The sequence below is a fragment of the Triticum urartu genome, chromosome 2A (genome assembly GCF_056163025.1).
Source record: "Triticum urartu cultivar PI428250 chromosome 2A, HENAU_Tu73, whole genome shotgun sequence".
Taxonomy (NCBI): domain Eukaryota; kingdom Viridiplantae; phylum Streptophyta; class Magnoliopsida; order Poales; family Poaceae; genus Triticum; species Triticum urartu.
In genome coordinates this window covers 24,801,995-24,873,506 of record NC_141874.1, presented here as the reverse complement: position 1 = coordinate 24,873,506, position 71,512 = coordinate 24,801,995, and the positions used below count along the sequence as shown (strand labels likewise).

Here is a 71,512-nt window from a genome sequence, read left to right as displayed (position 1 = left end):
TTTTTCATACATTATTCTTCAAGTCATAAGCAAGATGTACTTTTTATACTGTCTATTTAACACTATCAACTTCTATTCATGCTGTCAATTCAGTGGTTACATGGCACCAGAGTTTGTGAATGGACGTAAAATTTCGCTCAAGTCAGACATATTTAGCTTGGGCGTAATAATCATCGAGATAATAACGGGAGGCAAGGACTACCCCCTTGATGTTACTAAACCATCATCCTCAAAAGAATTTGTTGACAATGTGAGGAAATTTTGGTCCACATTTCAAAATAGATGTCCCTTTGTCGACATTGCGCTTACTCTTCATGCTAAGAGTCTATGTATTTGGTCTGATTTCACAGGTTCTTTGCAACTGGAAAAACAGGGTGAGAAGATCACGGAGATATGGAACCCTAGGTATAATTTGCCAAGAAGAAATAAAAAGATGCATTCAGATAGGCCTAATATGTCTGAACCCTGATCGCAAGCAAAGGCCTGCAATAAGGAACATTATCAGTATGCTTCAAGGAACAGAAAGTATTGATTGTGGCATTAGCAATCATGCAACATCATCGGCAGGCTAGGCATGCACCGGAACCGACCACCTATCTCGTGTCGACGTCGCCGCGACCCGCGAGACCCCTCATTGGCAGCTCCGACCTCATCCACGGTCGAGATATAGGCAGAGCCCTCATCAACAGCTCCGATATAGGTAGAGGGCTGAAGGCACCAGGACAAGCGTCCGCTTGGTCCGCAAGTATTACCGACTGATTTGCTCGATCTGTGTATATTGTTGTAACTTGCTATTGGCCTGCAATTGTTCATCACCCAGCTAGTCGGATGGACCGTTTGCCACTGATGGCGTATCATCTGTCATGTTTGAACCTGAATATGATTTTCGGACAGTGACGGCGTTGTGTTGCCTGCGCTGCCAGCCCAAAATCTGTAGTATTGTGTGGGGTCGCGTGCTTCTACTTGTGTCTCGTGTTTGGAACTGATGCTTTTTTTATGCGTGTGGTTTAATTACAGTTCCAGTGGTCAGTGGTGGTTGGCTCTCTGCAATGCAATGCTATGCAATGAACCTTCTTACTGCATTTGATTGCCCTCATGTGGTGATCGAATGGGTTGGGGTCCGTGTGCCCAAATCTGTACTGTATTTGCAATGTGGTTGCAAAATTCAAAGGCTGGAGCGAAGCTCACGGTTTTAACGGTGCCATGCATTTGCGCTTTATCATAAGCGTTCAATGAGGGGAGGGCCGTTTTGGCTCTTGGGTGCATATGCTTCCTAATGAACAGTAAATTCAAAATAAATAGTAAATAAAATTCAAAAAATCTGAATTCTTTTCGTAGATGTTCTTGTTAGTCTAACAAGTGTGATTGCCAATTATCGTGCAAAACGGGATGACGGTGCTTAGTCGGTGAAAAAAAACAAAAATAAATGTAACATTTGGAGGTAACATTTGTCATTCGACTTGTTTTTTTTTTTTTTGCACAGATCAAAATACTTAGGCTTTCCTTCCAAAAAATTGCAGGTAACGTTTTGGTGTGACGTAGATCACATTTTTTTTAAATGACATTTGAAAAAAAACATTTTTGATGGGCAGGAGCATATGCTCCCAAGAGCCGAATCGGATTTCCGTTCAAGCGAGCAGTTTCTTGCGTTATGAACATTGGAGGTCTCGGTCTCTCTTGCTCTCGATTTGATAACACATGCATCCAGATAGCAGGGCTGGGTTCAACTTGGGATACAAGAAGGAAGGAAGGAAGGAAGGCACAGTAGGTGAGATATAATCTCGCAAAAAAAAAGGGTGATGAGATATAAAGAGAAAATCAGGGGACGAGGCTCAGAGGTGAGGAGAACGGTTCAGGCGTTCAGCCGTGTGGCAGATTTTATTTTTTATTTTTTTTATGATGAAAACGTGCGGCAGATTTGGCCAACGCAACTCCGAATTTTGAACGGAGGAACTCACCCGTCGGTTGTTCAGTTTGGCCCGCTAGACCATGAATCACCACGGTGACGAACTCACCCGCGTGGGACGGTTCCTCTCTTCCGCCCCACTCCTCTACGCCTCCGTCGATCTGCGCCGCCTCGTCTCCGGCCCCGGCGGCTCCCACCCACGCGCACCACCAGAAGCACCAGCTCCTCCACTTCTTCGCCGCCACGACCGCGTCGGCTACACCGGATCCGCCCGGCCCGATCACAAATCCCCACCGGCACTTGATTAGGCTATTTTCGGCTTGGTCTCATGCGCGGCGGTGTTGGTGACGACGATGCTTTGCCTCCATGACAAATCAAAGTCTGGTGTGCCGGGGAGATGTTGCCTCGGCAATGATTATGACCACAGATACGATTTGTTCGACAAGGCCCGGTGTCGTGGTTAACTGCGAGGAATCATCAACTTGAGTAGCCTGAGAACTGCAAGGCCGCAAGAGAAAGAAACAAAGTTTGCTCTGTTGCCGTTGAGTTGTTGAGCTTTTCAACTAGTACTAACTCTGTAAAGAAATATAAACGCTCTTAGCTCTTATATTTCTTTATTTACGGAGGGAGTACATTATTCAGGAATCATGAGTCCAAAGCCCTACTTGTCAAGTACAGCGAGGTGAGTTTCACCATCTCTTTTTGTTTCCATGCTCGTCTTACATTCTCCCAGGCCTCTTTTCGTTTCTAACCAAATTCATCAAACTGAATCAACTTGATGCATACGGTAGTAGTACGCATATTGCACTTGTAAGCAAGTATAAAGTCCCCCGTTTTCATAACATGCTGAGCTGAAACTACGACTGAAAAAAACCAACAAAGAGTTGGCTGTGATAAATAAACAATGTAAACCTGACAATACAGTAGTAGAAAACTAGTAACACTACAGGACAGCACAACCAACTCAACTATGCGGCAACCCAAGTGAACAAGCACCAGCAAGTCCAGGATCAGTAAGATATAGCAACACAACAGCATAAGATTAACCTTATAATGCGCTCCGCAAAGCTCGAACCACAATCCTCTTTGCTTGCCGTTACTAAAATGTGCTCAAGAACCATGTCTATGCACTACTTGCAGTTCCGAGCCAGATCAACAAATTAAAGGGCTTGAAATCAGTTTTAGACTCGAACAACAAAGAAAGATAGATAACATAAGAGGACACGGCGGTCCTGGGGCAGCAGCAGCACTCTAGCAGCACATCACTTCTCTTCCTTATTCAATGCATGTTGTAGGGCTCATTGACTTTGACAATCTCGAGGAAGCGTGCGTATGCAGCATGTTTAGCCAGAGTACTGGCTTTATGCTTCTTACCATGTCCATTGCCAGTGCTGAAGGCATGCTGGATCATGCCATCTATGCCACCACCGATCACCTTGCAACAGAAAGGGCACCCAATCTTGCCAAAGAAACGGTACTTGATCTTCCCAGCAATCAGATGCCTCAGGGTGTACCGGCTCTTGCTGTGCCTGCTGTCCATGCTGTAGTCCACATCGTCGTCATCCTCCTGTGAATTAGTGAATTAGTACACATAGAACAACTCAGCTAATCTATTATGGTACATTGACTTTAATTACAATGTTTTGAAAGTACACATGTGTAACATGGCAACTATCTATTTGCTAGAAATAAGGCGTATGTGCACATACATAATTGAGCCAAAGAAATTGACATGCATAAATATGGACGGTGGAATAGTTGCATTTATAGATTAGTCCACAAGTAGTACATAATTAACACATGAAAGACTTCATGAAGTGGCTTGGTTTAATGATATTTGATACTTGTTACAGGTGTAATTCTTATTGGAATCAGAAAAATGGCTTCATTATACTCCTCCATGTTTCACACAAGGGGGGTTTGTTCTATCTACTGAAATGAAGAAACCTTTATTCTTTCTGACAGCGGCAATACTGCTTCTCCAACATTGTTAGACCCTGATAAGTTTCAGAAGGAAATTGGTAAAGGAGCTATGGGGTGTCTCACTGCTCATATTGATGAGAGATGTGGCTGTGATCATCTAGATAACATACTGTGGAAAATTGGCTAGATGAAATGTTTTGGATTTTTGGTATCCAGTGGATATGTACTGTCAGCCCATAATTATTAAGGGAGCGATCACTTCCTTTGCAAAATGGAAATCTGTATAGAATTTGCAAATGGATCATCTATGAACATGTGTGCAACCTAATCATCTATCACTAGTAGAAAACAGGGCTTTGGTCCAGGCCGGGTCAGCCCATTAGTCCCGGTTCAGTCTAGAACCAGGACCAATGTGGGCATTGGTCCCGGTTCGTGAGCCCAGGGGGCCGGCCGAGCCACGTGGGCCATTGGTCCCGGTTCATCTGGACCTTTTGGTCCCGGTTGGTGGGACGAACCGGGACCAATGGGCTCGCTCCTGGCCCACCACCATTGGTCCCGGTTGGTGGCTTGAACCGGGACCAAAGGCTCCCCTTTAGTCCCGGTTCATGCCACCAACCGGGACTAAATGGTCGGTCCTCGTTGCGATTCACAGTTTAGTCCCACCTCGCCAACCGAAGGGCGCCCACACTGGTTTATAAGCCTGTCCCTCTCTGCATTGTTGAGCTCCTCTCAAAATAAAAATAGATGCCTCTATACAGGAAATTTGACCTAAATTCATAATGAATTTCTCTGAATTTCATGGAGATTGATTATGAATTTAGGTTGAATTTTCTCTATAGGCGCATCTATGTTCATTTTTTTAGTAATTTTAATCACAAACTTGAGATTCACACAAATTTCAAAGAATTCAAATTTTAACTATCCTAATTTGAAAACTAATGGCACTAGTAAGTTAATCACAAACTTGAGATTCACACAAATTTCAAACAATTCAAATTTTAACTATTCTAATTTGAAAACTAGTGGCACTAGCAAAGTTAATCACAAACTTGGGATTCACACAAATTTCAAAGAATTCAAATTTTAACTATTCTAATTTGAAAACTAATGGCACTAGTAAAGTTAATCACAAACTTGAGATTCACACAAATTTCAAAGAATTCAAATTTTAACTATTCTAATTTGAAAACTAATGGCACTAGCAAAGTTACTCACAAACTTGAGATTCACACAAATTTCAAACAATTCAAATTTTAACTATTCTAATTTGAAAACTAGTGGCACTAGCAAAGTTAATCACAAACTTGAGATTCACACAAATTTCAAAGAATTCAAATTTTAAATATTCTAATTTGAAAACTAATGGCACTAGTAAAGTTAATCACAAACTTGAGATTCACACAAATTTCAAAGAATTCAAATTTTAACTATTCTAATTTCAAAACTAATGGCACTAGTAAAGTTAATCACAAACTTGAGATTCACACAAATAGTAAAGTTATTCATAAACTAGTGATTCACACAAATCTTAAAAAATTCAAATTTAAACTATTCAAATTTTAACTATTCATAAACAAATTTTGTGACCTAAAATAAAAAATAAAGCAAAAAACAAAAGAAAATGAATAATGCAGAAAACAAAACAAAAAATCTGAAAAAAATACTTATATTAACAATAAGTATTTTGTTATAAGTAGAAAAAAATAAAAAAAATAAAGCAACAAAGAATAAATTATCTAAGTATTTTCTGTTCAAAACATTATAAGCAAAAAGAAACTTTAATAGCAAAAAGAATTATCATAAATATTTCTTTTGTTACAAACTAGTGATTCACATAAATTTCAAAGAATTCAAATTTAAATAATTCAAATTGGAAAATTAATGGCACTAACAGAAAGTTTATAATTTTTATTACCTAAAACCAAAAATAATAACTGAAAAACTAGTAAGTATTTTGCTGTTAGTAAAAAAACAAAAACCTGGATTTTTTTTTAAAAAAATGCCGCCTACTAGGCCACCACAGCCTGCAGACGACTAGAAACCCGCTAGTTGGGCCAGGATGCAGGCCCACAGTAGGCCCAGTAGGCCCACAGGCACAGAGAGTGGATTTAGGCCCGTAAGCCTGCAGTAGAGAGGAGCTCGAAGTGGTCGGCTCCGCAGGGCTTATAAACCACTCCGAGCCCCTCTCGGCTAGCGAGGTGGGACTAAACATCCCAACGCACCGTGGCAGTTCCAGTACACGCCCTTTGGTCTCGGTTGGTGGCACCAACCGGGATGAAAGGGAGCCTTTGGTCCCGGTTCGTGGCACCAACCGGGACTAAAGGCCGCCGCTTCCCGCCCTTTGGGTTGCCGAAAAGTGGCCTTTGGTCCCGGTTCGTGGCACAAACCGGGACGAAAGGGGTGCATTGGTCCTGGTTTGTGCCACGAACCGGTACCAATGGTTTTGCTATATAAGCAAAGACTTTGAAAATTTTCACATTTTCCTCGTAGTTGCCCCCAACGACGCCGAGCACATCGACGCCGCCAGGCTGCCCCAACGCCGTCCGCCGCCCCTGCCGTCGCCCCCGACCGCGCCGTCGCCGTCGCCCGTGCCTCGCCGTCGCTGTCGCCGCCCCGTGCCCCCCTGCCTCCTCGCTGCCGACGCCGTGCCCCTCACTGTCGCCGTCCACCGCCCCTGCCGTCGCCCCCGACCGCGCCGTCGCCGTCGCCGCCCCGTGCCCCCCTGCCTCCTCGCCGCCGACGCCGTGCCCCTCCTCGTCGATCGCCGCCCCGGCTTGCGTAATTTCCTAATTTAGAATGTATAGTTAATTTATTTGTATAGTTAGGATGTATAGTTAATTTAGATGTATAGTTAATTTAGTTGTACTTAATTTAGATGTATAGTTTAGATGCAAAATTTAGAATTTTTTTCTGTTCATACATTTTTTGGTGATATTATTGTTGCATATGCAAAAGTTTGTGTGTTCATATATATGCAAATAATATGTCAATTTTTTCATAGAATTTTTATGATTTTTTTGTTGTAATTTTGTTCATAGAATTTTTATTTTGTTCATAGAATTTTTATTATTTTTTCTGTTATAATTTTGTTCATATTGTGTATGAATCTGAACATTATGTATGATCAAAGTCATTTATGTATATGTTCATATTTAGAAGAAAAAGAAGGAGAGAAAAAAGGAAAATAAGAAGAGGAAGAAGGAAAAGAAGAAGAGGAGAGAAATAACAGGAGAAATAAATAAGAAAATGAAAAAGAAGAAAAAAAAGAAGAGAAGAAGAAGGAATAGAGGAGAAGAAGAAGAATTCTTCTTGTCCTCCTCTATTATTCCTTCTTCTTCTCCTTTTTTTCTTTTTTTTCTTCTCCTTTTCCTTTCTTCTTCTCCTCTTTTTTTCTTCTTCTTCCTCTTCTTATTTTTTGTTATCGGGTATGTCATTGTCGACATACCCCCTCTCCCCGATAATTAACTTTTAGTAATTAGTACTACTTAGAAAGTGTTTAATGGAATTAGTTAGAACTAGGTAAACTTGTTTATTTTTAGTAAGTACTACATTATTCTATTTATAGTAAGTGCTTAGTAGTTGAACTAGTTGATTTAATAAAACTGGTTTATTTTACTATAGAAGTAGTTTATTTTTAGCAAGAAAATTAATAGAACTAGTTTATTTTTTTAGTTAAAGCAATTATTCCCGCATCGACATGGACGATGCCTATCCCGCATCCTCGTCGTCGAGTCGGCGGCGGACAACACCTGCTTGACCAGATGGGCCATGTCCGGGACTGGGCTCCGCCGGGGTGGTACTGGGAGGCGCTACCTTCCGGAGGCGTAGCTTGGTGAGGAGCCAGCCCGTCGTTGACCCGATCCTTGTTTGGTGGCGGTCGCGTGGGCCAGTGATGGTGCCGAGGCTTCCGGACACCGCGGAGGTGGTACGTCACCGTGTCAGCGAGGAGGACGAGCACGTCCGTCGCTACATGGTTGCGTTGGAGGCAGGTTCGAGAATACCTGGCAGGTTCTTCAGGGATCTCACTGGAGCTATGATCCTGTGATGGTTCCTTCCCTTTGGGTGTCCACCGCCCGCGCCGATACCCGTCGGGCGCTACGGTTCTAGCTGTACTGGCGATATGTATGATATATAGTATTCGACGTGTATTAGTGATAATATTCGATGTACGGACACATGGAGATGATGTAGTTATTCTTATAATTGAAGGCATCCTAATTTGAATACTACTTTATTTTGCGATTTGATTTTTCTTATTGAATGCTCAAATTGGAGAGCACTATGCAAGGCATATGCATATGATTAGTTGAATAATAATGATCTAATTTAGTCTTTGAATTATGAACGTATAGGAAATGTCATCATCGGACGACGAAAGTCTCCCGGGGGATTGCGACTGGTGCCACGACGATCGAGGTGAGTGCGATAGGCCTCACCTGGACGATGGTCGGCGCTTCAGCATTAAGCTCGAGGAGACCTTCGAAGTTGAAACGGTACGCAACGACGACAAGTGTTTTTTTTCATAATTAAGCATGACTTCAACTATTTCAACGTGTAATTTTCATCTTTTACAATTCGAGTATAGTTTATCCCATGACATGCAAGACGCTATGTCTTGGAGAGGATGGATTTTGAAGACCATGAAAATTTTGAAACGAAGAAAATTCACCTAAGGACCCATCATGATGTGGATTTTGAAGTAAAGTTGTATAATGCTGAGAGCGTAACTCATTTTGGTTGCAAAAATTGGGAAGCATTTTGCAAATTGTATGGTTTTGATGAGGGTATGCTTGTCACCATGGATCTTGGTCATCCTGAAATTGAGTAAGACAATATGGACATTTGGGTCCTTGTTGATACTCCTTCAGTTCTACCGCTATGTGAGTTTCTCAAACATAGTTAATTATTAACTAATTTATATTGTTCATTTCAAAATAGTTGACAGCTTATTTTGAAGTATCAAAGAATGTGCAGAAGATGGTAGATAGAACTTACTACACCGATGGCTCTGAGTTAACTTACAAGGAGAAAACTCATCTGGTTGGATTTTGTAATGATCTTGAGAATTACAATATCTACAATCGAACTCTTCAACATTATGGTCAATACGTGCCACCAGTGCACGTGTTGAACTACGGTAACTACCATGGAGATACCCTGGTAAGTTTTTTTACTATTACGACATCCGTACATCTTTTTGCATACTTCTAAAACTAGTACATCATTGCTAACTACGAAGTTATTACTATGTTTTTCAACAGAGAATCCCAGAGGATTGTGTGCCTCATTTGATGTATCAGAATGGCGGCAGCCTTCGTGTTTTGAACATATATCCAGGTCATCCTACGAATCTCAACTGTCCATACCGGATTTCTAAAAGAAGTGGAGACATGGCAATCAAAGGATGGAAAAAATGTATGGACAGTCGTAAGGAGCTTCTTGGAAGCAAAAGGAAGCGAGGCGCAAGAATTGGAGACAGGATGATCTCCATTCTTCATAATGGAGAGTCAGGGTCTATATTGTTTTATGCTATTTTACCTTAAGTGTGTTTAGGTCCTACCTGATACTGATGATCATGTGCTAAGAACAATTATGTAGGGTTGGGTTCGATGACTATGAGGATGATGATCGTATGACTTATTATTAATAACGAGTAGAAGTTGTATGATGATGCTTGATTAATTAGTAGGACTTGTTATTATATATGATGATGTATGATACGAGCATGCATGAGTTATTATATATATATATATCTACGGGTGAAATGAACATAGCAGTAGCGTAGGTAAACCAAGGATGAAGATATAAGAGAGGACACTTCTCTCTATTAGCTAGCTAATAACAACCTAAAAATAACCCCCTAAACCCCTAAAACAACCACTTTTTTTTAAAAAAAAGAAAAACCTCAGCTCCAGCCAGATGCTGACGCGTGGAAGCCTATTGGTCCCGGTTTATGTCATCAACCGGGACCAAAGGCCCCCCTGCCTGGGCTGCCGGCACTGCCCACGTGGAGACCCATCAGTCCCGGTTCTGGATTGAACCGGGACTAAAGGGTCGGGGCATTAGTACCGACACTTTAGTCCCGGTTTAGGAACCGAGACTAAAGGCCCTTACGAACCGGGACTATAGGCCCTTTTTCTACCAGTGTATGAACATGTGTGCAAATTAATTCATCTACATAAACTAAAATGAATCAGGAACTGCAGCATTTTGTCACTGTCCTCGGGAAGCCAATGGAGAATCTTGCCATATATCCATTGTTTAACCCACTTTTTTCATTAATGTATCCCTGCCATGAACATTTTCTTGTATTTGGGTTCATTACCCCACTTCTTTCATTAATGTATCCCTTGTGAAACTTATGCTCATCTAGTTAACAAGACAAACCCCAATGCCATGAAAAAAACCAGAGTATCTGCTGGAATCAGAATGTGAATCAGATTTAAAAAACCACATCAAACATGAAGATCTATGCTAGATCCCTACAATCCTACATACGTACAACTAGCACGCCCAAGTGAAATTGATGCTCAAACAAGAAAAACCGCAATGTCATGAAAAAACAGAGCAAAAAACAGAGTACTACCTCAGATAGCTCGTCGATGGCATCCTCGTCGAAGTCGCTGCCCTTCCTGCTATCTAGGTCGAACTCCTTTATGGCGTTCTCCTCGAAGAGCTCTTCGATTTCGTAATGCACCTTGCGCTTACGCCTTCTCATCTCCTCCTCCTCCAGATCTTCCCCGACCTTGTGCTCGCCGACGGGTGCCTCGACAGCTGCGATGGCAGCGGGAGCAGGCACAACGGTCGCTGCACCGCCAGCTTCCGCCGCTACGGCGGACTCAGCCGCTCCACCCACGGATGCAGCCACGGCAGCAGACTGCTCTGCTCCAATGGTTGCCTCCGGCTCGTTCGCCGCATCTTCACGCCCGCGCTTCATCGTCGGTCGAAGACAGGAGGAGGGAGGCGTAGGAAGGGAGGAGGGTGGTGAGGAAGGAGGAGAGGGTGCTGAGGTGGTGAGGAAGGAAGAGAGGGTGGTTAGGTTCGGGAGAGGACGAGGGTTTTCTACCCGATCTGGGGAAGAAATGCACTGCTCCTTCCTCTTGGAGTTACCGAGAAGCCGCGGGTGCCGATTTGACTTGACACACCCACCCGGCCGTCCCCATTCCACATGGGGACGTGGCGGTCGTGCACGCGGTCGTGCACCTCCTGCGGTTTGCCATCAATTGCTATCGGTCTCACAAGTGGGTCCCCTTGTCATCCACACAACCGAGCCACCACATGTACCACATTTTTCTTTCTCCCCGTCTCGACCACTCCACATCTTTCTTTCTCCCCTTCTCGACCAGCGCCGCCGCCTCCGCCGCCATCTCCCGACGACCCCTCTCTTCGTTGTTGGTGCGCGGCCGCCGCCAACTCCGGCAAGTACGTGAGATCTCCCCTCTTCTTCCCTTCCCCAAACGCGTCTCCCTACGGAGGCGGATCTAAGCCGGTTGGTTTGGACTGAAACTTAGTTTTTGGATTGGATCTTGATTTGGTTTCTATGGTTTGAGACCAAATCAATCAATTAGTTTGAGCTGCCACTACCACCTACTACTGCTTCAAATCCAAGAGCCGCTATTGCCGGCCGGAGCTTGTCGGTCTCTCGAGCTTTGACGCCATGTCTGATCTAGATTCATGACGTGCCCTCGCATATGGCTTTGTCCACGGTTTGAACCTTTGGATTCAATTCAAAAGTTGAAAACGGTTTGGACTGGGTTGGATGACGAGCATGTATAGTTTGGTTTGGTCTAGATTCTAAATGAAAATATCTGGATTGGTTTGGTTTTGATGTGTGCCGTGGATTGGACTGGTTTTAGTTTGGATGCCAAACTATTCCCAGGTTTAGATGAGATGGGCATTGCCATTGTCATTGGCATTGCTTTATTACGTAGATGATAGAAAATAGATTGATTGGCCATTGCCAGTATAGGTTATCACTATGATTTATTATATGTATGATCTTTGTATTGTACTATGTACAATTCAACTTAGAGTTCAACATGTTCTATGTAGAATGGAGGAAGCACAATGTGGACGCTGCAACTCACGGTGCCGGACCAGCCTTTCTACTGCCACGTTGTTCGGCATCTACTTCCAGCCTTCTTTTGTTGTTGCAGCGGTAATAATTTATGTGAGCCTTCTGACAGTACATTCTTTTTTTTGCTATTTCCACTAATGTATTGTGTCTGTTATTTGTTTTTATCTTACACAGATCGTACCATGCAATGTGAGATTGGCATTCAATGAGCTCGTCGCAGACACCGTGACCTTCGACGCTCTTGGGGGCCCATACACTATGCAGGTCGAGAAGGGGCGAAAGATAACCCAGATAGGAGGAGATGATTGGGATCGTTTCATCGCCCGCATGCGTCTTAGTGGGGGTGAATTGATCAGCTTCTCCTTCAGAAGAGATAGGCCCAGGATTTCTGTTATCTATCTAAATTTGATTCCGGATAGTGAGGATGAAGTTCATGAGGAGGAAGATGGTGCTGATTCAGATGATGATGAGAAACCACTTGTTGAATACATGTATGCCCAAGGACTCAGACTGGGCGACGAGGAAATCGGCAACCTCTGGGACATTCTTACGCTACGTGAAGAATACCTAGGGAAGCCATTCGTGACCCGCCTCACAAGGACGAATGTTAAACGGCATATCATGGTATGTTACTTAGTGTGGTAATTACATGATATGCATGCTTAGTTAGTGTAGTAGTTCATATGATATGCATGTTGTAGTACTGTGATGAGAGGCCTAGTTTAGAATTCATTTAGTGGAGAATTTTATGACATGCATGTAGTGTAGTAATATGCGATGATATGCTTAGTGTACGCAGTAATCTAATGATATGCCTAATTACTATAGTAATTTGATGCTTGGCGTATAGTGTAGTGATGTGATGATATATATGCTCAGTGTTGAATTCAATGATATATCTGTCTTGAAGTGTATGCTTTGTTGATAATTGCACGTGACATGATTATATATCATGTCAACTGTTTTCAGAAATTACCTAAGAGGTTACTTGATAGCTGTGGCATCGACCCGGGCAAAGAAGGCATGGCTGCTGGACTACGCCTTACCAGAACGGGCTCCATCACCAGCTGTGCCTATGCAGTGGACACGGACGGTCGCACTGTCTTGAGCAGGGCAGGGTGGAAGAAGTTCCTTCGTGCCAAGAATCTTCGGGTAGGACAGGCCATCCTACTCACTGTTGCGAACACCCGTCGCCATGACTTGAGGATGATGATCACCATCCACCTCATTTAGAACTGGGGTGGGCCATGTATCAATGTGAAATGAACTTGTTATATTAGCTCTTGTTTGCGAGTACTTGTCGTGTATTACCGTACCTATATCTACTCATATCTAGGTACTATTGCTTGTGATGGATTGCAACTATTATTAACTGGTAACTAATGCTCTACTAGCTATGATTATTCCACTGTGTGATGTTTTATATGCTGTAGTGTGACATGGTAACTGTTATATATGGTAGAGGTTGGTCTCTAAGACTTTGTACAATGCAAGGTGCTTAGGGATGTGCTTCCACTGTGTGATGTTTTGTACGTGCCAGGTTGTAGTATGAAATGCTAACTGTTCTATATGATAGTGGCTGGTCTCTAATTGGACCGACATGTTGAACTATAGTATAGAGGCGTTTCGTTGTGCGCCACATCCAACAGTTCACATAATTAATTATCCAAAGATTAAGGTATGAAACCCTTGGTTGTACATAGCAACATTTCGTTCCAAAAATTAAGGTACTTCCACATTCAAACTAACTAATACTACAAATTCGAAGGAACTACTTAATACATTAACAGCACATAGGGAAGTAGCCCTGGTCCAACGGCTTGAGAAATGACGAACAAAAACTGAAAGAAGAAGGATCAGCCAGTTGCAGCACCATCAGCCTCCCAGCCTCACAACTTCAGCCAGCCTGGTGAACTCCAGGTTTTTTCCTGCAAAACACACATGTGATGTTGGAGGCAAGAAAATAAATATGCCAGGGGTCTTGTCATGGCATCTAATCGCACGGAATGCTAGTACAAATGATGGAGAACAAAACATCCAACATGAGCAAATTCATAGGAGTTCTAGATCCATGGATACCATCAAGAAAAAATGCTCAGTTTTAATTCAGACACAAGACTAGGTGAAAACATGCATATTCATATCAGCAACATTAATATGGCATCTTTGCAAGCTTGGGTCAGTGACTTGTCTTGTGTTTCATGGCATGACAATAATTTTAACAATAAATAGACATGAAATTGACCCAAACTCATGTACAAAGTTATGCCATATGATGCATGGATTAATTCACACATAAATGACAAAATGCCAACTTTGTATAAAATTTGCAGTACTGAAATATTTCAGTGTGTACTGAAACTGCAGTAGTGAAATAATTCAGTGTGCATCGGTGTGTACTGAAATTGTAGTAACGAAATATTTCAGTGCCTACCGGTGTGTACCGAAATATTTCAGTGTCTACCACTACAACATTACAAATTTTGCCTAGGGCAGTACCGAAATATTTCAGTGCCTACCGGTGTGTACCGAAATATTTCAGTGTCCATCACTACAACATTACAAATTTTGCCTAGGGCAGTTCCGAAATATTTCAGTGCCTACCGGTGTGTACCGAAATATTTCAGTGTCTACCACTAGAACATTACTAATTTTTCCTAGGGTTCATATGATGCCTAGGGTTCACATACATCATAATCCATCCTCCAAATCCATGTACTCAAATATTCATGCAATTCATTGAGATTAAAATGCCATCTAGCATTCCCTCTCTGAGCTATTACGATCAGTATCACCACGATGTAAGCACGAGCAGTAGGAAGATGAGGAGTGGGGAAGCTTACTCTAAACATAGCTACCGCCGACGTTCAGACGAGGAGAGCGGCGAGGGAAGCGTGGAGAACGGCGGGGAAGCGAGGTCGCGACCACTGTCCTCCTCATCTTGCGCTTCAGAGTCTCCGGTGACTCGGTTGGAGGCTGCACAATCTGCAACGGCACCTCGTGCACGGTGGGTTCCTGATCCAGTGGATGTTCTACCCTGGATCTGAACGCCCACCACCTCCGCCTGGTCCACTCGCTGGACGAATTGGCCTGCTCCATCGCCCAGAGGAGGATCTCGATCTTGTGAATCGGTTGTGCGGGCGGGGGGCAAAGCTTTGCCCTCTCCTTCTTCGTCAAATTCTTGAGAGTGGCCATTGCCGTCCAGTTCATCTGCCTTGTGTTGTCAAACCAAGAACGGATCTCCCTCAACCTGGCCAACTTGACCTGGTCGCCGCCGGCGATCTGCACGAAGTCGGTGTTATCGCCGCCGGCCATCAGCTCGATCTGCCATGGAAGAGGGGGTGGGGGTGGGTGGGGGGGTTGCCTGAGTGGAGCGAAGTTGCAGCGGCAAGAAGGAGGAGATGACTGCGGTGGACTTGGAGGAGAGGGAGGAGATGGCCGCCGATGAGTAATTATGGAATGTGTAGCACCATGGCGGCGGTTATGCATTCGACGAGAGGGGCGGCGCGTGCAAATTTTCCTAGGACTAAACTGCCCCTAGATTAAAACGCGTCCCCACCTTGTCACGAGTACCGGCCCCACTCGTTTTAGTACTTTCGCGTACTTTCATCGGAGTACTACCCAGTACTTCGTATTTGTCTGCCGTTAGATCGACATCAACGAACGGTTCTAAAAAAGCCCAACCACTCTAAAACTTGTAGCAAACATTTGGGACACATCAACGGGAGGGAGGTTTTTTTTCGAAAAAGAGGGTCTCCCCTGCCTCTGCATTAGCATGATGCATACGGCCGTCGGCCATCTTATTAACCAAACAAATAAGTTCCAACAAGGTCTCAAAGTCAGCCAAGTCAGCTATATTTGTTGATAGTTAAGCTATGCAGGCCAGGGAGGTGGTGAAGCAAGCTCCAGTCAGCCAAGTCCAACCTGCTGCTTTCCACCACCAGTTCAGTTACCGGAGCAGCAACGATACAGGAGGCAGGTCCCTCCGCACAACGTCCTCCTCCGCTCAACTCGGAAGCCATCATCAGTTTGCTGCATTCTTCTAATACCTCCAACCTGCGAGCTCGAGGCGGGAGAGGTACAAATACCAACTTGGGGCATTTTTTGATCACTAATACATCAATGGCCGGGAACATGAGCTCCTTACCACCAGCACCTTCGTATCTGGTGTTGAACGCTTCTAGCTCAGGCATATCATCAATGGTGAGCTCGGAGAGTCTCTTTGATGCTTGCCAGTTGCCAAAACTCAGATCACGGCCGTCGATTCTTGTGATGCTGGCCATCTTTCGGAGCACCAGCCGCTGCAGGTTTGGTAAAAGACCAAGCGGTGGTAGCTGTGTGCACTTCCTCATATCCTCCAAGGTAACCTTTGCGAGATTAAGGAGAGCAGGACGTATCTTTGGCGTCCACCAGGCCATCAGGGAGAGAGAGAGTCCGCTGCCGCCATAACCATGTATCTCGAGGCACTGCAGACTATTTGGTGTCACTAGTTCTCTTAACAAAACATTGGCGTCCAACAATTCTTGAGAGCCGGGAGTCCAATAAAGCTTCAACTCGACAAGACGTCCTTTCTCTCCCAATCTTGTACTCTGCGCCACCTCCATGGACTTGACCTTTTCAAGGCAGATTATCTCCATCTTCTGGCAATCCACATCCTCAAGCTGATGACAGTTGCCTCTGTTATTATCACTTTATCAGCGCCAACCACAAACTGGTAACTTTCCAGGCCCCGACAGTGCCTCAGAGCAATTGATTTCAGAGAATCCATTTCACATATCTCATTGGGCAGAGTCTTTAGTCTAATGCAACCCGAGAGGTCCAGTGTATGCAGCTTGTTGAGGCCAGCTACACTATCAGGCATCTTACGAAGATACATGTTATGGGATAGGTCCAGATGCTCCAGACTGCAAAGGACGCCGATGTTTTCGAGGTATTGACCAATTTCCTCTTCCGACTTGGAGTGAGAAAACATGGATAGGTTCAAATACTGCAGTTTGTTGAGCTTCTCTAGAGCCTCTTTTAGCTCTTCAGGACCGTGGGGCTTGTGTTCAGCGACAGAAGAGCAGGGGTGTGACAAGTTGAGATGCTGGAGACCTGTAACACAAAGAGCTTTCCGGATCACCTCAAAAGAAGACCAAAATGACAAATCCAGATGTTGCAATTTCTCAAGGTTGCAGAATGACTGAGGCAGATCCGCCAGTGCATGGCAGCGTGCTAGATCAAGATGCAATAAGCTGATAAGACTGCCAAATGACCGAGGCAGATTTAATAGTCCGGAGCAGCCTGACAAGTCAAAATGTACCAAGTTTGTTAGCTTCCCAAATGATTCCGGCAGAGTTTCTAGACCAGAGCAGCCTGATATATTGATATGGGACAGCTTTATAAGATTCCCAATTGTTTCCGGTAGAGTTACTAAATCAGAGCAGCCTGATAAGTCGACATACACCAGATTTGTTAGCTTCCCGATAGATTCTGGCAGACTTACTAGCGCAGAGCAGCCTGATAAATCAATATGCTCCAAATCTGTCAGCTTCCCAAGTGATTTCGGCAGACCTTTCAGTTTGGAGCAGCGTGATAGATCAATATACACTAAATCTGAAAGATCTCCAAATGAATCCGGGAGAGTTATCAGCCCCTGTGCAGCCTGATAAACTAAGACATCCCAAGTGCCTCAACTGACAGACTGTTTCAGGCAGTTTCTGCATGGAATGCTCCTTTAATTCCAGGACACGCAGACACCTGGCAGATGAGAACGAATTATCAATGAGCTCCATTTTGCTACATCCAATACAGTGTAGCGCCCTTAGCTGGGGAAGCAGTATACTCCATTGCGGTGGCCTCACGTCAAATTCGGTCAGCACTGCATAGCGACCAAGACCATAGTCCTGTTTTTCTTTCTCTGGAGAATACGTTTCCATTGTGTTATTCACAACAATAAACTCATCATGCAATCCGTCAGAATAGGAAACGGGTTGTACAGGATGATACACGCTGTGCACAATGAGCAAGCTTGCACCCTTATCGTCCTTTTCACTAGTCTGTAAGAAAAGAATGAACTACATTACATAATTTCTTGTCTGATTGTACTGTTATTACAATTATTTTGATCACTTGTTACTTACATGGATTTGCTTGCAACAATAGCTTGTACAACTAAAAATGGGAGGCCTCTAAAATATTTCTCTTAGGATAATTTGATCAAATATTTTTAGTTTTTGAAACGGAGGATAGCCCCTGGCTTTTTCATTGATTCATGCACACAACTATATATTATTAATTATTCAACAATGCCAAGTAAAACCAATCATCGACGCCGACCAAATCGACTTAAAATAATACAGAAAGAAAGAAAGGCCATGAGACCGGACCTGCTGCGCTACAGTATCTTCAAAATTCTACGGCAAACCCTGAGCAAAATTCTACCCTGAAAAAACCTTCAAGGGATCACCCCCACCAATTGACAAGAGGGCCCACCATAAAAGCAAAACCCTAAGCATTCATGGCTCCACATTTCTAGCGCTCACAGCTTCTCGTTTCAGGGGAGTGTCTTTGAAGACGAGAAGGGTAAGCGTGCTTTGCTGTATCGGCCTATAGTGGGAGTAAGCTTGCAGAGTTATTATTTCGTGTAGTTACATTGCTTCCAACTGGTTCATTATGGATTCATGTTAGTATACCTAGCAAAAGGGCCCGTGCATTGCAACGGGAGAAAAGTTAGATCATAATCTCCGATAGCTATGATCACATTTTGTTCACATCTCATCTCATGATTTTAAAAATTTGTTCATAAATGCAAGAAAATGTACCCTTTTTTTACAATTTATTCACAAATTGAAGCAATGTTCACATTTTCCAAAATATATTGTGGTTGTCAAAAAACTTGGAATTCAAAGAATTGTTTTGAATTTGAAGAAACATTTTCTTAGAAAACATACTATAATATTCCGATCTACCTAGACAGTTAATTCTTCAAACTTCACGTGGGTATATACTATATAGCCACAAAGACTCAGAAACATTACTGTTTAACTACTTACATTTTATCATTCGTGAATATTTTTACAAATTTGGGAACATTTTCTTTTGAATTGGTCAACAATTCTAGAATAGATGAACATTTTTTTCCAAAATTGGTGGATTATTTTTTGAAATTCATGAATACTTTTTAAAATGTATGAACATTTTTTGAATCAACAAACATTTTATGAATCAAGAAATTATTATTTAATTCATGAAATGTTTTTAAATTTTTCCAACATTTTGTAAAATTCATCCACATTTTTGAATTAGCAGGCATTTTGTTCAGTTTTATTAACAATTTTTAATACACATACTTTTTCTAAAATCATGGAATTTTTTATTTTCGAATTTTTTTTCAAATGCAATTTTTATGAATATTTGAACATTTTTTGAAAAAACTAATTGAGCATTTTTTGAATTCACAAACATTTTATATTTTCTTGAACATTTTATTTCAAAATTCTCAGGTTTTTTTAAATGTCAGAAGTTTTTTTAAGACTCAAATTATTTAAAGTAAAGAAAAAAACAGAAATAAAAAATGAAAAAAAGAAATTGAAAAACAGGCCGCCCGCACATGGGCCGGCCCAAACAGGCATGCTGTGTTTTCTCGTGCGCACAGAGCGCAATATAGGAGGTCCCTACTGCGTGGGCCAGCCCAGGTGGGGGATTCCCTGTGAACCGTTTTTTGTCACTTATAAGTGGCATTGATGGGTAATATTTTGTAATTTTAGGGGCAATTTTAATGGCGGTAGACGTACCGCCAGAAGCACTATTTGATTTATTATTAGGGAGAGATGTAAACCAATGTTAACATGCCTACAACAATTTCGGGCGGACCACAAGTGGGAAAAGCCCGAAGCAGCTAGAACTTGCTATTCCTAGAAGCTTAGTAAGAGCTATACAGTTGGACCCATCAAACCAGCCTTATAGGTCCGGGCGGACGGCTAGGTCATGAAATCGCGACCCAGACACCCCCTCAAACCGACCATATACGTCCGGGCTGACTGGCACCTCTCATATCCAGCTCATATATGAGGCAGATATGTGGAGGCCCAGACACGCCTGGGGGCATTTGCCACATCGAATCTGACAAAAGGGACCCACCAAAAATTTCATCAAATCGGCCCCGACCTAGCCGGACCTACCCTTTTCTCCTTCTCAATTCTCCCTCACTATGCCGATCCTCTCTAGCTGCGCTCTCGTCCCGACCCCACAGCACCGCCACCACTAGCACAAAACTCCTCGCCGCCCTAGACACGATCATCACCCCGGACGTTGCCGCGATATGTCTCGCTCCTCCCATCATACACCTTGCCCGCTATGTGTTCGCAAAATGTCTGGGCAGTTTTTTAAGATTCTTTTGGAGGCAAAACGATGGATAAATTGGATTCGTCAGGTGAGGAGTATCAAGACAAGGAGCTTGATGAATTCGTTCAAAATGAGTTCATTGATTCCCACTTCAGGCTAGGGGATTGTTGCGGACAAGTCTCACTCCCTCTTTTGCAGAAATGCACGGCTGCTTTGAGGATGCTTGCATTAGGTACTGTCGCCGATGTCGTTGAGATGATCCATATTGGGGAGAGCTTCTCCACCTCTCCCTGCGCCGCCATCGAGCGAAGCCCGCGTGGCCGATGGTGGTGGCGGGGCTCCTTCTCGCAGCTCCCCGGGGGCTGTGGCGGCAGTTCCCGGGGGGATTCGATGGTTCTCCGTGGCCGCGATGGCTGCGGCCTCCAAGTGGTGTGCGGCGGCGGGGCTCGGCGAGTGGTGGTGGGATGCGACGGCGGGCTTCGTTGTGTGCTGGTTAACAACTGAATCGGTGTTGGCTGAGGCTCCCTTGCCTCTGTGTGTGTGCTATGTCCCAGATCTGAAGGCCACAAGGCTTGGCAGAGAGGCTGCACATGCTTGCATAATGGAGGTGGTCATAGGGTTCTTTTAGCGCCAAGACGATATGCCGACCCTCATTGATTTTGCCCTTGACGATTTCCGGAAGGTTCTGCTGGAGATCTCCATTAGGTGCTTGACGCTTGTAGACTGCTGGATCGGATGAGATCTGGTCGTGTGCGTCCCTATTTCAGCTCATGGTGCTTTAGGAGGGTGTGGCGCGAAGCTCCGTTAATTGTTGACATTATGACACATGTCAGTATTTCAATTTCCATGATGAAGATAGTGGCGTAGAATATCATGGTGGTTGAGGTCTAAGGCATAATAATAGCGGATCGAGTCTTCGAGGCGATGAGGAATTCACTTGGTGATTCGTGACTCATAGCAGCGACATCTTCAAGAGGGGGCAACAGCATAGGAGGAGTACATAGTCTTAGTTTCAGGGTGAAAACCCACGGTCTAGCCTTAATTGGTTGTGCCTGGCAGTTGCCTTGTTGAAGGCATTATTTTGAGAGCACATATTTTCTCCAAGGTGGAAACCTAAGATGTATGATCGGGTGACGATTGTATTTGTGCATAGTTTCTTTCTTGGAGGCGTCGCTTTTGGAGAATTTGAAATTCTGGGTGTTGTCTTGGTGGTGGTTAGTGCTGCAATTACTACGAATTGATCACCGTAGCAGAATCTTTTGTTTCTTTTCTTCTCTTTTTCTTTATAGGCTGTGTGCATCTCTAATATCTAAAGAACATTTTGTTGATGCAAAGGCTGGGTGTAATTGATATCTTCGCGATATTAATATATTCGCTTTGTCAAAAGAAAAACCATGAGCATGCACTTGTATTATGGGTTCCCCGCCCCATTTTTACTTCTCCCTTCATTCCCTTGCGTGGTGCGCATAGATCCTACTCTAATACTCTCTTCATTTCATAATGCAGTGCATCCGGGCTCTAAGAGCAACTCCAATGTGCCGACCGAAATGGACGACGCTTTTGTCCGCTTTTTGTCCATTTGGGTCACCCACCCGCTCGGCGTTCGCCCTGTTTAAGATTTGCGTCGGCAGTGCGCTCGACGGCCGCAACCCATTTCATGTCCGCGCACAAATTTGAAAAAGGCCCGCGGCCATGCCATCGCCCGAAGTTCATGCCGGTACCATGCCAGTGGCCGACATACAATGTCAGCTTAAAAAACACCACACAGTTCATGCTGACGCACTTGCCGGCGGCCGGCACACATGCCAGCACACAGGCGGGAGTTCGACCACGCCATCGTGGCCGTGGTCATGCCAGGACACTTGCCAATACACAAAAAAAAAAGATGGCGCTCGCCGCCATATATCACTCGTCGTCGAATTTGAGCATGTCGGCCTGCATCTTCTCGAAGCACAGCCTCTTCCTTGGTGACATGGTGTTGAGATCCACCTTCATGATCTCCACCCCCTTCATCATGCTAGCGAGAGCCACTTCTTTCGCCTTGGTCTTTGCATTGGCAGCCTCGATCTCTAGCATCTTGGGTTGCTTCTCCGCCTCCATCTCAAGCATCCTCGTTTGCTTCTCTGCCTCCATCTCAAGCCTTCTCCTTTGGATCTCCATGAAGACGTTCATTTGCTCTTCCTTGTCTTGCCGGCGCTTCTCCTCCCTTGAGTCCTTCTTGGTCATCATGCCCTCCACGGTTGCGATCAAGGCGATCGACGCCGCATCCCGCTTGTCCTCCTTCTTGGAGTTGGTCTTCCCCCGCGGACGTGCCTTCTCGCCCTTCCCAACCTCCTCCATGGCATTCTTCCCCCCACGCGCCATGAGGGCAGCAAATTGCGCCTTGAACTTCTCGTCTTTGATGACCCTCCAACAATGGGAGAGGTTAAAGGACTTGCCTTCGTGTTGGACCTTGAATGCCTCCAAAGCTTGGAATGCCTACAAATGGATTGCATGCAAGCATATTGGCAAATGGATATGGAAATGTGCATGCAAGCATAAACGGAATGACACAAAAAGGGATGCTTGCATGCATACCATGTCTTGCATGCCTATGCCGCTCACGGGGCGTGCCTTGATGATCGCAAGAGTGGCACAAAACTTGTTGCACTCTTGTTGGATCACCTTCCATCGCTTTGAAATGGACACCCACCCGCGCGTGCTTTGCATTTGGTATGGTGGAAACTTCTTGCATTCATGAAACTCACGATGAACACGAGTCCAAAAGGTTGATGCCTTTTGTTCTGCGCCGGTCTTGGGGTCTTGCCCAATGTCCCTCAAACACTCACAAAGGAGCTTGTCCTCGGTGCCGTGTATGCCTTCGTCCGCCTGCTCTTGCGCTTCGGCTTCACCCCGGCGGCTTGGTTGGCGAGCTCGTCCTGGAACAAAGGCTCCCCGTCGATGTCCAACTCATCCTCTTCCTCGAGTCCGTAGTCCTCCGGAAACTCGTGGTCGTCCAGGTCCAGTCCAACCTGATCTTGCATGAAGGCGGCTTGCATGCTAGCTTGATCAAAGGTCGACGACGTGAATGGCCCTCGGTCGTCCTGGCTTTGTGTCTCATCGGGATCGTAGCGAGCCGCGGCGGCACCGCTAGCGGCCGCCGTACCCCCCCTCGAAGATGACGTTCTTCTTGAAAGCGTCATCGCCGGCCACCGGCATTCTGTCAAACAGGTTGCGGGCGTCGGGGAGCATGTCGACTGGCATCTCCCGCGCGCGTTTCCTCGCCCCACCGGATGACAAGCCACCAACTACCGGTGTGCCGTTGAGGTCGATGGGCGCGGGCGCGAGCGTGGAAGGCGCCACCATGCTCACCTCCGGCGAGCATTCTCTGGAGAGTCAGCAGGCTTGCGGGTAGATGTGGAAGCCAAGAATCTGGTGAGTCGCCGACGCGCGGGGCGTCTCTGGCAGCACCATCCGAGGAAACGCAGACGAGCCGGTTCTAGCCGCGGCCACGACGGCGTTGACGAGCCCGTGCTGGCCAGAGTTTAACCCTAGATACAAAAGTGCCTCCCTCGTGGCCGTTGCGACGCGGGCGTTGGTGTCCTCCTGCTGCGCGGCGGCGGCGACGATGGCGGTCGCGGCCGCTGCTTCATCCCTTGCGTCCGCCGCGTGTCGGCGGCCCTTTCTCTTCACCGACTCCTTGGCCCGCTCCTCGAACGTCAACTTCTTCTTTGGCTTGGGCGCGGTGGCGGTCTTGCGGGGGCGCGAGGCTTGCCTTTGCTGGAGGGGGCGGTCGTGATGCGCATAGATCCCCGTCCCATTTTTACGGCTCCCTCCATTCCTTTGCGTAGTGCGCATAGATCCTGGCTCTAATACTCTCTTTATTTCATAATGTAGTGCATCCTGTTTTTAACACTATCTTCATTCCATAATGTAGTGCGTTCATACTTTTTAAGATTATGGAATGGAGGGAGTACAAACGCATGCGCTGGAGGGTGTACTTTGGACGAAAATAGCCTCGATTTCGTCGGTTTGTCCCACGCCCACTCGCCCAGTCCATTCACAACGCGGGAGAAGGAAGTCGCAGCGTCCTGTCACGGCTTGGTCTTGGCGGCGGCATGTCCTGGCTCTAGAGAAGGAAGTCGCTGACGCCGGCCGCGGACGCGGAGATGCCGGCTGAAGCTGCAGACCACGTACACGGCGACGCCGGTCGCGAACGTGGGGAAGCAGAGCACGTACACGGAGACGCCGACGAGTGGACGCGGATACTACTCCAACAGCCGCACGACCTCTTGCATGGCCGCCGTCGTCTTCTTCGACAGCGGCACGATCGACTTCCTCTTCTCCTCCCCCTCACCTCCTCTCTATACATCACGCTCTTGGCTCCACCACCTCCCTCCCGGCGAAGATCTTCTCGATGGCTAATGGCGAACAAAGAAAGCCACGAGGGCAGGGACCAAATGAATCTTGCTTCGATCCAGATGCTTGCGTGGGGCCGGAAGGGGATCCGGATGCTTGTGTGCAGGAGAAAACCGATGTGGACTTCGATCCAGATACTAGTTGCCTGCGGAAGAAAGGGTGTGAAGGGGAAAGACCGAGCGGGACCGTGCGGCTACGGGGAAGGTTATTTTCGTCCAAATTCGCTCCAGACTGCTAATCCGCACTACATTTTGGGATTTTGGTGAAAAACTTAGACGCACGCACTACATAAAGGAATGGAGGGAGTATACTCGTGAGAGAGTAAATGAAGAGAAAGAAGTGCAGGCACGATTTTGAGGCAAGACAAACGACGGAGAAGAAGGTCTGAGAAGTACAACTCACCGAAGCCGAATTCGTGATTTGAAGGAGTGACAAATGCAAAAGGCTGGTAATATACTCCTCCGCACGCTGTGTGACTGAGGACCCGTCGGATGGCTGGGGCTCTATAAGACCAAGAGCAATCCACTGACGGATGAGGCGATCTTTGACTACAGTGTGACCCTCCGGGAGCATGGCACAGTAGGCATAACATAACTTCAGAGGTGATGGCATGATAGTGTATGCAATCTTGAAGTATAAAGGTGTCGGGTCATTATCTGATAGCATGCATGAATTTCTGTGGAGTGCCTCCTTCCATCCTCTAGCATCATTGTGCCGTAGCATGGCTCCAAGTACTTTAGCCTGAAATGGTTCATCTGAACACTGTTTGGCAATCCCCCGTCCAATCCTTTCCAATTCTTCTCGATCAGACTTGGTTCTACCTTCAAAACCACTTGTGTCTTTGATTATTGTCCAGCATATATCCTCCCTCAACCATTTTAGCTCTATTGGTCCCGCAGTAAAAAATGACGGTTCCATGTCCCCACGCGGGGTTGCTATTACAATCACCTTAGTGCTCTTGTCACCTACACAGAACATACGCCTGAACTGAATACAATCCTCGCCCTTCAGGTATAGGCCATCTAAAACAACAAGCGTCTTCTTATTATTAAGAAGCTCATGGAGGCGCTTCGTTATGTGCTCAATGTACTGATTTGAAGACCCATGATGGCTCATGATCTCTTCTCCTCCTGACAGGTGAGAAATTATGGAGATGCCTATTTTATGCAAGTCATGTGTCTCTGAGGCATGAACCCATACCCGAGAATGGTCTTGGAATCCGGTGTGGTTGAAAACCATTCTTGCCAAGGATGTCTTGCCCTGGCGTTCCTGTTCTTTGATGGGAAGAATGACGGGGCCTTCATAGGTACACACATCCAGTATCCTTTGGATCTCTTCTTCTTCGACCTGTTCTGTTACATGAATATCCTGATGTTCACGGTGATATGGTTTGAAATCCAAACTTTTCGAATCCAGCTCTATCTTGCTCAGTTCTCCGGTCATCTTCTTCATCTTGTCGGCCATTGGATGATTCTTGTGGACAACCGCAAAGCACGGCAAGATGCTTGTCACCTGCAAGGAAACGATTTCAAAAGTGTAAGGTCGTCTTCTAGTGAATTTAGTGATTCTGTAATTATCTGCCCAGCCTTTCAAGTAATGAATTCAGGTGGGCGATCTTCAGCCCCGGTGATTGAAAGAATAATAATTAAAAAAAAGATCCATTCCAGATCTGAATATGAATACTGCTCCAGCTTTCTTTGATTTGAGAGTGGTACCTCTGAATCTGCATACCATAGATTCAAATAGCCCGGGAGCCTCACCGCTAAGCTATGGCTACCCTAGAGCCTCGCTGCTAAGCTATGGCTGTTGCCGCGAAAACCTCAACATATCCCTCTAAATGGCAGAAAAATCAGCAAAAACCTCTAGAAATCATCTCTCTCACCAGAAAATTTTCTTCTATTGCCCGCTATGGTGGCCGCTATAGCTCCTGGAAGAGGCCGCCGCGAAATTGTTTCTCCCGCGATTTTAATCTATGCTGCATATATACTCGTGTTGCAACTTGCAAGCAAATTAACGGCCTGCAGGTAATAATAAAATACGCACCTTTCCTGCAGGTGGAGATTTCCCCGGCGTGTCCTGCAACTCGTCCACCATGTCGGAGATCCCGTAGGCGCTCATCCTGACCCGCTTCACCCACTCCCGCACATCCTGCTCCCTAGAGGCTGACCCCAAGTTAAACCCCCGCATCACCAGCTTCTCGGCCTCACCTAGGAGCGGCTTTACGGCGTCCAGCGCCCGCAGCATTTCTTGCAGGTCGCTGGTGAGTTTCCAACGCACCGTGACCTCATGCCTGATGGCGGATCTGAGCTTTGTGCACGCGCTTTGGACGATGGTTTCGGCCATGGCGACCTTTCCCCCCCTCCGACGAGCTCTATTTGTTTGTGGTCAACGAGAACTGAATGGTGCAAAGAGGCGGAGCAGAGCCCGTCGGTTTGTATATCCGTCAAGCTAGAGCAGTACTCCCTCCGTTCGTATCTAACAAAAATCAAATAATTCCAAAACACTAAGGCGCAGTGGTACTAGTTGCATGCATATTAATTAGACCTGTCTATCAATTGAAGGACCAATGCATTGTATTTTTTTAGCACGCTATTGCAATTTGAACGGGTCCTCTAATTAATAGCACATTTTCAGTTGAGAAAGGAATGATGTGATTGGCTTCCTCTGTGATTTCCGTTTATTTGATTAGGCGTCTTAGAAGGTGCACCGTAACCTAGGTGCAAAGAAATTGGGATAGGAGAAGAATTAAATCAAATCACATCAGCCTTTCTCAACTAAAATTGTGCTACTCCGTCCATTCCACAATATAGTGCGTCCGTGCTTCTTGAGATTCAAATTTGACCGTAAATTTAACCACCGACACCGATTGCGGTCATAGCAAAAATTATATCACTGAATTCATATCGAAAATATGAATTCAGCGTGGTATAATTTTTGCCCCCGCCGCAGTCGGTCTCGTTGGTTAAATTACAGTCAAACTTAAATGTTGAAAAGCACAAGCGCACTACATTGAGAAATGGAGGGAGTATGAGTTAGTGGACCTGTTCAAATCGCAATAACATGCTAAAAAAATTGCATGCATTGGTCCTTCAATTAATAGACAGGGTCTAACTAATATGCATGTAACTAGTACTACTGTTTCGCGTCTTAGTGTTTTGGAATTAGTTAAGAAAGGCTGATGTGATTTGATTTATTTTTTCTCCTATCCCAATCTCTTTGCACCTAGGTTGCGGTGCACCTTTTAAGATGCCTAATGCACAACGAAGGGAGTAGTAGCCAGAGCTGGCCGAACGGGCCGGCCTGCCGTAATCATTCCTGAAACGGCGGCACGCGGGTCGGCCAGCCGGCACGCAGGGCACGACGGGCCACGTGCTGTTTGGCCTGCTGGCTGTTTTTGGGCCACTTTTTACCATTGTTGTTGGTGAAGCCAAAGTGATCCGTTCTTCTTTGTCCACTCTTCCTAGTAAGTTTCTTCTGATGCTTAAAAAACTAGTAAGTTTTTTCTTTATTTGGAAACAATGTAACTCATTTGGCAGAATTTTACATATAAGTTTTTTCTTGCATATAGTTGCTCTTACTTTTTGTATATAATAATATTTTATGGTGGCTACTACAAATCATCCTATTGATTATGGGAAACTTAAGCTGCCCCCACGACTGTTAGATGTGCCCATCACAACCGTCATTTGGTCCTTGCAGAACCCACATCGCTCACCCGCACTCCGCAGCACACGCTTCCCCCTCTCAAGCATTGCTCCCCTCGCATCGGGCAGTCGACCAACACTTGCCCCCAACCACTTTCTCGGTTGGCCATCGCTCGCTGGTGATGCTGCAAAGCAGCACGCATCTCATCTCCCTATGTGTTGCCGTGGGCCGCCGCCTCTCACGAAGTGCTTCATCGGAACATCGGGAAACCACCGCCTAGCGCTTCATCATAGAACCGGGTGCTGCCGGCGACTGCTCCATTGTAGCGTGGGGAGCTCCATTATTGCAGCGACGGGAGTCATCGGCGAGTGGTCCATTGCAGTGCAGGCAACTCCATTGCAGCCGCCGGCAAGAGCTCCATTGTAGCGCTGGGGAGTCGCCGGCCGGGAGCAATCCATTGCAAGGCCGGGAGTTGCTGGCGAGCGCTCCATTGCAGCGCCCAGAGCTGCATCTCAGCTCCGCGAGCTGCTGGCGAGCGATGCATCCTTGATGGTTGCCCCTTGAAGCATCCGCGTCGTCGCACGGCATCATGGCGACACGCCTCTAGCGAACGGTGTTGCCTCGTGCAGCAACTGCTAGGCGGGTGAGCGGTGGCCGTCCTGTTGCTTTGCAGCAGCGGGCAGGAGTAGCGGCTGCAGAAAAAATGGTGGTGTTCCTCCTGACGGTGCACATGAATGGGAGTAGAAAGCTTGCAGCAGCTGCGGCAATCGACTTGGCGGCGTTTGCCCCGATCTAGAGGAAAGGGAGGGTAAAGGATAGATGAAAAATACTCCCTCCTTTCCGGTCTATAGGGCTCAACTCAAAAATCTCACCAACCAAGATAGATGGTGAGTGATGGAATATTTCTTATAATTTGAAAAAGTACATGCATTGGTCAATTTTTTATTAATACTTGCATGTAATTATTTAATGCATTTTAAAATCTGAACTTGTGATGGGGAACAACCAAATTGAGCCTTATAAAATAAAAAAACTAAGATTTTAAGATAAACCCTATAAACCGAAAAGGAGGGAGTATCCAGTGAGAAAACAAAAGGCTGCGCGGGCGAGGGGGGGGGGGGGGGGGGGGTAACAGAGATGGATAGCGGTGTGTGGGTAGTACAGCTGTACAGGCAATGGGACGCGTGTCGACCGCCTTCGTGATACCAAAATTTTGATCCGTCCTTGATTGTTTCTTTTCTTTTTCGAGACAAGCGTCCTGGGGAATCTGATACTGTTAAAGTCGTCTCCTACCAGTACTTACAGTTACCAGTGTTACCACAAACTGGTAGCGGCGCATGATCCACCGTTGCCTTTAGCTCGGCGTGAAGGCCCATTTTGTCCACTCCTCTTTGTATTCCCTCTAGAGTCATTCAGCACCCACCAGCGCTGGAGAAGAAGTCATAGACTATAGCTGGTACATTCAGCCTATGGGTTCACGTATTTCGCAGCTCACTTTGCTTCTCCCCATGCATATTATTTAGCAAGATCATCCTTTCATTTTCCACCCAAATCTATCAGGGACCTGTTAATCAGCAAGAGGCTGTAGCCATGGAGTTGGTGGTGGCTGGGACGATGAAGTCTGTCATGGCCAAGCTCGGCGGCCTTCTCGCTGCCGAGTACACCCTGATCAGGGGCGTCAACGGTGACCTCCAGTACATCAACGATGAACTCGCCACCATGCAGTCCTTCCTCCGCGCTGTCACTGCAAGGCACGACCACGACGACCTAATGGACGACTGGGTAAAGCAGATCCGCGACATGGCCTACGATATTGAGGACTGCATCGATGACTCCGGCGGCCGTCTCCACGGCCTCCGCCCCAACATGTGCTGCTATTCCCTCGTCAACATCGTCTACGAGGTCCTCACTTGGTGGCCTCGCCGCGACGTCGCTGCCAGGATCTCCGTCCTCAAGATGCGGGCACATCAGATCGGCGAGCGGCGCAACCGGTACGGCGTCAACAACCCGGAGACCCGTGGTGGGTCGGCAACTTCTAGAAAGGCTGCTCGATTTGACCCTGCTGACAACCAGGAGTCAAGCCTTCAGCTTGTCACGGTGAAGGGGCCAATAGGGGTGAGCAATCATATGAAGAAACTGGACAAGTTTGTGACCATCTTTTTTGGGGTCGGAGGGGTGGGGAAGACCGCAATCGCCACCACCTTGTACAAGAAACTTTGGGACCAATTTGATCACCGCGCCATGGTTACGGTGTCTCAGAGCTCTGACCTGGAGGCCATCCTGAAGAGCATCGAGAGTCAAATCAATCCGCAGACCAGCAACCAGGAAGAACAAGCTGTCTCGACAAATTGTATTGTGGCAGCTGCCAGAGGCGCACGGGATGTAGTCAGCCGATGCACATCTTCTATCATGCCCAAGTGCTGCAGGTGTGGCACCGCCGATGAAATGCGTCACGAGATGAAGCTGGGAGAACACCTCAAGCAGGGAAGCAGGTAACTTACATTCCTATTAGTGTTCAGTTTTTAACCTATGAATTTCAAAACTTACATTTATTTTCTGAAGGCAACATGACAGAGCATCTATCTTTGGTAGTGCAATCCTATATTCCTACTCCCTCCGTCCGAAAAAACTTGTCCCGAGCTTGTTCCTCAAATGGATGTATCTAGCACTAACTTGGTGCTAGATACATCCATTTGAGGGACAACCTTTTTCGGACGAAGGGAGTATTAGTGTTCAGTTTTTAACATATGACTTTTTCCTGAAATCCCGTTTTTTTAATAAAACACAGTTAATTGATCTTCGAAAATGTTGTCCTTCGAATATTTACCTTCTTACTAAGTTAACACACTTGCTATAGAACTTCAGTATTGACATTGCTTGTTTCCATTAATTGTATGCATGTCTCTATTTCTTCCACAATACAATAATTCCAAGGAAATTACCTGTTAAGTAAAATGTATCTGAATGAGTATTATGTTTTGATTCAGATATAAGAAAATAAGTTATAGTTTACTGCTGATGACTCACTTTCTGCCGTACTTTTTATTTCTTTTGTTGGCAGTTATTTGGTATTAATTGATGATGTATGGTCTGCTCCGATGCTGGAAAAGATTATACGTGCACTTCCTCCACATGGAGACAGCAGAATAATAGCTACCACAAGGTTTCGTGCTGTTGGTTCAACACTAGGAGATGTTGAAATTCGTGAAGTTACAGGTCTTCTTGAGAACGAATCAAAGGACTTATTTGAGCAGGCCTTCCTTGAGTCCAATCGAAGCAAACATCCTGCTACAGTACCTACGAGACAAGGTGATCCTGTGTGTGTGTGTGTGTGTGTGGTTCTTATTATTCATAATGTTCTTAAAACCTTTTGATGGCAATAAACTTGCAGAACCATATATGGATAGCAAACAAGTTCCAGATGAAGTATGGAAGATGTGTGGAGGGCTACCATTAGCCCTAGTTACCGTGGCTGGTCGTGTGGCATGCAGCCCAAATAAACTGAAAAGTGAATGGTCCAAACTTTGCAACGATCTATTTCCAGGGTCAGAGAAAAATCATTGGAAAGAACTAAATAAAAGGATTACTCAGGAGGAACTGGGTAGGATCATCGGCCATTGCTTTGATGATTTACCTCCCGAAATAATGACTTGCTCGCTGTATTTGAGCATATTTCCAAAGGGCCACAAAATCAGTAGGAAGCGCTTGACAAGACGATGGCTAGCCGAAGGCTTTGTCTGTGAGACTCAAGGGCTCGGTGCGGAGGATGTTGCAGAGACGTATTTCAATCATCTGATAAGGAGGAAGATCATCCGACCAGTGGAGCACAACAGCAATGGAAAGGTGAAGAAATGCATTGTTCATGACATGGTTCTGGAGCACATTGTAGCAAAGGCAAGTGAAGAAAATTTCATCACTGTAATTGGTGGTAACTGGCTCATGCAGCCACCAAGCGGCAAGGTCCGTCGGCTGTCCCTCCAAATCAGTGATTCCAAACGCACAACGGATACTGAGAAAATGAACTTGTCTCATGTCCGGTCGCTCACCATGTTTGGGAGCATAAAGAACCAGCTTCCTTCACATTCCTTCAAGTTTGGTATTGTACAGGTTCTTGACCTTGAAGGCTGCACTGATTTTAAACAGCACCATGCAAAAGAAATATGCAAGATGCGCCTTCTCAAGTATCTTAGTCTCCGACGAACAGACACTAATTGGCTTCCTGAGAGTATCCGTAAGCTGAAGAATCTTGAGACCCTGGATGTACGGGAGACAGATATCGTTGAGTTGCCTAACACCATATGCCAGCTTGAACGGTTGGTTAACATACTTGGTGGGGATAAAACAATGCGGAGATCATTGAAGGTCCCTGAACAGCTGAAGACAAAGATGAAGGCCCTGCGCGTACTGTCGGGGATTGAGATCTCCGGGGTTTCAGCAGACTTTCATCATTTGACCGAGCTGAGGAAGCTCGCCATTTACAAGCTCAAAAACATGAAGGTTGATGCGAGTCTCACACAGTTAACCTCTTCTATTGAGTACCTTGGTGGCTATTCTCTGCGCACTCTCATAATTGATGATGAGTCATCTGAGTTTATCCAATCACTGGATACTATGTCATCCCCTCCAAAATTGCTTGCTTCCCTTGAGTTATCTGGCAAGATGGTCAAGCTCCCCGGTTGGATCAAAGAACTCGGTGCTCTCAACAATTTAACCATTTCACTGACAGCCCTCCGGGAAGATAACTTGAAAGAGCTTAGCAATCTAGGTACACTATTTTCTCTTACCTTTTCGTTGAGGGCTAAAAAGCTGGATCCACAAACACTTTACATTCTGGCAGAAAACAAGATATTCTCTAATGGGGAGGTCATAATTCCGGGTGGAGGATTTAAGAATCTTAAGCTTCTCCGCTTCATTGCTCCTCTATTGCCATCGCTGAGTTTTTCAGAAGAAGCCATGCCAAAGCTGGAAAGACTTGAGCTACACTATAGCATGCTGGAGGGTCTTTTCGGTGTAGAAAAGCTTGCAAGCCTCAGAGAGGTGCACTTGACATCAGGAAAATCCCGTGGAGATATGACCGAGGACATAGTAAGGGAGATGGAGAGTGCAGATAATAGAATCAACGCCAAGGAGCTTAAGATAATTCAAAAGCAGTGCCTTTGATTGATTTAAATGAAGCCAATTTTGCTGTTTATATTTCCTTGTGATTGCGTGTGAAACATGTTTGATGATCAATACCAGGATCTTCTTAATTTAATGTTGAGTTTGATATGTGTTATCGGTATTTTGTCACTGTATTTTTATATAAGTTGCAATGCAACGGAGGCTACTATTTTAATTTTTAATGGTTATTTTATGCTTGAAACGGCAACTGAATGAAAAATCAGTAAATGGCCTATATATGAGCATGCATATGCAATTCTGCGCTCATGAGTTTAAAATGCTCCAACATATGGATGAGATAACACGTCACATGTTTACACTGCCTACATTCAAGTGAATATGGTACACATGCATTTGAGGATTTAACTCTGACCATCAATTAGACCAGTAATATAAAAACTATGTGACCTCAAAATTATACTCCTTCATCGTGGTTTTAGTTTTAATTTAAACTAAAACTATGACACTTATTTTGGACGAGAGGGAGTACCATTGAAAAGTTCTTTGAAATACAAACTTAGTGGTATAACGATAGTCGCAGATGACCCAAATTTGATTAGTGAAAACAATGGTCAAAGTTGATTCATAGAACGTGTGTATGTCTTATTCACCGGTATTTTTTTTCAGAAAACGAGAATGACCTTGGTCTCTGCATCTAAGCGATGCATGCGGTCATTTTATTAATTATTCACAAAGACCTTATATAAAGTAATACATCTTTAAGTCTGAAGCCACCGTCATAGCAACATCTATCGCAACTCCTAACCACTTGATGAAGGGGCACCGAAAGTTCGAGCTGAATATCAAACAAATCTCGCACCAAAACCTAACATATAAAGTCGGTGGCCCCAACCAAGCGTCTTGGCGGTTTGGGGGCACATACTGGTCCGGTGCACTCTGAGAGGCCACCGCCGCCGTCTTCCACCGATCCATCTTCAGAGCAGGTACTGACGTATCGACATTGGTAGGTTTGCTGTCGATGTCACTATGTGGTCAGACAACGCCACCTCCCTACGCGCGTCCATCATCATACATCAGTTGTCGAGACCCAGTTGCGCCATGTTGCCGAGACTCCACGCCGTCGATGCGTGATATGGGACGCCGCTCCATCGATAAAATCATCCACTGGTCCCTCGAGCCAATGCACACCTCCACCCGACATCGTTTTGTTCACCGGAATGGAAGAAGTATATGACTTACTCCTAACTTTATCATCATCGGCTGGTTGAGACTTCACCATCTTGATGAACAGTACCCGTTCTTGGAAACCTCCATCTGACATCATTTGGAAACGATAAATAACATTGCTGCACAAGGGAACAAAGTTTCACCTCATTGTTTGACTTTGTTGGGGCCTTGGAGGATGAACCTGATCAAAGCCAAAGTGGGTGATTGATATTATTAATCGTATTGGGTGAGGGTGAACCAATTTGCAATAAACAACATCTGCAAGCCGATTGGGCTCAAGGAGACAACCGCTGGAAAAGGTTGAGGCTGGCGTTAAATAAAAATGATGGGGCCGGACTGGTTCAAATCCAACAGCTAGCTGCACCTTCTCCCAAGGAGATCGATAAAACAAGATGCGGTACCACATCGCGAGTTCCTTTGGCCTTATCTTTTAGCGTTCGTCATTACGTATTTTTAAACAGTCTCGGTGGCCGTCCTATTCTTGGGAATCTTTCGTTTATATTATCACGAGAGGATAGATAATCACATGGACTGCACAAGAGAACAAAACTCAAGGTCATCGTTGGACTTTTGGTGGAGCACGTCACCTCCAATTAGTGGGGTGGTGGCCATTTGAATCAAACTGCAATAACCAATAGACAGACAGGGCGGCACCGCAAGTTGCTTCTAAATAAGCGTTTCCCGCCGCGTCACCCTAGAAGATGCTGCATCCACGTTAATAAGTTACTCCCTCCGTCCGGGAAAAGTTGTCTCCATGACATTTTTGCAAAAAAACCCTCCACTTTTGTCCGACCAAACCCGCAGTCCTCGTCTTGCCGCTGCGTCACTCCCCTCCCCGCAGCTTCCCGACGTTGCGCTGCTCCCCTCCCCGCCGCGCCGCGCCGCGCCGGTGAGCTCCCCCGCGCCGCTGAGCTCCCTCGCCCCGCTGAGATCCCCCGCGCCTCCTCTCCCTCCTCCACGCCGCCGCGCCGCTCCAGTTCGCTGCGTAGCTCCTCCTCTCCCCTAAAAATCCCTTCTTCCGGTGAGGTTCTCTTCGACGAGGCGCCGCTCGATCTGGAGGATGACGACAAGTTGGCGCTCGATCTGGAGCATGGCGACGGCATGGGGCGGGCGCTCTCGTCCTCGAGCTCCTAATCCACCAGCTCCTCTTCCTCCTCCAGGCCCTCCTCAACATCACCGGCGACGACGGCATGGGGAAGACGACGGCGGCGGCTGCGGAAGTCGACCCCAACGAAGGCGAATCCTCCTCAACATCCCAGGCTCCTCCTCCTTCAGGTCCTCCTCGTGCTCATCTATCTCATGCCAAGTCTGAATTTGTACTGCCAAGTCTGAAATTTTCATCTTTATTGTTAAGTCTGAAGTTAGCTGACATGCTTCTCTGACTTGACATGCTTGCAATTTTGATCACTAAGAGTACTGCAGCTAGAGTATATCTCAATTTATAACAGCACATGTTGACCTTGCAGCAAGATTACAAGGACATCATTTCTGTCAAACTAAAGCAAGCAAACACTTAACTGAATTTGACTGTACCAATTGAACAAAGCTGCAGGGTACATTATGTTAAAGATTTCCTACTTTAGTGATTTTTAGGGAGAGCACTTAAAAAATTTAGTCAGCATTGATTTATGAGGGAGTAGAATTTTTGACAAAAATGCTAGTGCTGTCTGTCTGTGCCTTCCAAGCCTACAAAGAGGTAGTACTGCATTTGTGTCAAATTTGATTTAGTCTTAATTTAGAGCTGCGTGTAGTGCAAACTGGATGATGTAGTGCTCTGAATTTGAAGCTTTAACAGTATGTAGATATAGTCTTGTTCAGATCTTACTGAAGAAGAGAGGGATTAGTAGGCAGGTTACTTCAGAGGCTTTGTTCAGATCTAACTGAATGAATAATTCAGTTAACTTTACAGGGGATCTAACTGACTGAATAAGTTTTAGGGACATGCTTTTATCAACTCTTAGTTAAGAGATTGTGGCAGTTTTCTGCAGTCTATCAGTTTGAAATTGACTTCCCTTGTTCGTATTTTACACTCATCTCTACCTGGAGAACAAATTCCTTAGTGCATAATCTGTAGCTCACCATGACAATACTGTCACATGAACAATTCAAAACAGTTAACTGAAAGTGTCTAAAAGTAGTTAAGTGTTTCCAGGATTTCTTTTTTCTTCGGCAAGGCATGATTTCTTTTTTCTTCTTCTTTTTTCTCTAGTGTGCCATGATTTCTTCAGCAAAGCATCAATATCTATTCCTATCAGTGGTTATCTAATTGAATTTTCACATGCTTCTATCAGTGGTTATCTAACTGAATTTTCACATGCTTCTATCAGTGGAAAACTTATATTGTTTGCTACATTTTATAAACAAAACACATGGAAGCAACTCTATATTTGATCCATTTTGAGTAATTAATTTGGTACTCTGTTTGCTGTTGAATTCTGCAAGTCCTTCAGTCTAAGCCTATGCGTAACACTGCTTGTTCACTAATTCAGTTTACTGTACAATTTTGTGCAGACTGAATATTGTTTGTGTGTAGCACACGCTCATCAAATTACAGACTGGATGATCCGCTGCTACTCTAATTCACCTCAATTTGACATCAATTTGATCTACACAACAAATTAACATCAATTTGACACTGATTTCAGGGCGCTGGCTACCTTTCAGCAGCAGCAGAGGCGGCGAGGAGGAGCTGGGTCGCCTGGACGAAGAAGAAGAAGAAATCAGCGAGGAGGAGCAGGTGGGCGGCGGTGGTCGCCTCTGTAGCAGGTGGGCGGCGGCGCTGGGCCCTACGGTGGATGCACTGGTCACCTCGGTGCACGGCGGTGGAGCAACGGCGGCCGGGGTCTTGCCCAACTCCCGCAGCAGAGTGGCTGGCCTTGGCGAGCCGGGGTTGCGGCCGGGGATGCGAGAAGGACGACGAGTAGAGCCGACCGTGAGCCGTGGAATCGCCGCCTGTCGAGGTGTCGCCGCGGAGGAGCAGCTGGGCGGCGGCGAAGCTCGCCTCCACAGCGCAGCTAAGCAGGGGCGGCGCAAGATGGCAGCTGCGGGACAGGTGGGCGGCGGCGCAAGTGGGACTTCGTACTGGCTGATCCTACGGCGGCTGGGGCACGCGGTGCCCGTGGGCAACAAGGGGAGGCGGAGGCTGGGGCGCGCGCGGTGCCGGCGAGCGTCGGGGGAGGAAGAAGGACCGATTAGCACGAGATCTAAAATGAAAAAAAGGGGTTTTCTGCAAAATTACAATTGAACTACGCTGGTGACAACTTTTTCCGGAAGGAGGGAGTACCTTATTATAAGCGGGCCGGCGGGTTATTGCCTATTGGTTCAAGTACGTTGTCGATGCTATCTGTCTCTTTTCTGCCCTGATGTGCCGGCGGCACGCTGACAATTCCGTGATGATACTTGTGAGCAACCGGCTACTAGTTCACTCAATTGAAACAAGGTTCGGGTTACAACTCAGAGTTGCAGACGAAGTGTAAGAGCAATCTACAGCTCGACGTCTCAAACCGGCCTCAAACTCCCAGACAGCCCGCTCGGTTACTGACCGGTCATGATTTATTGACCCAGACGGACATCTCAAACGGGCCTCAAATGGCCAAGTTGACCGGCACCCCTCATATCCAGCCCAAATATGGAGTAGCCCGGACGCGTCCGTCTGACAAGCCCGGCCCACCATCGACCCCATGGTTGTCCCACAAAAAAAACCATCTGGCTCATCGCTCAGAAACCCTAGCTCACCCGCTCTCCTCTCTCGTTCCGTCCTCTCCTCTCCCCGCATCGATTCCGATGCAATGTCGAGCTCCACGGTTGTCCCACAAAAAAAATCCGGCGCAATGTTGAGCTCCGGCAGCCGCTTCGACTCCGACCTGGATCCGGACTATGAGCATGCCCTCCGCATTGCCTTGCAGCAGTCCAAGGTGGAGGCCGGGGGCAGCTCCGGATCTGCAGCCTTGCTGCTTCCTCGCCGACGCAACTCAGACGCCAGCACTGGCCCCTCCCGGCCAGTGCGCAGCTCCGACAGGCGGCCTGCGCAATCCACGCCTCCCTACGCCATCCCCTGCCCCCACCGGTTGCTGCTCCCCCACATGGGCAGCGGTGGGTGCTTGTGCTCGCCCCGCCGGCCCGGACGCGCACGCCAGAATCAGAGGTGTGAACTGCCCGCCGCGAGCGGCAGCGACAAAGGGAAAGGAGGGAACGCGGAGCAGTCCGTGCGTCGCCGCCGCGGGATGGAGGCGGAGCCCGATGAGGACACGCGGCTCCTCGAATGGGTCTACCGCCGGTATCTTACGACCACGGAGACGGACGCGCGGCGGCTCCGGCGGAAGAACGCCAAGGCGCTCTGGATTGCTATTGAGTAGTCCGAGCGCGAGGCGGTGGAGGCAACGGCGGACGCGGCTCGGCTCACGAAGCTCAAGTGGCAGCAGGACAGGGAGGTCCGGCGGCTAAAAGGGCTCATCATCCTCTCTGACACCTCCGATGACAACGACGACCACGGCTCCTCATCGGACGACTTGGGCAATCCGCCACCAGCCGCCGATGCCTACAGCTGCGCCGGCGACTGGAAGGGCAATGGGCCGGGGAGGAAGTGGTGAATGTCCACCGTCTCCGTCTTCAATTTCAAGCTTTTACTAATCTAGTTTAAATTTGTCCATCGTTTATGTGAATTATGTGAACTGTGGCGATCTTTTGAACATCCGGCGGTGATGTTTTGGTGATCGAAATGTGCATACCTATGTCTGATTCTATGTTTGTGTGTTGATCTACGTTCTTTTTATCTATGTTGCATGCTAGTACGGATATAAGGGACCGGATATGAGATACACGGATGTGAACGACAGGATTTGAGGAGTGCCCGGTCAATGCCCACGGACACGCCCAGACGTGTTTGAGAACCCAGATTTGCAGGTTGTGGTTGTAGATGCTCTAAGTTTGTCAACAGAGATTTGAGAGGACTAGAGGAAGAAGGTGGCCGAAACCTCTCATATGCAAGGCCCAAGCCTCCCGTTCTGATCCAAGCCCATCGCCACTTGTATTTGTTCAATAGTGTATATCTGACGCAATGTCATCTGATGAGAGTAATTAGTTGACGATCGCTTCTTCGGGAGCCTCGCAACGATCACTTGCGGGTGGGTTGAGAACACATCACTTGGCGCGCTCTCAGCCATCACCACGTGTCGCGCTCTGGACGCTCCCTCCGGATTTTTTTCACCGCACGCATTTTCGGCTTTTTAAACGGGTTTTTTCGAATTTTTGGTTTTTCAACGTTCTTCCTTAACTTTCGGACAAAAAAATTTGCACGAAATTACGTGTTTTCCCTTCAGCGAGAGGCACGGTCGTGCCTCTCGGAAACAGAAAAAACATGTTTTCCGTTTTTTCCTTCCGCGAGAGTCACGGTTGTGCTTTTCACGAGAGGCACGCTCGTGCCTCTCGAAAACGGAAAAAATATATTTTCTGACTTCTTTTCCTTCCGCGAGAGGCACGGTTGTGCTTTCGCGAGAGGCACCGTGCTTCTCGGAAACGGAAAAAAAAACGCATTTTCTGTTTTTTCTTCTTCCACGAGAGGCGCGGATTTGCTTCTGCGAGAGACACGGTTGTGCTTTCGCGAGAGGCATTGACCGTGCCTCTTTCGAACAAGGTAAAAAACCGTGCTCTCAGTTTCAGTTTTTTCTTGAAAAGAAGAAGTTTGTTAAAATCTATCAACATGGAATCTAGTTTTGAAGATCTCGACGCGATGAATCCAACGAGGAAAACGGTTCGAGATTTGATAGCGTGATTTAAGATATAAAACATTTTAAATAAACGAATCTATGAAAAAAGGAAAAACTCTCAGGTTGTGATAAGTGGCGCACATGCAGCGAGCCACTTGTCACAACCTGAAAAGGTGAAAGTGATCTTTGCAAGAAGTACTCCTTAATTAGTGATTTCGATATCTGACTTGTGAGTTCATAGCGGGCCCAAACCCAATTGGCTGCCCAATGACCAGCCGACCGATAGGCATAAGGCGAAATCACTAATTGAGGAGTACTCGTTGCAAAGATCACTCCAATTCCCCTGGTTGCGATAAGTGGCGCACATGCCACTAGTAGAAAAAGGGTCAAACGTGAAGTACATTAGTACCGGTTTGAATTAGAGCCGGCACTAATGTGTATATTAGTGCCGGTTCGTGGCGGCGATCAACAGTACCGGTTCGTGGCGAACCTTTAGTACCGGTTCGTACCACGAACCGATACTAAAGAGGCTGTGTCAGCCTGCGGTCAGGCTATGGCCCCACCATCACCATTTAGTGCCGGTTCGTACCACGAACCGGTACTAATGACGTTGTGGCAGGATGTTTTTAGTCCCACCTCGCTCCCCTAACAAGCCTTTTACCACCTTAAATATGTTATTTCTCAAACTATCATAAGCACTTGGTCTTTATTGAACTCTATGTGTAGAATTTGTGGCCTCAATATGAGTCTTTATCGGTTTATAAATCGTTGATGACTCATATTGACAATTCAGATTGTACACACAAAGATCATTGATGATCAAAGTATTTTTTTGATGTTATATGATCATATTGACAATTTAGACTGTAAAGAAATATAAGATCATGATGTAAATGCTCTTATATTTTTTGCGTTCAGTATGCACCATTCAAAGCGACGCCATCAACTTTCAACCATTTCTGCCTTCATTTGCTATTTTTCATGCATTCAATGATTTGTTTTGAGAACTAAATGACCTGGAAATTGAAAAGCACTACAAATGAACTCTGAAAAAGTTGAAACTTGGCATGGTATCATCATTTCACCCACATAGATTGTTCAAAAAAGTAGAGAGGGTTACGGCAAAAACTGGATGCACTTCGTTCACAAACTGGACAATCTCTTTCGAAGTATTCAGGTTTCGAACGAAATTAAACTCATCTGTTACAAAGGCATTTCATTTTTTAAACTTATTACAACTCCAGACTTTTTGTGCATTCAGTATGCACCATTCAAAGCGACGCCATCAACTTTCAACCATTTCTGCCTTCATTTGCCATAACTGTTTTAAGCGCACCACCTTTAGTACCGGTTGATGACTCCAACCGGTACTAAAGGGTGACCAGTACTACAGTTGCTTAGGAAGCTGTTTTTTAGTCCCACCTCGCCAAGAGAGAGGGACTAGGAGCGGTTTATAAGCCCTGAGTGCAGAGACGATGAAGAAGAGGCTCAATGCTCACGTTGCTTAGCTTCAAGCCTTCAGAAATATGGTAGATTGCACGGAGCTATGCGCAGTGCAGTTTACACTATTCCGAAAGGCTTGAAGCAAATTAACGAGCATTGCACCTCTTTTTTATTTTTAATAACTTATTACAACTCCAGACTTCTTCTGTTATGGCAAAAACTAATTGCACGTCGGCATTTCTTTTTTTTAACTTTGGTTATAACTCCAAACTTTGACCATCAATTTTGCAGAAAAGAAAAAATAGCAGAAAAGAAAAAATAGCAGAAAAGAAAAAAAACTATAGCTGAAAAGCAAAAAACTATATAAAAAAACTACTCAGAAATAAATAGAACAAAATAAATATAGCAGAAAAGAAAAAACTACACAGAAAGAAATAGAAGAAAAAATAGCAGAAAAGAAAAAAAACTACAAAAAAATTGGGGCGCTGCCACAGGAGTGCAATTACAGGCCTTAAAGGCCCAGCAGACTCACAGGGCAGCGCGCAGAATTTAGGCCCACAAGCCTGCTATATAGAGGAGTTCGAAGAGGTAGCCGCTGCTGGGTTTATAAACCAGTGCGGCTGCCCTTCGCCCGGCGAGGTGGGACTAAACTTTGGGGTGGCAACGCGAGGCCTTTAGTACCGGTTGGTGGCTCCAACCGGTATTAAAGACCACCCTTTAGTACCGGTTGGAGTCACCAATCGGTACTAAAGGCCTGCTCTTCCCGCCTCTTGGCCTGGCCTTTAGTACCGGTTGGTGGCTCCAACCGGTACTAAAGGCTCACCCTATATATACAGCACTTACGAAATTTCAGTTACATCTCCCCACTTCTTTCGTCAACCTCTCGTGCGCCGCTCCCGTCGTCGCCGCCCGTCGCCCGTCGTCGTCGTCGTCGTCCCCGCCGCCGCCCCGAACGCCGCGCGCCGCCGTCCGTCGTCGTCCCGCGCCGCGGTCCCGTCGTCATCCCGCGCCGCCGTCCGTACGTATCTCGCTCTCTCCTCGCGCGTACCCAGCCGCCGCCGCCGTCCGCCCCGAACGCCGCGCGCCGCCGTCCGTCCCCGCCGCCGCCCCGAACGCCCCCGCCCCCGCCCCGTACGCCGGCGCCCCCGCTCGTACGTACGGGGCGGCGGCGTACGGGCCGGGCCGCACACACACACACACATACCACACACGCATACACACACACATACACACATACGTACTAGATTAATATAACTAGTTTATTTTTAGTAAGAAAATTTAGGTATATGAGATTAGAACTAGTTCAATAATTAATATAACTAGTTTATTTTTAGTAAGAAAATTTAGGTATATGAGATTCGAACTAGTTCAATAATTAATATAACTAGTTTATTTTTAGTAAGAAAATTTAGGTATATGAGATTAGAACTAGTTCAATAATTAATATAACTAGTTTATTTTTAGTAAGAAAATTTAGGTATATGAGATTTGAACTAGTTCAATAATTAATATAACTAGTTTATTTTTAGTAAGAAAATTTAGGTATATGAGATTTGAACTAGTTCAATAATTAATATAACTAGTTTATTTTTAGTAAGAAAATTTAGGTATCTGAGATTTGATGATCTAATTAAAATATTATTTGTTAATGAGTTTTTTTGTTTATTTAATTTTTTATATATTTTGAGTTTATATAAATGTTAGATTAATGTCGAATGTTAGATGAATTAGATAGAAAAGTTAAATATATAGTAATGTCAATTGAATATATAGTTAGATATATTAATGTCAAATGTTAGATGAATATATATTTGGCTAGATATAGGTGTTTAATGTTTCACCTATATGAACATAGGAAATGTCATCTGACGACGAAAAAGATTTCATTAGTACTACTTAGAAAGTGTTTAATGGACTTAGTTAGAACTAGGGAAACTTGTTTATTTTTAGTAAGTACTACATTATTCTATTTATAGTAAGTGCTTAGTAGTTGAACTAGTTGATTTAATAAAATTGGTTCATTTTACTATAGAAGTAGTTTATTTTTAGCAAGAAAATTAATAGAACTAGTTTATTTTTTTAGTTAAAGCAATTATTCCCGCATCGACGTGGACGATGCCTATCCCGCATCCTCGTCGTCGAGTCGGCGGAGGACGACACCTGCTTGACCAGATGGGCCATGTCCGGGACTGGGCTCCGCCGGGGTGGTACTGGGAGGTGCTACCTTCCGGGGGGCGTAGCTTGGTGAGGAGCCAGCCCGTCGTTGACCCGATCCTTGTTTGGTGGCGGTCGCGTGGGCCAGTGACGGTGCCGAGGCTTCCGGACACCGCGGAGGTGGTACGTCACCGTGTCAGCGAGGAGGACGAGCACGTCCGTCGCTACATGGTTGCGTTGGAGGGCAGGTTCGAGAATACCTGGCAGGTTCTTCAGGGATCTCACTGGAGCTATGATCATGTGATTGTTCCTTCCCTTTGGGTGTCCACCGCACGCGCCGATACCCGTCGGGCGCTACGGTTCTAGCTGTACTGGCGATATGTATGATATATATGTTGGGGAACGTTGCAGAAAACAAAAATTTTCCTACGGTTTCACCAAGATCCATCTATAAGTTCATCTAGCAACGAGTGATCGGATGCATCTACATACCTTTGTAGATCGCGAGCGGAAGCGTTCAAAGAACGGGGATGATGTAGTCGAACACGACGTGATCCAAATCACCGGAGATCCTAGTGCCGAACGGACGGCACCTCCGCGTTCAACACACGTACGGTTAGCGTAACGTCTCCTTCTTCTTGATCCAGCAAGGGGGAAGGAGAGGTTGAGGAAGATGGCTCCAGCAATAGCACGACGGCGTGGTGATGGTGGAGCTGCAGTACTCCGTCAGGGCTTCGCCGAGCACTATGGAGGAGGAGGAGGTGTTGGAGAGGGAGAAGGAGGCAACCAAAGGCGTGTCTCAAGAGCCCTCCTTCCCCCACTATATATAGGAGGGCCTAGGGGGGGGGGCGCCAGCCTAGGAGATCCAATCTCCTAGGGGGCGGCGGCCAAGGGGAGGTTTCCCTCCCCCCAAAGGCACCTAGGGGGTGCCTTCCACTAGTGGGACTCCTCCCCTATGGAAACCCTAGGCGCATGGGCCTATTGGGGCTGGTGCCCCTAGCCCATGTAGGCCAAGGCGCACCCCCTACAGCCCATGTGCCCCCCCGGGGCAGGTGGCCCCACCTGGTGGGCCCCCGGGACCCTTTCGGTGGTCCCGGTACAATACCGGTGACCCCAAAACTTGTCCCGATGGCCGAAACAGCACTTCCTATATATAATTCTTTACCTCCGGACCATTCCGGAACTCCTCGTGACGTCCGGGATCTCATCCGGGACTCCAAACAACATTCGGGTTACTGCATATACATATCCCTACAACCCTAGCGTCACCTAACCTTAAGTGTGTAGACCCTACGGGTTCGGGAGACATGTAGACATGACCGAGACGACTCTCCGGTCAATAACCAACAGCGGGATCTGGATACCCATGTTGGCTCCCACATGCTCCACGATGATCTCATCGGATGAACCACGATGTCGAGGATTCAATCAACCCCGTATGCAATTCCCTTTGTCAGCCGATATGTTACTTGCCCGAGATTCGATCGTCGGTATCCCAATACCTCGTTCAATCTCGTTACCGGCAAGTCACTTTACTCGTACCGTAATGCATGATCCCGTGACCAGACACTTGGTCACTTTGAGCTCATTATGATGATGCATTACCGAGTGGGCCCAGTGATACCTCTCCGTCATACGGAGTGACAAATCCCAGTCTCGATCCGTGTCAACCCAACAGACACTTTCGGAGATACCTGTAGTGCACCTTTATAGTCACCCAGTTACATTGTGACGTTTGGTACACCCAAAGCACTCCTACGGTATCCGGGAGTTACACGATCTCATGGTCAAAGGAAAAGATACTTGACATTGGAAAAGCTCTAGCAAACGAACTACACGATCTTGTGCTATGCTTAGAATTGGGTCTTGTCCATCACATCATTCTCCTAATGATGTGATCCCGTTATCAATGACATCCAATGTCCATAGCCAGGAACCATGACTATCTGTTGATCAACGAGCTAGTCAACTAGAGGCTTACCAGGGACATATTATGGTCTATGTATTCACGCGTGTATTACGATTTCCGGATAATACAGTTATAGCATGAATAAAGACAATTATCATGAACAAGGAAATATAATAATAATGCTTTTATTATTGCCTCTAGGGCATATTTCTAACAGTCTCCCACTTGCACTAGAGTCAATAATCTAGTTACATCATGATGAATCGAACACCCATGGAATTTTGGTGTTGATCATGTTTTGCCCTAGGGAGAGGTTTAGTCAACGCATCTTCTACATTCAGGTCTGTATGTACTTTACAAATTTCTATGTCTCCATCTTGAACGTTTTCACGAATGGAGTTGAAGCGACGCTTGATGTGCCTTGTCTTCTTGTGAAACCTGGGCTCCTTGGCAAGTGCAATAGCTCCAGTGTTGTCACAGAAGAGTTTGATTGGCCCCGACGCATTGGGTATGACTCCTAGGTCGGTGATGAACTCCTTCACCCATATTGCTTCATGTGCTGCCTCCGAGGCTGCCATGTACTCCGCTTCACATGTAGATCCCGCCACGACGCTCTGCTTGCAACTGCACCAGCTTACTGCCCCACCATTCAAAATATACACGTATCCGGTTTGTGACTTAGAGTCATCCAGATCTGTGTCGAAGCTAGCGTCAACGTAACCCTTTACGACGAGCTCTTCGTCACCTCCATAAACGAGAAACATTTCCTTAGTCCTTTTCAGGTACTTCAGGATATTCTTGACCGCTGTCCAGTGTTCCTTGCCGGGATTACTTTGGTACCTTCCTACCAAACTTACGGCAAGGTTTACATCAGGTCTGGTACACAGCATGGCATACATAATAGAACCTATGGCTGAGGCATAGGGGATGACACTCATCTCTTCTATATCTTCTGCAGTGGTCGGACATTGAGCTGAGCTCAATTTCATACCTTGTAACACAGGCAAGAACCCCTTCTTAGACTGATCCATATTGAACTTCTTCAATATCTTATCAAGGTATGTGCTTTGTGAAAGACCTATGAGGCATCTTGATCTATCTCTATAGATATTGATGCCTAATATATAAGCAGCTTCTCCAAGGTCCTTCCTTGAAAAACTCTTATTCAAGTAGGCCTTAATGCTGTCCAAGAGTTCTATATCATTTCCCATCAAAAGTATGTCATCTACATATAATATGAGAAATGCTACAGAGCTCCCACTCACTTTCTTGTAAACGCAGGCTTCTCCATAAGCCTGCGTAAACCCAAACGCTTTGATCATCTCATCAAAGCGAATGTTCCAACTCCGAGATGCTTGCACCAGCCCATAAATCGAGCGTTGGAGCTTGCACACCTTGTTAGCACTCTTAGGATCGACAAAACCTTCCGGCTGCATCATATACAATTCTTCCTTAAGGAAACCATTATGGAATGCCATTTTGACGTCCATTTGCCATATCTCATAATCGTAGAATGCGGCAATTGCTAACATGATTCGGACGGACTTTAGCTTCGCTACCGGTGAGAAAGTCTCATCGTAGTCAACCCCTTGAACTTGTCGATAACCCTTAGCAACAAGCCGAGCTTTATAGATGGTCACATTATTATCCGCGTCTGTCTTCTTCTTAAATATCCATTTATTTTCTATGGCTCGCCGTTCAATGGGCAAGTCAGTCAAAGTCCATACTTCGTTTTCATACATGGATCCTATCTCGGATTTCATGGCTTCTAGCCATTTCTCGGAATCCGGGCCCGCCATCGCTTCTTCGTAGTTCGAAGGTTCACCGTTGTCTAACAACATGATTTCCAAGACAGGGTTGCCGTACCACTCTGGTGCGGAACGTGTCCTTGTGGACCTTCGAATTTCAGTAGGAGCTTGATCAGAAGTATCTTGATCATTATCATTAACTTCCTCTCTAGTCGGTGCAGGCACCTCAAGAACATTTTCTTGAGTTGCGCCATTTTCCGGTTCAAGAGGTAATACTTCATCAAGTTCTACTTTCCTCCCACTTACTTCTTTCGAGAGAAACTCCTTCTCTAGAAAGGATCCATCCTTGGCAACAAAGATCTTGCCTTCGGATCTAAGGTAGAAGGTATACCCAACAGTTTCTTTAGGGTATCCTATGAAGACGCATTTTTCCGACTTGGGTTCGAGCTTTTCAGGTTGAAGTTTCTTGACATAAGCATCGCATCCCCAAACTTTTAGAAACGACAACTTAGGTTTCTTCCCAAACCATAATTCAAACGGTGTCGTCTCAACGGATTTCGACGGAGCCCTATTTAAAGTGAATGCGGCAGTCTCTAAAGCATAGCCCCAAAAAGATAGCGGTAAATCGGTAAGAGACATCATAGATCGCACCATATCTAATAGACTGCGATTACGACGTTCGGACACACCATTACGCTGAGGTGTTCCAGGCGGCGTGAGTTGTGAAACTATTCCACATTTTCTTAAGTGTGTGCCAAATTCGTGACTCAAGTATTCTCCTCCACGATCTGATCGTAGAAACTTGATTTTCCTATCACGTTGATTCTCAACCTCACTCTGAAATTCCTTGAACTTTTCAAAGGTCTCAGACTTGTGTATCATTAAGTAGATATACCCATATCTACTCAAATCATCAGTGAGGGTGAGAACATAACGATAGCCTGAAGGAAATATGCCCTAGAGGCAATAATAAAGTTATTATTTATTTCCTTATAATCATGATAAATGTTTATTATTCATGCTAGAATTGTATTAACCGGAAACATAATACATGTGTGAATATATAGACAAACAAAGTGTCACTAGTATGCCTCTACTTGACTAGCTCGTTAATCAAAGATGGTTATGTTTCCTGACCATGAACAATGAGTTGTTATTTGATTAACGAGGTCACATCATTAGTTGAATGATCTGATTGACATGACCCATTCCATTATCTTAGCACCCGATCGTTTAGTATGTTGCTATTGCTTTCTTCATGACTTATACATGTTCCTATGACTATGAGATTATGCAACTCCCGTTTGCCGGAGGAACACTTTGGGTGCTACCAAACGTCACAACGTAACTGCGTGATTATAAAGGAGCATTACGGGTGTCTCCAAAGGTAGATGTTGGGTTGGCGTATTTCGAGATTAGGATTTGTCACTCCGATTGTCGGAGAGATATCTCTGGGCCCTCTCGGTAATACACATCACATAAGCCTTGCAAGCATTACAACTAATATGTTAGTTGTGAGATGATGTATTACGGAACGAGTAAAGAGACTTGCCAGTAACGAGATTGAACTAGGTATTGGATACCGACGATCAAATCTCGGGCAAGTAACATACCGATGACAAAGGGAACAACGTATGTTGTTATGCGGTCTGACCGATAAAGATCTTCGTAGAATATGTAGGAGCCAATATGGGCATCCAGGTCCCGCTATTGGTTATTGACCGGAGACGTGTCTCGGTCATGTCTACATTGTTCTCGAACCCGTAGGGTCCGCACGCTTAAGGTTACGATGACAGTTTCATTATGAGTTTATGCATTTTGATGTACCGAAGGTTGTTCGGAGTCCCGGATGTGATCACGGACATGACGAGGAGTCTCTAAATGGTCGAGACGTAAAGATTGATATATTGGAAGCCTATGTTTGGACATCGGAAGTGTTCCGGGTGAAATCGGGATTTTACCGGGTTACCGGGAGGTTACCGGAACCCCCCGGGAGCCATATGGGCCTTCATGGGCCTTAGTGGAAAGGTGAAAGGGCTGCCCATAAGGGCTGCGCGCCTCCCCCCTTCCCCTAGTCCTATTAGGACTAGGAGAGGTGGCCGGCCACCCCTCTCCCTCTTTCCCCCTCGGGGAACCCTAGTTGGAATAGGATTGGGGGGAGTCCTACTCCCGGAAGGAGTAGGACTCCTCCTGCGCCTCTCTCCCTGGCCGGCGCCCCTCTCCCCCCTTGGCTCCTTTATATACTGAGGTAGAGGCACCCTAGAACACACACATTGATCCACGTGATCTATTCCTTAGCCGTGTGCGGTGCCCCCTGCCACCATATACCTCGATAATACTGTAGCGGAGTTTAGGCGAAGCCCTGCTGCTGTACTTCATCAAGATCGTCACCACACCGTCGTGCTGACAAAACTCTACCCCGACACTTTGCTGGATCGGAGTCCGGGGATCGTCATCGAGCTGAACGTGTGCTCGAACTCGGAGGTGCCGTAGTTTCGGTGCTTGATCGGTTGGATCGTGAAGACGTACGACTACTTCCTCTACGTCGTGTCATCGCTTCCGCAGTCGGTCTGCGTTGGGTACGTAGACAACACTCTCCCCTTCATTGCTATGCATCACATGATCTTGCGTGAGCGTAGGAAATTTTTTGAAATTACTACGAAACCCAATAGTGGCATCCGAGCCTAGGTTATTTATGTTGATGTTATATGCACGAGTAGAACACAAGTGAGTTGTGGACGATACAAGTCATACTGCCTACCAGCATGTCATACTTTGGTTCGGCGGTATTGTTGGACGAGACGACCCGGACCAACCTTACGCGTACGCTTACGCGAGACCGGTTCCCTCGACGTGCTTTGCACATAGATGGCTTGCGGGCGACTGTCTCTCCAACTTTAGTTGAACCATGTATGGCTACGCCCGGTCCTTGAGAAGGTTAAAACGGAGTCTATTTGACAAACTATCGTTGTGGTTTTGATGCGTAGGTGAGATTGGTTCTTACTTAAGCCCGTAGCAGCCACGTAAAACATGCAACAACAAAGTAGAGGACGTCTAACTTGTTTTTGCAGGGCATGTTGTGATGTGATATGGTCAAGGCATGATGCTGAATTCTATTGTATGAGATGATCATGTTTTGTAACCGAGTTATCGGCAACTGGCAGGAGCCATATGGTTGTCGCTTTATTGTATGCAATGCAATCGCGATGTAATGCTTTACTTTATTACTAAACGGTAGTGATAGTCGTGGAAGCATAAGATTGGCGAGACGACAACGATGCTACGATGGAGATCAAGGTGTCGCGCCGGTGACAATGGTGATCATGACGGTGCTTCGGAGATGGAGATCACAAGCACAAGATGATGATGGCCATATCATATCACTTATATTGATTGCATGTGATGTTTATCTTTTTTATGCATCTTATCTTGCTTTGATTGACGGTAGCATTATAAGATGATCTCTCACTAAATTATCAAGAAGTGTTCTCCCTGAGTATGCACCGTTGCCAAAGTTCGTCGTGCCCAGACACCACGTGATGATCGGGTGTGATAAGCTCTACGTCCATCTACAACGGGTGCAAGCCAGTTTTGCACATGCAGAATACTCATGTTAAACTTGACGAGCCTAGCATATGCAGATATGGCCTCGGAACACGAAGACCGAAAGGTCGAGCGTGAATCATATAGTAGATATGATCAACATAAACGATGTTCACCATTGAAAACTACTCCATCTCACGTGATGATCGGTTATGGTTTAGTTGATTTGGATCACGTAATCACTTAGAAGATTAGAGGGATGTCTATCTAGGTGGGAGTTCTTAAGTAATATGATTAATTGAACTTAAATGTATCATGAACTTAGTACCTGATAGTATCTTGCTTGTTTATGTTGATTGTAGATAGATGGCTCGTGCTGTTGTTCCGTTGAATTTTAATGCGTTCCTTGAGAAAGCAAAGTTGAAAGATGATGGTAGCAATTACACGGACTGGGTCCGTAACTTGAGGATTATCCTCATTGCTGCACAGAAGAATTACGTCCTGGAAGCACCGCTGGGTGCCAGGCCTGCTGCTGGAGCAACACCAGATGTTATGAACGTCTGGCAGAGCAAAGCTGATGACTACTCGATAGTTCAGTGTGCCATGCTTTACGGCTTAGAATCGGGACTTCAACGATGTTTTGAACGTCATGGAGCATATGAGATGTTCCAGGAGTTGAAGTTAATATTTCAAGCAAATGCCCGAATTGAGAGATATGAAGTCTCCAATAAGTTCTATAGCTGCAAGATGGAAGAGAACAGTTCTGTTAGTGAGCATATACTCAAAATGTCTGGGTATAATAATCACTTGATTCAATTGGGAGTTAATCTTTCGGATGATTGCGTCATTGACAGAATTCTCCAATCACTGCCACCAAGCTACAAGAGCTTCGTGATGAACTATAATATGCAAGGGATGAACAAGACTATTCCCGAGCTCTTCGCAATGCTGAAAGCCGCAGAGGTAGAAATCAAAAAGGAGCATCAAGTGTTGATGGTTAACAAAACCACTAGTTTCAAGAAAAAGGGCAAAGGGAAGAAGAAGGGCAACTTCAAGAAGAACGGAAAACAAGTTGCTGCTCAGGAGAAGAATTCAAGTCTGGACCTAAGCCTGAAACTGAGTGCTTCTACTGCAAGCAGACTGGTCACTGGAAGCGGAACTGCCCCAAGTATTTGGCGGATAAGAAGGATGGCAAGGTGAACAAAGGTATATGTGATATACATGTTATTGATATGTACCTTACTAGAGCTCACAGTAGCACCTGGGTATTTGATACTGGTTCTGTTGCTAATATTTGCAACTCGAAACAGGGACTACGGAATAAGCGGGCACTGGCAAAGGACGAGGTGACGATGCGCGTGGGAAACGGTTCCAAAGTCGATGTGATCGCGGTCGGCACGCTACCTCTACATCTACCTTCGGGATTAATATTAGACCTAAATAATTGTTATTTGGTGCCAGCGTTGAGCATGAACATTATATCTGGATCTTGTTTAATGTGAGACGGTTATTCATTTAAATCAGAGAATAATGGTTGTTCTATTTATATGAGTAATATCTTTTATGGTCATGCACCCTTGAAGAGTGGTCTATTCTTATTGAATCTCGATAGTAGTAATACACATATTCATAATGTTGAAGCCAAAAGATGCAGAGTTGATAATGAAAGTGCAACTTATTTGTGGCACTGTCGTTTAGGTCATATCGGTATAAAGCGCATGAAGAAACTCCATACTGATGGACTTTTGGAACCACTTGATTATGAATCACTTGGTACTTGCGAACCGTGCCTCATGGGCAAGATGACTAAAACACCGTTCTCCAGTACTATGGAGAGAGCAACGGATTTGTTGGAAATCATACATACCGATGTATGTGGTCCGATGAATATTGAGGCTCGTGGCGGATATCGTTATTTTCTCACCTTCATAGATGATTTAAGCAGATATGGGTATATCTACTTAATGAAACATAAGTCTGAAACATTTGAAATGTTCAAAGAATTTCAGAGTGAAGTTGAAAATCATCGTAACAAGAAAATAAAGTTTCTACGATCTGATCGTGGAGGAGAATATTTGAGTTACGAGTTTGGTGTACATTTGAAAATTTGTGGAATAGTTTCGCAACTCACGCCACCCGGAACACCACAGCGTAATGGTGTGTTCGAACGTCGTAATCGTACTTTACTGGATATGGTGCGATCTATGATGTCTCTTACTGATTTACCGCTATCGTTTTGGGGTTATGCTCTAGAGACGGCCGCATTCACGTTAAATAGGGCACCATCAAAATCCGTTGAGACGACGCCTTATGAACTGTGGTTTGGCAAGAAACCAAAGTTGTCGTTTCTTAAAGTTTGGGGCTGCGATGCTTATGTGAAAAAGCTTCAACCTGATAAGCTCGAACCCAAATCGGAGAAATGTGTCTTCATAGGATACCCAAAGGAAACTGTTGGGTACACCTTCTATCACAGATCCGAAGGCAAAACATGCGTTGCCAAGAATGGATCCTTTCTAGAGAAGCAGTTTCTCTCGAAAGAAGTGAGTGGGAGGAAAGTAGAACTTGACGAGGTAACTGTACCTGCTCCCTTACTGGAAAGTAGTTCATCACAGAAAACTGTTTCAGTGACACCTACACCAGTTAGTGAGGAAGCCAATGATAATGATCATGAAACTTCAGATCAAGATACTACTGAACCTCGTAGATCAACCAGAGTAAGATCCGCACCAGAGTGGTACGGTAATCCTGTTCTGGAAGTCATGATACTAGATCATGATGAACCTACGAACTATGAAGAAGCGATGGTGAGCCCAGATTCCGCAAAGTGGCTTGAAGCCATGAAATCTGAGATGGGATCCATGTATGAGAACAAAGTATGGACTTTGGTTGACTTGCCCGATGATCGACAAGCAATTGAAAATAAATGAATCTTTAAGAAGAAGACTGACGCTGATGGTAATGTTACTGTCTACAAAGCTCGACTTGTCGCAAAAGGTTTTCGGCAAGTTCAAGGGATTGACTACGATGAGACCTTCTCACCCGTAGCGATGCTTAAGTCCGTCCGAATCATGTTAGCGATTGCCGCATTTTATGATTATGAAATTTGGCAGATGGATGTCAAAACTGCATTCCTGAATGGATTTCTGGAAGAAGAGTTGTATATGATGCAACCGGAAGGTTTTGTCGATCCAAAGGGAGCTAACAAAGTGTGCAAGCTCCAGCGATCCATTTATGGACTGGTGCAAGCCTCTCGGAGTTGGAATAAACGTTTTGATAGTGTGATCAAAAGCATTTGGTTTTATACAGCCTTTCGGAGAAGCCTGTATTTACAAGAAAGTGAGTGGGAGCTCTGTGGCATTTCTGATATTATATGTGGATGACATATTACTGATCGGAAATGATATAGAATTTCTGGATAGCATAAAGGGATACTTGAATAAAAGTTTTTCAATGAAAGACCTCGGTGAAGCTGCTTACATATTAGGCATTAAGATCTATAGAGATAGATCAAGACGCTTAATTGGACTTTCACAAAGCACATACCTTGACAAAATTTTGAAGAAGTTCAAAATGGATCAAGCAAAGAAAGGGTTCTTGCCTGTGTTACAAGGTGTGAAATTGAGTAAGACTCAATGCCCGACCAATGCAGAAGATAGAGAGAATATGAAAGATGTTCCCTATGCATCAGCCATAGGATCTATCATGTATGCAATGCTGTGTACCAGACCTGATGTGTGCCTTGCTATAAGTTTAGCAGGGAGGTACCAAAGTAATCCAGGAATGGATCACTGGACAGCGGTCAAGAACATCCTGAAATACCTGAAAAGGACTAGGGATATGTTTCTCGTATATGGAGGTGACAAAGAGCTCACCGTAAAAGGTTACGTTGATGCAAGCTTTGACACTGATCCGGACGATTCTAAATCGCAAACCGGATACGTGTTTACATTAAACGGTGGAGCTGTCAGTTGGTGCAGTTCTAAACAAAGCGTCGTAGCGGGATCTACATGTGAAGCGGAGTACATAGCTGCTTCAGAAGCAGCAAATGAAGGAGTTCATATCCGATCTAGGTGTCATACCTAGTGCATCGGGTCCAATGAAAATCTTTTGTGACAACACTGGTGCAATTGCCTTGGCAAAGGAATCCAGATTTCACAAAAGGACCAAACACATCAAGAGACGCTTCAATTCCATCCGGGATCTAGTCCAGGTGGGAGACATAGAGATTTGCAAGATACATACGGATCTGAATGTTGCAGACCCTTGACTAAGCCTCTTCCACGAGCAAAACATGATCAGCACCAAAGCTCCATGGGTGTTAGAATCATTACAATGTAATCTAGATTATTGACTCTAGTGCAAGTGGGAGACTGAAGGAAATATGCCCTAGAGGCAATAATAAAGTTATTATTTATTTCCTTATAATCATGATAAATGTTTATTATTCATGCTAGAATTGTATTAACCGGAAACATAATACATGTGTGAATATATAGACAAACAAAGTGTCACTAGTATGTCTCTACTTGACTAGCTCGTTAATCAAAGATGGTTATGTTTCCTGACCATGAACAACGAGTTGTTATTTGATTAACAAGGTCACATCATTAGTTGAATGATCTGATTGACATGACCCATTCCATTAGCTTAGCACCCGATCGTTTAGTATGTTGCTATTGCTTTCTTCATGACTTATACATGTTCCTATGACTATGAGATTATGCAACTCCCGTTTGCCGGAGGAACACTTTGGGTGCTACCAAACGTCACAACGTAACTGCGTGATTATAAAGGAGCATTACAGGTGTCTCCAAAGGTAGATGTTGGGTTGGCGTATTTCGAGATTAGGATTTGTCACTCCGATTGTCGGAGAGGTATCTCTGGGCCCTCTCGGTAATACACATCACATAAGCCTTGCAAGCATTACAACTAATATGTTAGTTGTGAGATGATGTATTACGGAACGAGTAAAGAGACTTGCCAGTAACGAGATTGAACTAGGTATTGGATACCGACGATCAAATCTCGGGCAAGTAACATACCGATGACAAAGGGAACAACGTATGTTGTTATGCGGTCTGACCGATAAAGATCTTCGTAGAATATGTAGGAGCCAATATGGGCATCCAGGTCCCGCTATTGGTTATTGACCGGAGACGTGTCTCGGTCATGTCTACATTGTTCTCGAACCCGTAGGGTCCGCACGCTTAAGGTTACGATGACAGTTTCATTATGAGTTTATGCATTTTGATGTACCGAAGGTTGTTCGGAGTCCCGGATGTGATCACGGACATGACGAGGAGTCTCTAAATGGTCGAGACGTAAAGATTGATATATTGGAAGCCTATGTTTGGACATCGGAAGTGTTCCGGGTGAAATCGGGATTTTACCGGGTTACCGGGAGGTTACCGGAACCCCCCGGGAGCCATATGGGCCTTCATGGGCCTTAGTGGAAAGGTGAAAGGGCTGCCCATAAGGGCTGCGTGCCTCCCCCCTTCCCCTAGTCCTATTAGGACTAGGAGAGGTGGCCGGCCACCCCTCTCCCTCTTTCCCCCTCGGGGAATCCTAGTTGGAATAGGATTGGGGGGAGTCCTACTCCCGGAAGGAGTAGGACTCCTCCTGCGCCTCTCTCCCTGGCCGGCGCCCCTCTCCCCCCTTGGATCCTTTATATACTGAGGTAGAGGCACCCTAGAACACACACATTGATCCACGTGATCTATTCCTTAGCCGTGTGCGGTGCCCCCTGCCACCATATACCTCGATAATACTGTAGCAGAGTTTAGGCGAAGCCCTGCTGCTGTAGTTCATCAAGATCGTCACCACACCGTCGTGCTGACGAAACTCTACCCCGACACTTTGCTGGATCGGAGTCCGGGGATCGTCATCGAGCTGAACGTGTGCTCGAACTCGGAGGTGCCGTAGTTTCGGTGCTTGATCGGTTGGATCGTGAAGACGTACGACTACTTCCTCTACGTCGTGTCATCGCTTCCGCAGTCGGTCTGCGTTGGGTACGTAGACAACACTCTCCCCCTCGTTGCTATGCATCACATGATCTTGCGTGAGCGTAGGAAATTTTTTGAAATTACTACGAAACCCAACATAGCCACCGCGAGCCTCAACACTCATTGGACCGCACACATCAGTATGTATGATTTCCAATAAGTTGGTTGCTCGCTCCATTGTTCCTGAGAACGGAGTCTTGGTCATCTTACCCATGAGGCATGGTTCGCACGTGTCAAATGATTCGTAATCAAGAGATTCTAAAAGTCCATCTGCATGGAGCTTCTTCATGCGTTTGACACCTATGTGACCAAGGCGGCAGTGCCACAAGTATGTGGTACTATCATTATCAACCTTACATCTTTTGGTATTCACACTATGAACATGTGTAGCATTACGCTCGAGATTTATTAAGAATAAACCATTCACCATAGGAGCATGACCATAAAACATATCTCTCATATAAATAGAACAACCATTATTCTCGGATTTAAATGAGTAGCCATCTCGAATTAAACGAGATCCCGATACAATGTTCATGCTCAAAGCTGGCACTAAATAACAAGTATTGAGGTTTAAAACTAATCCCGTAGGTAAATGAAGAGGCAGCGTGCCGACGGCGATCACATCGACCTTGGAACCATTCCCGACGCGCATCGTCACCTCGTCCTTCGCCAGTCTCCGCTTATTCCGCAGCCCCTGCTTTGAGTTACAAATGTGAGCAACTGCACCGGTATCAAATACCCAAGAGCTACCACGAGTACTGGTAAGGTACACATCAATTACATGTATATCACATATACCTTTTGTTTTGCCGGCCTTCTTGTCCGCTAAGTATTTGGGGCAGTTCCGCTTCCAGTGACCACTTCCCTTGCAATAAAAGCACTCAGTCTCAGGCTTGGGTCCATTCTTTGGCTTCTTTCCGGAAGCTTTCTTGCCAGGCACGGCAACTTCCTTGCCGTCCTTCTTGGAGTTCTTTTTACCCTTGCCCTTCTTGAACTTAGTGGTTTTATTCACCATCAACACTTGATGTTCCTTCTTGACTTCTACCTCTACTGATTTCAGCATTGCAAATACCTCAGGAATGGTCTTTTGCATCCCCTGCATATTGAAGTTCATCACAAAGCTCTTGTAGCTTGGTGGAAGCGACTGGAGGATTCTGTCAATGACCGCGTCATTTGGGAGATTAACTCCCAGCTGAGTTAAGCGGTTATGTAACCCAGACATAGTGAGTATTTGCTCACTGACAGAACTATTTTCCTCCATCTTACAGCTGAAGAACTTGTCGGATACTTCATATCTCTCGATCCGGGCATGAGCTTGAAAAACCATTTTCAGCTCTTCGAACATCTCATATGCTCCATGTCTCTCAAAACGCTTTTGGAGCCCCGGCTCTAAGCTGTAAAGCATGCCGCACTGAATGAGGGAGTAGTCATCAGTACGTGTCTGCCAAGCGTTCATAACGTCTTGGTTTTGTGGGACGGGTGGATCACCGAGCGGTGCTTGTAGGACATAATCTTTCTTGGCAGCTATGAGGATGATCCTCAGGTTTCGGACCCAGATTTGCTGCCATCATCTTTCAGCTTGGTTTTCTCTAGGAACGCGTTGAAATTGAAGACAACGTTGGCCATTTGATCTACAAGACATATTGTAAAGATTTTAGACTAACTTCATGATAATTAAGTTCATCTAATCAAATTATTCAATGAACTCCCACTTAGATAGACATCCCTCTTCTAGTCATCTAAGTATAACATGATCTGAGTCAACTAGGTCGTGTCCGATCATCACGTGAGACGGACTAGTCAACGTCGGTGAACATCTTCATGTTGATCGTATCTTCTATACGACTCATGCTCGACCTTTCGGTCTTCTGTGTTCCGAGGCCATGTCTATACACATGCTAGGCTCGTCAAGTTAACCCTAAGTGTTTTGCATGTGTAAAACTGTCTTACACCCGTTGTATGTGAACGTAAGGATCTATCACACCCGATCATCACGTGGTGCTTCGAAACGACGAACTTTAGCAACGGTGCACAGTTAGGGGAGAACACTTCTTGAAATTGTTGTAAGGGATCATCTTATTTACTACCGTCGTTCTAAGTAAACAAGAAGCAAAACATGATAAACATCACATGCAATCAAAAAATAAACGTGACATGATATGGCCAATATCACATAGCTCCTTTGATCTCCATCTTGGGGCTCCATGATCATCTTGTCACCGGCTTGACACCATGATCTCCATCATCATGATCTCCATCATCGTGTCTCCATGAAGTTTCTCGCCAACTATTACTTCTACTACTATGGCTAACGCGTTTAGCAATAAAGTAAAGTAATTTACATGGCGTTTCTCAATGACACGCAGGTCATACAAAAATAAAGACAACTCCTATGGCTCCTGCCGGTTGTCATACTCATCGACATGCAAGTCGTGATTCCTATTACAATAGCATGAACAACTCATACATCATATATAGATCATTCATCATTCATCACAACTTTGGCCATATCATATCACAAAGCACTTGCTGCAAAAACAAGTTAGACGTCCTCTAATTGTTGTTGCAAGTTTTACGTGGCTGAATTAGGGTTCTAGCAAGAACGTTTTCTTATCTACGTGAAATCCACAACGTGATTTGTCAACTTCTATTTACCCTTCATAAGGACCCTTTTCATCGAATCCGCTCCAACTAAAGTAGGAGAGACAGACACCCGCCAGCCACCTTATGCAACTAGTGCATGTTAGTCGGTGGAACCGGTCTCACGTAAGCATACGTGTAAGGTTGGTCCGGGCCGCTTCATCCCACAATACCGTTGAAGCAAGATAAGACTAGTAGCGGCAAGAAAGTTGACAACATCTACGCCCACAACTAATTGTGTTCTACTCGCGCAAGAAGAACTACGCATAGACCTAGCTCATGATGCCACTGTTGGGGAACGTTGCAGAAAACAAAAATTTTCCTACGGTTTCACCAAGATCCATCTATAAGTTCATCTAGCAACAAGTGATCGGATGCATCTACATACCTTTGTAGATCGCGAGCGGAAGCGTTCAAAGAACGGGGATGATGTAGTCGAACACGACATGATCCAAATCACCGGAGATCCTAGTGCCGAACGGACGGCACCTCCGCGTTCAACACACGTACAGTTAGCGTAACGTCTCCTTCTTCTTGATCCAGCAAGGGGGAAGGAGAGGTTGAGGAAGATGGCTCCAGCAACAGCACGACGGCGTGGTGATGGTGGAGCTGCAGTACTCCGTCAGGGCTTCGTCGAGCACTATGGAGGAGGAGGAGGTGTTGGAGAGGGAGAAGGAGGCAACCAAAGGCGTGTCTCAAGAGCCCTCCTTCCCCCACTATATATAGGAGGGCCTAGGGGGGGGCGCCAGCCTAGGAGATCCAATCTCCTAGGGGGCGGCGGCCAAGGGGAGGTTTCCCTCCCCCCAAAGGCACCTAGGGGGTGCCTTCCACTAGTGGGACTCCTCCCCTATGGAAACCCTAGGCGCATGGGCCTATTGGGGCTGGTGCCCTTGGCCCATGTAGGCCAAGGCGCACCCCCTACAGCCCATGTGCCCCCCCGGGGCAGGTGGCCCCACCCGGTGGTCCCGGTACAATACCGGTGACCCCGAAACTTGTCCCGATGGCCGAAACAGCACTTCCTATATATAATTCTTTACCTCCGGACCATTCCGGAACTCCTCGTGACGTCCGGGATCTCATCCGGGACTCCGAAAAACATTCGTGTTACTGCATATACATATCCCTACAACCCTAGCGTCACCTAACCTTAAGTGTGTAGACCCTACGGGTTCGGGAGACATGTAGACATGACCGAGACGACTCTCTGGTCAATAACCAACAGCGGGATCTGGATACCCATGTTGGCTCCCACATGCTCCACGATGATCTCATCGGATGAACCACGATGTCGAGGATTCAATCAACCCCGTATGCAATTCCCTTTGTCAGTCGATATGTTACTTGCCCGAGATTCGATCGTCGGTATCCCAATACCTCGTTCAATCTCGTTACCAGCAAGTCACTTTACTCGTACCGTAATGCATGATCCCGTGACCAGACACTTGGTCACTTTGAGCTCATTATGATGATGCATTACCGAGTGGGCCCAGTGATACCTCTCCGTCATACGGAGTGACAAATCCCAGTCTCGATCCATGTCAACCCAACAGACACTTTCGGAGATACCTGTAGTGCACCTTTATATTCACCCAGTTACGTTGTGACGTTTGGTACACCCAAAGCACTCCTACGGTATCCGGGAGTTACACGATCTCATGGTCAAAGGAAAAGATACTTGACATTGGAAAAGCTCTAGCAAACGAACTACACGATCTTGTGCTATGCTTAGAATTGGGTCTTGTCCATCACATCATTCTCCTAATGATGTGATCCCGTTATCAATGACATCCAATGTCCATAGCCAGGAAACCATGACTATCTGTTGATCAACGAGCTAGTCAACTAGAGGCTTACCAGGGACATATTATGGTCTATGTATTCACACGTGTATTACGATTTCCGGATAATACAGTTATAGCATGAATAAAGACAATTATCATGAACAAGGAAATATAATAATAATGCTTTTATTATTGCCTCTAGGGCATATTTCCAACAATATAGTATTCGACGTGTATTAGTGAGAATATTCGATGTACGGACACATGGAGATGATGTAGTTTTTCTTATAATTGAAGGCATCCTAATTTGAATACTACTTAATTTTGCGATTTGATTTTTCTTATTGAATGCTCAAATTGGAGAGCACTATGCAAGGCATATGCATATGATTAGTTGAATAATAATGATCTAATTTAGTCTTTGAATTATGAACGTATAGGAAATGTCATCATCGGAGGACGAAAGTCTCCCGGGGGAGTGCAACTGGTGCCACGACGATCGAGGTGAGTGCGACAGGCCTCACCTGGACGATGGTCGGCGCTTCAGCATTAAGCTCGAGGAGACCTTCGAAGTTGAAACGGTACGCAACGACGACAAGTGTTTTTTTTTTCATAATTAAGCATGACTTCAACTATTTCAATGTGTAATTTTCATCTTTTACAATTCGAGTATAGTTTATCCCATGCCATGCAAGACGCTATGTCTTGGAGATGATGGATTTTGAAGACCATGAAAATTTTGAAACAAAGAAAATTCACCTAAGGACCCATCATGATGTGGATTTTGAAGTAAAGTTGTATAATGCTGAGAGCGTAACCCATTTTGGTTGTAAAAATTGGGAAGCATTTTGCAAATTGTATGGTTTTGATGAGGGTATGCTTGTCACCATGGATCTTGGTGATCCTGAAATCGAGCAAGACAATATGGGCATTTGGGTCCTTGTTGATACTCCTCCAGTTCTACCGCTATGTGAGTTTCTCAAACATAGTTAATTATTAATAGAACTTATATTGTTCATTTCAAAATAGTTGACAGCTTATTTCCATTGACAGCTTATTTTGAAGTATCAAAGAATGTGCAGAAGATGGTAGATAGAACTTACTACACCGATGGCTCTGAGTTAACTTACAAGGAGAAAACTCATCTGGTTGGATTTTGTAATGATATTGAGAATTACAATATCTACAATCGAACTCCTCAACATTATGGTCAATACGTGCCACTAGTGCACGTGTTGAACTACGGTAACTACCATGGAGATACCCTGGTAAGTCTTTTTTACTATTACGACATCCGTGCATCTTTTTGCATACTTCTAAAACTAGTACATCATTGCTAACTACGAAGTTATTACTATGTTTTTCAACAGCTTATCCCAGAGTATTGTGTGCCTCATTTGATGTATCAGAATGGCGGCAACCTTCGTGTTTTGAACATATATCCAGGTCATCCTACGAATCTCAACTGTCCATACCGGATTTCTAAAACAAGTGGAGACATGACAATCAAAGGATGGAAAAAATGTATGGACAGTCGTAAGGAGCTTCTTGGAAGCAAAAGGAAGCGAGGCGCAAGAATTGGAGACAGGATGATCTCCATTCTTCATAATGGAGAGTCAGGGTCTATATTGTTTTATGCTATTTTACCTTAAGTGTGTTTAGGTCCGATCCTACCTGATACTGATGATCATGCGCTAAGAACAATTATGTAGGGTTGGGTTCGATGACTATGAGGATGATCGATGATCGTATGACTTATTATTAATAACGAGTAGAAGTTGTATGATGATGCTTGATTAATTAGCTAGTAGGACTTGTTATTATATATGATGATGTATGATGCGAGCATGCATGAGTTATTATATATATATCTGTGGGTGAAACGAAAAAGAATTAAAATGAAAAACACAAAATTAAATGAAAAAGAAATCATAAAATCAAAAACCCCCCAAACATTTTAGTACCGGTTGGTGTTACCAACCGGTACTAAAGGGCTCCCGGCCCCCGGAGCTGGCTCGTGCCACGTGGTTGCCCTTTAGCACCGGTTCGTGCTGAACCGGTACTAAAGGGGGGGGCGCCTTTAGTGCCCACACTTTACTGCCGGTTCCTAAACCGGCACTAAAGGGCCTTACGAACCGGTGCTATTGCCCGGTTCTGCACTAGTGTGCAGAGCGTCACTTGTCACAACCTGGGAGTTTTCCCTTTTTTCGTAGATCCGTTTATTCAGAACGTTTTATCTCTCAAACCGTGCGTCCAAATCTCGAACCGGTTTCACCGTTGGATTCCTCGCGTCGAGATCTTCAAAACTAGATCCCATGTTGATAGGTTTTGACGAACTTTTTTTGACGAAAAAAACTGGACGAAAAAACCGAACCGGGAGCACAGGTTTTTTTCCCATGCCGAAAGAGGCACGCCCGTGCCTCTCACGAAATCACAACCGTGCCTCTCGCAGAATCAAAACCGTGGCTCTCGCGGAAGGAAAAAAAAGAGAAAACGCGTTTTTTTTCGTTTCCGAGGAGGCACGACCGTGACTCTCATGAAAGCACAACCGTGCCTCTTGCGGAAACAAAACCGTCTCACGAAAGGAAAAAAAAACAGAAAACATGTTTTTTCTTTCCGAGAGGCACGGCCGTGACTTTCGCGAAAGCACAACCGTGCCTCTCGCGGAAGCAAGACCGTGACTCTCGCAAAGAAAAAAACAGAAAACGCGTTTTTTTTCGTTTCCGAGAGGCACGACCGTGACTCTTGCGAAAGCACACCCCTGCCTCTCGCATAAGCAAAACCGTGACTCTCGCGAAAGCAAAAACGAAAATAGAAAACCCTTTTTTTCGTTTTTGAGAGGCAAAACCTTGACTCTTGTGGAAGCAAAACCGTGACTCTCGCGAAAGCAAAAACGAAAACAGAAAACCCGTTTTTTTCGTTTTTGAGAGGCAAAACCTTGACTCTCGTGGAAGCAAAACCGTGACTCTCGCGGAAAAAAAACTCGCTTTTTCGCGCAAAAAAATTTTTTCAATTTTTTTTGGTTGAAAAGCTAAGGAAGACCGATGAAAAACAAAACGTCGAAAAAACCGTTATAAAGCCGAAAACACGTGCGGGAAAATAAAAACAAAAAAACAAAACCGGAGGGAGCTCAGAGCGCGACACGTGGCGAATGACTGATAGCGCGCCAAGTGGCACTGATCATTGCGAGACTCCCGAAGGAGCGCTCGTTAACTAGTTGCTCTCGGCATAAGGTTGCTGACACTATACTTGGCAACTCCTCTTCTTCTTTTTCGCGGGAATATACTTGGCAACTCCAAGTGCACATTCAGACTCACCCGATGGGCCGTCCAACAGCAACTTTTGCTGTTTTTTTTTTCATAAAGAGCACGTGGCAGGTTTACAGAGGAAAACTGAACGCAAAGCGCAACATGGCCCTGAAAGTGCTTGACCGGAGACGCCGTCTGTGACATATATGCCGCCTTGGAAACGGTGGCTCACATTGTCCTGCACGCCGCCGCGCTCGACAGCCGCTGACATGGCCGGCAAGCCTTCGTTGACGCGGCAGCATCCTCCGAACTATGTGATTTCGTTCACGGCCGACCTGCTTCGCCGCCTTTGTGATCTTCCTATGGGCATTTTCTATACGTCGCTTACTTCGCTTCTCACAAACCGACGCACACCCCGCCCCCCTCCTCACTGGGCCGGCCCATTTTCCCCTTATTGTTAATTTCTGCTCCCCTACAGAAAACTCGTTCGTGAGGCGATTCAAACTCGCGACCACCTCTTTCTGAATAAACTGCACTTACCATAGGACAACTCACTTGTTGTGACTGCTTATATCCGTTTTTCCTCTTTTCTATAATCTTTTTTCCTTATTTTTTGTATTTTTTCCTTTTTTGAAAAATGCATGATTTTCTGAATTTGATCAAGTTTTTTCAAAATGAATCAACTTTCAGTCAAACCGATGAATTCTTTTAAAGTTTGATGAACTTTTTTGAAATTTGATGAACTTTTTTCAGAATTTGATGAATATTTTTCAAATTTGATGAGCTTTTTTCAAAATCTATGAACTTTTTTTTCAAAATTATCGAATTCTTTTAAATTTTGTGAACTTTCTTTCAAGATTTCATGAACTTGTTTCAAATTTGATGAAATATTTTAAAATTCGTGAACTTTTCAAGACTTTTGAACTTTTTTTTCAAAATTCTTGAGCATTTACAAATTCATGATGTTTTTTATTTTTTCAATTATTTCCAAAAGTGAATGATTGACAGTCAAACGCGATCGAGCAACCAGGGAACCCAGTCAAGAGCTTGCCTTCTTCTTGGGTCGGCCCACAAGCGGTGGCGCATGAGCCCCAGGGACATGTTCAGGCGCTTAAGGTGTCGAATAGGATCTCCCCTCCCTATGGCCTATGGCAGGATACCAACAAAACAACAACCGTGGCCCACTCTCTTCGCCTCTTAACTGTTGGGCTCACAGATATGAGAGCAGAACAGTCAAGCCCAATGAACCGAAAGGGCGTCTCTCTAGAACCACCATCTTATGGGCAATTCTTATTCAACGCGTAGGTCGACGTTTCTCCCAATTCTTATGTGGCATCCTTAGTGCCACAAACCCGCGCACACTCCCCTCCTCCTTGGGCTCAGCCCATTTAGTTTTTCTTTCATTCCGCAATGCACTACATCCTACTTGAACGGGTCGGATTGGTTTCTTTTTGAAACATTCCCAGCCGGTTTAGGAAGCTTCCAAAGCTTTTTGGTAGGCTTCTAGAAGTGTCTGACATGTTTGTTTTTTCTATTCATTTTTTCCTATTCTCATCTTCTGTTTTTTCATTTTTATTATTTTGCCTTTTCTTTTTTGCAAATTATATTTCAAATGTGTGTCTTCTTTTAAATTCATGAACTTTCTAAAATCTGTAAAAAAAAATAAACAAACTTTTTCAAATAAAAGTGATTTTATTTGAACTCGTCAAATTTTTTGAGTTCGTGAACTTTTTTCAAACACATGAACTGTTCTTTAACTCGTGAACTTTTTCAAGTTCGCAAACTCTTTTTGCTCGCGTGCTTTTTTGAGTTTGAGAGAAAATTCAAAACATGTGAAATTTTGTTAAACTTGTAAATTGTTTACAATTCAAGAATTGTTCTCAAATCCGTTAACATTGTTCGAACCCGGGAATGTTTTTTAAGTTAACAACTTTAATAAATTCATGGAGAATTTTTTTAATTGTTGATTTTTTATTTTCTGAAATTTTCACATTTTTATAAAAAAGTCAACCGTAGACAGGTTCAGAAAACCTCATGAACTTTCTCTACTCGTGGACATGTTCAAGTAAGCTTTTTCGTAAAATAGGGCGATTGAGACCTCCTACTCCGGATTTGGCCTTTTTAAAATGGATGAACCTTTTTCAAATTCATGAACTTTTTTGAAATCCACACACTTTTTTCAAATTCGTGAACTATTTTTAAATTCACAAACTCTTCTAAGTTAGTGAACATTTTATTCAAATTCACAAAACAATTTAAAATCATTAACTTCTATTATTTCGCGATTTTTTAAGAACTTTAAAAATGGTCGCAAACTCAAAAAATATCCATGTATACAAAAAATTGTTCACAGAATCCAGTTTTTTATCTATTCAGAACACATTTTACAAATACAAAAAATATTCATGAAATTGAAAAATGTTTGCAAATTCAAAAAATGTTCATGAATTTTATTGTTTTTCATTAATCAGAAAAATATATATCCATGAATTCAAGAAATGATGGCAAGATCAACAGGTGTTGACATATACGGAAAATGTTCGTGGACTTAAAAATTGCTCAGAATGTCCAAAAATGTGCACAAATTAAAAACGAGTTGATGAACTAGAAAAAAATTGTGAGTATGAAAAATGATTTCAAAGTCAATTTTTTTTACGAATAGCAAAAAAACAAAAATCGAAATTTTGTATTAATTAAAAAATTTCATAGTTTCAGCAAAAATCGTGAATTTAACCAATGTTTTTGTATACAAAAAATGTTTGTGAATTCTAAAAAGAGTAAGAAAAGGCACTGAAGGAAGAAAAGAAAAAGCAAGGGAAAAAGGAAAAAAGGGGAAAGGGAAAGAAAATATTGAAATAATAAGAAAAAACAGGAAAACCATTCAAGGAAAGACAAGAAAGAAAACAAACAGGAAAAAAACCCAAAAGCAGATTCCAAAACCGGACTACCCTACTGAATCAGCATGGTTAGATCCCTTTGTACGCGATCGCGCGCCATGTAAACGCTTGTTGTGTCTCAAACAAAACTGTGAACGGTCGCATTGAGCGATACATTTCAAATATGTGTTCCTATTCAGCAGTTCAGGCGCCGCCCCTGCCGTTAGCTCTCACAGAAAGTTTCGTCAGGAGCCGGCCCATTAGCTCGCGCATTCTCCTTCTCTCTTTTTTCAGTCACCTTTTACTGTTGCTTCTCCAATGTCTCAAGGAAAAAACTGGCTGCCCTTTTTTTTCAAAATTTTGAAAATATGACACAGATTTACATAAGGCACGAATTTATAAAAAGTCATGAATTTGAATTTTTTAAAAGAAATTTTAAAAAGTGTTTATGAATTTGAAAATGTCCATGAATTGTAAAAACTGTTCATGACTTTGAAAACAAATCACAGATATTAAAAAACACGAATTTTAGAAAAACAAAGTAAAAAAATGAAAATATCAAATAAAAACTTGCCAAAAAGCATAGAGAATAAAACCGGTTGAAAACAGGGAAGAAAGCTTGGAACCTTCCAAAAACTGGACTTGGTAGAGAAAAACTTGGCTAGAAGCTTAAACAAGGCTGGGGAGCTTATATGGGCGGGCCCACATGGCGTGGGCGCTGCGTATCGTTAACAAACTAAGCGCCAAATAGGGGGGGGGGGGGGGGGGGGGGAGAGAGAGAGAGATCCCATGGGCTCATGACTTTGTCCTACTGACCTTTCTTTGCTTCTTACTGTTTGAGGGCAAACTTTGTGTTTATAACAAGGTGTTCAAACTTTGTTAATAAGGGCCGAAGAGCTTTTGAGTAATTGTAAATTAACAAATGAGGTTTTTGCATGACTAATATGCTCTTAACTTTGCATTAACTTTCATCCATAAGTTTAATATATCAGTTATTCGAATTGTTTCAAAGAGCTTTCCATAATAAAGGAAAATATCTAAATAAATTTAAATCCATAGAATATATTTAAAAGACACGAAGGCATTTGTGTTTATAGTGGAACTAGCAGTGTTACTCGCGCATTTGCGCGGCTAGACATGCCATATTTTTTATATTCGTTTGTTATTTTAGTAAACATCGTTCATTTGATTCTTCTCCGCATTAGTATTTCTATATAAAGAAATATGGCCTAAATGTGTGTCTTCAAAATATATGTTTAACCTTTGGAATACATAATTTCATCATTTGTACAAAATTGTTGCTCAAGATTTGTATGCAGGACTATGAGGACACCGAGATACCGATTGTCACTGTCCCTCATATAAATTTATACACTGAAGGCATCTAGCCATACCTTTTATATGTTTCGTCATTAGCGTAGGATTTCTACAATTCACACACGTCCTTGTAATAATCATTGGTATTGTTGACTCCGGTAGTACTTGCCCCTATGGCCAAATGTAATTGAACTTATTCTTGACGTTTCATTAGCATTATGCATTTAGTTGTCTTATTCTTTTCAAACACATATATTTGATAAAGAAAATCAACATCATACAATGCAAAAAGAATATAATTACTTAATTATATTGATTTTTTTGGCTCTTCTACTTATCTTTATTTATGACTATTTTTCACCGACAGCCAAATGTTATCTTAGCCTCGAAGTACCCATCGGCATATCACTAAAATACTGAAAAGCATTGTAGTTGAAATGTGTGTCTTGAGAAAACATATCAAGCTATGGCTAAAATATTTCTCTCAAAAATTCAAAAAAAATCTTTCTCTCAAAAGTTCAATTATAATAATCTTTCTCTCAAAGGTGTAATTATTACGAATGACACAGGTGTGTGACAGTATGTTACCTATTAGTGGTAGTGAGTTTTGTGAGTGACCTCCTACCTCACCAAACCATCTTCCAATAATTAAATGCCTAAGCGGCATGTGTCATCTTTATTTCTATATGTCGCCACTATATGTGTTGCAATTCTGATTTCCTGATGGTACAATAGTATGCTCTCGATTTACCACACATGCTTTCAGATGCTCTGTTAAAATATGGCCATGTTCTCATTGTTTGTGTGGTTATTTTCTATGTCTATGTTTCTCCACGTCAACTTGTGTTTTAAGCAATTAACATCAAATGACTAATTAATTGAATTTCTATCATTGTTTGGCTATACATCTTATATTATATATTAAGTTCAGTAGCTGAAATAAATAAAATTAAACTTCTTTATGCCTTTTATTTATTATTTCAAAATTCACAAATAAATCGAGGGTTATTCTTTGAACAACCAATAACAGATGTACATATTTAAAGCTTTTATGTTCCACATTTTCTAAACCCATGAAATTTATATTTCCACCCAAACTGGACAGTGATGACATGTATCCGTGCCTTTTTATATAAGGTTATTACATCATCTACCTAGGGTTTCGACACACACGCCTTATAATTATATTTGGTATTATTTTATTGCTAGCATTTGCACTTATGTATGAGGAATTATTATTTCCCACTTGCAAAAAAAAGGATTTATTTTATTTACACAAAATCTTGATCATATGTGAGATTTTTCAGTGAATTGGTGTTTGGTTTTGATGTAGTGGCTATCATAATTAGTAGCACTCAAGCACTTTTTTTCCTTCTTCTAACACCTAGCACTCATGCATCTTGCTATGTTAGAGGAGCCATATACACGTTGTATATTTCTTATAGGTTTATGGATGTGCGTGATTGTGTTTTTTTTAAGCAAAGACTGCCATAAATTTGTCTTTTCTTATTCCAAAAATAAAAATTCTTTTTTGGATGTGAACGTGATCGCTACTTCGTGTGTCCAACTTGAACACAATTTATATCAGGATGACGTCAGATATACAATCTGGCCGGAGGCTTTTCATTTTTAGGATCTGGCCGGAGGCTAATTGATTAGCTGGCCTCATGTCGAGCACTAAAACGTACTGTATGTGTGTATATCTTTTTTCATTACTTTAACGCAAATACATCTCAGACATGCGCGTGTCCTTTACGGACTCACATTTACTACCTTTGGTATACTGTCCATATGTTTGACTTGTATAATCGATTTGCTTAGGAAGGTTTAATTCTTGCACGTTGCCCATTAAAAAGGGTTCCTATTATGCGGGTTGTTAAATCTAGGCCGTTCAAAATCATAACTCTAAAGTGATAAATCCTCACCGTTCATTTTCTATCGCTTTAAGTATATAATAGATAGAAGATTATGTTGAAGAGGAGACGTCATGAGCTAGCTGTAGGGAGTTCCTATTGCCGCTTATAGCGTGCAATAGGCATGCTCCACATGAAGCAATTCTAAATGTGTCGGCTGCCGGTGCGGGCCGTCAACACCGATTCTTTAAAAATACATGAGATTGCTTTTACTTAGTAAATTTAAATTACTTTTACAAATTAGTTTAACAATTGGCAAAATTAACATATAGAAAAAATGAAAAACTTCAAAAACTTAACTATAAGTATTTATATGTTTAAGTAAATATGTTCATCTCGAAGAAAAAAATGCATTGTATTCCCTTAGCTAAGAGATAATCTGCTAGAAATAAAGATAAGATAATTTCTTCATTTTGTACCATATGTCTTTTCTTATTCACACATCTTGTAGTTCTAATTTTAGTCAAGACGTAATTTTAGGATGTCATGGCACTAATGGTAGAGATATCATTAAGATGTAATCCATTCTATAATATGTTTTGCTGACTTTTCTAGATGATGTAAAAATACATAGGAAAAGACAGTCTTATCAATCGGTGTAGATGTTC

General features: G+C 44.5%; 5 protein-coding genes across 6 annotated transcripts in view; 4 read left to right on the top strand and 1 right to left on the bottom strand.

Moving 5' to 3' along the window:
• The window catches only part of LOC147983104 (cysteine-rich receptor-like protein kinase 44), a 3,402-nt gene extending 2,405 nt beyond the window's left edge, over positions 1 to 997 (top strand). For both annotated transcript variants that reach the window (XM_087539436.1, XM_087539435.1), the window contains exons 5-6: positions 94 to 250; positions 351 to 997. In XM_087539436.1, coding sequence (XP_087395562.1) covers positions 94 to 250; positions 351 to 572 — 379 coding nt within the window. In that variant the 3' untranslated portion in view covers positions 573 to 997. The remainder of the gene's footprint in view (positions 1 to 93; positions 251 to 350) is intronic.
• A 10,885-nt stretch (positions 998 to 11,882) lies between these two features.
• Positions 11,883 to 13,156, top strand: LOC147983103 (uncharacterized). Its single transcript, XM_087539434.1, has 3 exons — positions 11,883 to 11,987; positions 12,081 to 12,530; positions 12,876 to 13,156. Exons 1-3 carry the CDS (start codon positions 11,883 to 11,885, stop codon positions 13,137 to 13,139), a joined length of 819 nt encoding a protein of 272 aa, XP_087395560.1. The 3' UTR covers positions 13,140 to 13,156.
• A 10,450-nt stretch (positions 13,157 to 23,606) lies between these two features.
• Positions 23,607 to 27,013, bottom strand: LOC147983102 (disease resistance protein RGA2-like). Its single transcript, XM_087540640.1, has 3 exons — positions 26,673 to 27,013; positions 25,032 to 26,141; positions 23,607 to 24,113 (listed from the first exon to the last, which is right to left on the bottom strand). The coding sequence occupies exons 1-3, from the start codon at positions 26,970 to 26,972 to the stop codon at positions 23,607 to 23,609; spliced, it is 1,917 nt and encodes a 638-aa protein (XP_087396766.1). The 5' UTR covers positions 26,973 to 27,013.
• A 2,679-nt stretch (positions 27,014 to 29,692) lies between these two features.
• Positions 29,693 to 33,506, top strand: LOC147983101 (disease resistance protein Pik-2-like). The gene is made up of 3 exons (XM_087542834.1): positions 29,693 to 30,766; positions 31,336 to 31,583; positions 31,666 to 33,506. The coding sequence occupies exons 1-3, from the start codon at positions 29,865 to 29,867 to the stop codon at positions 33,432 to 33,434; spliced, it is 2,919 nt and encodes a 972-aa protein (XP_087398960.1). The 5' UTR covers positions 29,693 to 29,864; the 3' UTR covers positions 33,435 to 33,506.
• A 2,180-nt stretch (positions 33,507 to 35,686) lies between these two features.
• LOC125532641 (uncharacterized) lies at positions 35,687 to 37,949 on the top strand. The gene is made up of 2 exons (XM_087542838.1): positions 35,687 to 35,897; positions 37,268 to 37,949. Exons 1-2 carry the CDS (start codon positions 35,813 to 35,815, stop codon positions 37,864 to 37,866), a joined length of 684 nt encoding a protein of 227 aa, XP_087398964.1. The 5' UTR covers positions 35,687 to 35,812; the 3' UTR covers positions 37,867 to 37,949.
• The last annotated feature ends 33,563 nt before the right edge of the window (positions 37,950 to 71,512 follow it).

Bases quoted from the DNA above. Each gene is read 5' to 3' on its own strand.
- LOC147983103 (XM_087539434.1), top strand. From the start codon at position 11,883: ATGGAGGAAGCACAATGTGGACGCTGCAACTCACGGTGCCGGACCAGC. The intron at 11,988-12,080 runs GTAATAATTTAT...TATCTTACACAG, and splicing joins CTTCTTTTGTTGTTGCAGCG to ATCGTACCATGCAATGTGAG. The intron at 12,531-12,875 runs GTATGTTACTTA...AACTGTTTTCAG, and splicing joins ATGTTAAACGGCATATCATG to AAATTACCTAAGAGGTTACT.
- LOC147983102 (XM_087540640.1), bottom strand. From the start codon at position 26,972: ATGGCCGAAACCATCGTCCAAAGCGCGTGCACAAAGCTCAGATCCGCC. The intron at 26,142-26,672 runs GTGCGTATTTTA...GTTTCCTTGCAG, and splicing joins AATCTCCACCTGCAGGAAAG to GTGACAAGCATCTTGCCGTG. The intron at 24,114-25,031 runs GTGAGTTGTACT...TGTTAAAAACAG, and splicing joins AAATCACGAATTCGGCTTCG to GATGCACTACATTATGAAAT.
- LOC147983101 (XM_087542834.1), top strand. From the start codon at position 29,865: ATGGAGTTGGTGGTGGCTGGGACGATGAAGTCTGTCATGGCCAAGCTC. The intron at 30,767-31,335 runs GTAACTTACATT...TTTTGTTGGCAG, and splicing joins CACCTCAAGCAGGGAAGCAG to TTATTTGGTATTAATTGATG. The intron at 31,584-31,665 runs GTGATCCTGTGT...ATAAACTTGCAG, and splicing joins TACAGTACCTACGAGACAAG to AACCATATATGGATAGCAAA.
- LOC125532641 (XM_087542838.1), top strand. From the start codon at position 35,813: ATGGGGAAGACGACGGCGGCGGCTGCGGAAGTCGACCCCAACGAAGGC. The intron at 35,898-37,267 runs GTCCTCCTCGTG...CACTGATTTCAG, and splicing joins CCAGGCTCCTCCTCCTTCAG to GGCGCTGGCTACCTTTCAGC.